Source organism: Cynocephalus volans, chromosome 13, assembly GCF_027409185.1.
Source record: "Cynocephalus volans isolate mCynVol1 chromosome 13, mCynVol1.pri, whole genome shotgun sequence".
In the NCBI taxonomy this organism is placed as follows: domain Eukaryota; kingdom Metazoa; phylum Chordata; class Mammalia; order Dermoptera; family Cynocephalidae; genus Cynocephalus; species Cynocephalus volans.
In genome coordinates this window covers 68429678-68482882 of record NC_084472.1, presented here as the reverse complement: position 1 = coordinate 68482882, position 53205 = coordinate 68429678, and the positions used below count along the sequence as shown (strand labels likewise).

The window sequence follows — 53205 nt, the reverse complement described above, 5'->3', positions numbered from 1 at the left end:
TGAGATCACCCTTGCCCATCATAATGCACATTCCTGTCATCTCTCTTCTGTGCTAGAGATCTGACCTCCTGTATCCCACATCTTCACTTTCTCGGTTTGACCCCTAGTTTTGGTGGGGCACATTTTCCAGTAGCTTTCTGAGAAAGGGAGCATGAAAGTTCATTTACTTTAGAACTTACATGTCTGAAATGCCTGTGATCTGCTCTGACAAATGGTTGATAGTTTGGCTGGACATAGACTACAAAGTTGGAAATGTATTTTTCTTTCAGAATAATGAAGAATTGGACTCCACTGCCTTTAGCTTCTGCTAAATAGCTTCTGCTATTGAGTTATGAAGCTATTATGATTCTTGCTTATTTCTGTTTTTCCTTATCTCTCTCTCTTCTTTCCCCTATTTTCCTTTTTGCTCTATTTTCTAGAGATTTCCTCACCTTTGACTTCTAATTCTTCTATTGAGTTTGAGAATGGCTATTAGAAAAAAAAATAATAATAACAAGTATCAGGGAGTATGTAGAGAAAAGAGATCTCTTCTACACTGTTGGTGGGAATGTAAATTAGTACAGCCATTGTGAAAAACAGTATGGAGTTCCTAAAAAATTTAAAAATAAAATTACCTTACAATCCAGCAATCCCTCTTCTGGGTATATATACAAAAGAAATGAAATCAGAACATCAAAGAGATATCAGCATCCCTTGTTTACTGCAGCACTATTCACAATAGCCAAGACATGGAAACAATCTGTCTATTTTGCATTGAATTGTCTCCCCCCAAAGTTTAATGTGTTGGAGACTTGGTCCCCACTGTGACAGTGTTAAGGGGGTGGGAAATCCTAGTGTGGTAGTTGGAAGGTGGGGCTTTGGAGGTGATTGGATTGTGATGAGTGCACCCTTGTGGGGGGATTGATCCATTCTTGAATAATGGGAGGGGTTCTGGTGGCTTTAAAAAGAGAGTGAATGAAGAGGTTAGTCTCTGCTCTGCCATTCTGCCATGTGAGACAACTGCGTCACTGTCACCACAAAGGCTCTCACCAGATGTGTTCCCTGGGCTTTATAGACTGCCCAGCCTCCAAAACTGTAAAGTAATAAATTTTGTTTTCTTACAAATTACCCAGTTTCAGCTATTTTGTTAGAAGCAACAGAAACGGACAAATACAGTGTCCATCAGCAGGTGCACAGATTAAGAAAATGTACATACACACAGTAGAAAACTATTCAGCCATAAAATGAAGGAAATCCTGCCATTTGTGATAATATGGGTGAAACTGGAGGACTTTACACTAAGTGAAATAAACCAGGCTCAGAAATAAATAGACTGCATGGTCTCGCTTGTATGTGGAATCTAGAAAAGTTGAACTCATAGAAGTTGAGAGTAGAATGATGGTTGCTAGTGCTGGGGCTGGAGGAGATGGGGAGATGTTGGTCCAAGGGCACAGACTTTTCATTATAAGATGCTCAGCTTGGGTGGTGATGGGTGTGTTAACTGATCTGATTGTGGTGATCATTACACCGAGTATACGTACATCAAATCATCACATCATACACCTCGAATATATTCTATCTTTATTTGTCAATTAAATATTTTAAAATTTTATAAAACCACATTCTACTTGACTAAATCAGTTGCTTTATAAGTACTTTATCAGCATCGATTTGCAGTCTATTTAAAACCATAAGTGGTCCTCACAAATTAATAGTATTTGCAAATCTTGAAGGATTTCCATTTGGGAAAACTAAACAATAAACTTGCATTTCTGTGTAATTAAAAATAATAAAAGTCTTTAAATTTGATGTATTAATTTAGCTGTCCCTTCCCCCAGTTGATCTGAATTGATGAACTTTGGCTATGTTATAGGATTAAATACATGAGGGCTTTTATTTTATTTACTATCATTTGAAATGTCTTTTTACTCTTTAGTAAACTTCCTAAGTGCTTGTTATCATGATTTTAAGCAGCGTGAAACCCACATTTTCTTCTTCTGCTGCATCAAATTTTTCACAGAAATTATTAACCAAGCTATACAGAGTAAGGTATTCATCACAGCATTATATAAAATGGAAAATATTGTAAGGAACGTAAATGTGCCATGTTAGGGAAACATGAGTTCATTATGGGACATGCCCACAAGGAAATCTGAGAAATAGATTCAGTCATTAAAAGGATAATTATGTAGATTATATGGGTAACATGGGAAGATGATCATGGTATATAGTTAAGTTGGGAAAAAATCAAATTGTGAGATTACCAGAACACAGTGTTAACTATTTCCTTCTGCACAAAAAAAAGTAAAAGAGAAGCCACATGAACCATAAGAGTTGTGCCATGATGGTGGTATTATGAATAGTTTTTTCCCGTTTATTTTCCAAACTTATTGTAATATGTTATGTGGCTTATATAGTCTTTCACCCCAAACACATATTCATTCAACCAATATTTATAGAAACTGTGTTAGATGCTTAACCTGTTCTAATGGAGGCACTTTCCCCCACATTAATTCTTTGGTGGTTTTATTTAGCAATTCAGAATACTCCAACCCCAAATGCTAAGCCTTCCACTCTATGTAATTTTTATACCTAATTAAAATATTTGGGACATGCAGTAACTGAGAGGATCATGGACTACGTCCGTCCTCTAGGGGACTATCCTCCAGCACAGATAAGCAGGTCCCTTAGAAGCTGAGTTTTTGCCACGGCTCTCTGCCCTTCAGCTGCATTGTCCAAAGTCCCCAGAACAACATCTCATTTTATGCAGCGGTGCTCCTCCTTGGACCTGGCCCAGAAACACTCTCCCCTGCAGCCTGTGGCTCTGTTGTCTCTGACTTTCTAACAGGCCGTGCTGGATTCATTCTGTCTTCCTGCAGTCTAGGAAAACATTTGAAAAGCAAAGATTAATTACCAGGGTTGGAGGATCAGAGGAGGAAGATGAAAAACAAGGGGTAAGAATTTGTTGGTGGGTGTCAGATAGTACATGGAGGCAGGGGGAATTGAGCCAATATTTCCTAAAGAGAGAGAACCTATTTTACTATGGAGGCAGACTCTGATCCAATTAGATCTGGAGAAATTATGGAGATTGTAGGTCTGTCATTTCCTCCCCAGGTTCAGACTCTGTCACAGTGAAGTGGAGGAACAGAATAGTGTCATCTGATTGTTGGCCTGCAGAGCTCCTGGGGCCTGGTGACCAGGAGGAGAAGGCAAACTTCATGTGCACGTGCATTACGTTAACTGGTGCCTCTCCTTAGAGAGCCCAGCGGTGTTGCTTTGTGTTTCTGGTAGAGAAATGGTCTGTGTTCCCCAAACGTTACGCAAAGAGCTTCAGTGCCAACCTTGGCTTCCTGAGACTGGAAGTCAGATTCAGTTATTATATTCTGCTGGGGATTCCCAAACTAAATTTGGCAAAGAAAGAGTACACATGCTGGATTTAGGAACTGCTGTTGTAGGACACACTGTGCTTGGGTGACCATCATCCAGGCTGCTCCCATCAGTCAGCAGCAATGCGAAGGCATTCCCGGGGTGTCTGCTGGTGGGTGGCCGCACAGGTTGGGATTCATGCACCATATCAAGGTGATTCCCTGCCCTGTCTGCCTTCGAGGAGTCTGCCACCTGAGACATAGTGATGCAGTGTAGGTGCACCTTGCAACAGACATGTCTCTGAGAAGCTACTTGTCAGTCCAATCCCTTCCCTAAACACTGTGGGCTTGTCCAGTTTCTAAATCTGCTATTGCATCTGCCTTTCCAGGTATCTAAACCTGACCTGCTCTCCAAGGCACAATGGCTACCCCACCCATCCTATGGCACTTTCCTGGCAGTCTCAGGCAGAGCTTCCCCTCAGCTCTGGAATGGTCCCAGCAACCTGAGGACTAATGAAACATCATAGTTCTCTGAGCCAGGAATTTTAAAGCCTTCTATAATCTCTTGCATCTAGTTGATTAACATTTTACTGGCCGTGTGTACACCTACATATTTATAACATTTATAATCCCGATTAATAAGATACAATTATAGGACTCACAATATAGAGAAGGAAAGGCAGGAAGCGATGACTTTTAGCTTACCCTGTCACACCTCGTGCATTCTGCCCGGTCCACAGATGCTTTGCACATTTGTTCACTCTACAAACAAGCATCGCGCTGGCTGCAAGCTGACCACAAGAGGAGAGTATCTGCTTGACTCAGGCAGAGATCCTAGGTTGCTTTGGGCCGGGTGCATGAACACAAATAATACATGACCTATACAAAACGATTCATTTTAGGATTTCAGAGGTTCTTTTAATACTTCCTTGAGTGTGGAGTGGGGGTGTGATGTGGCAAAAGCAATGAAAATAAGACCAGGATCAGTCCTCAAAGAGCTGACAGCCGTGAGGGAGACGGGAAGCGAGCAAATGCGAGGCCGGCGTGGGGAGCTCCGCGAGAGAGAGGGGCACACGGAAGGGGAGAGGTCACGGTGGTGCCCAGTGTCTGGCCGAGGGCAAAGCCTCAAAGAGGCACAGGGTGGAAAGGCAGAACAAACGGGGTGAAGCAACCCGGGAAGCTGGGGAGAGCAAAGCTTGCAGGTTAAGTCAAACATTTGAATTATCCTCTGAAAGTTTCAGAGGAGTCATCATGGTTATAAATCTGGGAGATGAAAATATTAAACCTTAGACCGCTCAGGCTGCAGCGTGAGAAGGGATCAGGTTTGGGGTCTGGACTAGAGATGTGTAAGCTCGTTTGGAGGTTATTGCAGCAATTCAGGTGGAATAAGGGTAAGAGTCAGAACTCAGGCATTTTTTGTTGAATTTTGGTGTGACTGGGCACCGGTGTAGAGATGACCCACTCGAGCCAGGTCATACAGAGAGGTTTGCGCTGGAAGTACAGACTCAGGAGTCTTCCACGTGTAAGTGGTGATCTGAGCCGCAGTGTGAATGAGGTCCCTGCGGAACGCAGGAGTGAGGACAGGATGCTGAAACATCAAGGCCTGGGAGAGGAACAGAAATATGTGGAAGAGCAGCCAGAGGTGGGAGAAAGCCAGGACAGACGGTGTCTGTGAAGTCCAGAGGGACACAGCTCTGGACGAGAGGCAGGGACAACCGTGTGGATGCCATGGGCAGGGCAGTCTGGTGTGATGTGGGCTGGAAAGTGGGCTTAGGATCTGGCTGTGGTGGCCTTGGTTAGGGGCATTTTCAGTGGAGAGGTTGGGGAAGGGACTCGGAGTGCAGAGGATCAGAGGGAAAGTGTGCTGAGAGAATGAGAGGGGGCAGGGTTCCTTTGTGAGTCCATCTTAATTCCGAAAAGGACAGGAATGCCAGGGAGTGTACCTTACCTTATTTTCTGTAAGCACTCAGGTGAAATCAGGTCGTCACCCCAAGTGTGCCTTCTCCATTCACGTCTACAGTACGGATTTGCGGGTCTGCACCTTGGCCATCCACTGGAATCACTTGGGGAGTTTTGAAGGCCACACTACAGACAGGCCCACTCCAGAGGTCTGGTGTAATTGGCGTGGGTGTGGCCAGGGCATGGGAATGTTAAAGCCCCCAACCAACGGGGCTCTAATATGCAGTCAGGTGGGTAGAAATCATCTACTTACAAGTTGCTGTGAGGTTTAATTGTTAATAAGCGTGTCGGTGCTTTGTCTACTGTTAAATGCCACACAGCGTAAAGGGCTACATTAGATACAGTATTTGGTGGTGATGACAATGATCCTTTGTCAAAGTCAGAGAATTCCTATTGGGTTGACAATAGGTGGACAGGTAGTCTCTTTTCCCCTGTGTCCTCCCTGACCCCTTATCAGAGGATAAGCCAGGAGGGGAGCAGTCAGAGAGAAGAACCTGCCCCCCACTTTGCCACCCCCCCCCAACACACACAACTTGCAAACCCCTTAGGGCCGCAATTCTAGGGCTGGGAACCAAATGTGAGATTTATGTCTTAAAATGAATATGACTGAGTCTTAAAGAACCCAGAAGAAACTTTCTAAAAACTTAAAGTGACTTAGAAGTTATGAAATTGGTCTTAGATGTAAATAAGGAAGCCTGCTAACCAGGGAGAAGTTTGACAGAGCACAGTTGGTAGCGTTTTGAGGTTAAAAAAGAACACAACCCCGCCCCCCCCCCCGCACAGTATTTATGTATAAAGCAACAAGCTGAATCTACGACCTGCCCTGGTTTCAGAAGTGAAAGGATAAGCTAGTATTTCTGATCATACCTGCTTCTAACCCACCACACCTGCTGATGGCGATGTTCATCCACTTGCAAGCTGCCCTCCCCCAAACCAGTGGGACCCTGACCCCCAGTCATGAGGAGCTTGAACCTCCTTACAGCCAAGTTACTTTGAATCTGTCAGAGGCAACTCTGTGATCTGTTTTATTTTTCATGTGTCGATGTGCTCCATGGTCAAACAATAATCATTAGACCAGTGGGAATGCAGATGTGCTATGACTGGGGTTCGGTTTTTTGAATTATTTGTACCCAATGTCTTAACAAACACCAACAGTGCCACTGAAGAGTTGATTCTATGGTTGAAAACTTGAAGAAGATGATCACACTAGCAGAATGTACTACTGGTACTAGGTCACAACCTGAAGCTGTCCCCCTACTGGCTGTGGCTTCCAGCAACTGGTCTGTTTCCAGATACAGGCGGAAAATCTTTTCGTCTTGTGGCATTGGCAGCTCACTCAAATGACAGGTTTATTTATACTCAAGTTTATGGAGGTCCTTTATTTAAGGCCCTGGATTACATTTCAGGTTCGTTCTTACCTGAAGTTTATGATTTCACAGTGAACTGGGTCACAGAAAATGTAAGTCGTAACTCTGTAGCTCCTGGGAGGGGTGATCAGAAGATACACATCACTGTTTCTCCAGCTCAGGGTCTGTCAACCTCAGCACATTAACATTTGGATGGATAACTCTTTGCTGTAGGGGCTGAGACAACAGAATCAATGGCTTGCCTTGTTGGGTCCTAATCTACTGTATTAGTCCATTTCTGTTGCTTATAACAAAATTACCTGGAACTGAGTGATTTACAAGAATATGAAATTTATTGCTTACACTTTCGGAGGCTGGGAAGTCCATATTCCAGGGAACACATCTGGTGAGGGTCTTGGTGGTGGCAACAGTGACTCAGAGGTCACAGATGGCAGAAAATGGTGGAGGAGAGAGAAAAACTCTTCATGTGTTTCCCTTTTAAAGCCCTCAGAACCACTCCCCTGACCACCATTATTAATCCATTCATTACAGCATGGTCCTTCAATCTAATCACCTCTTCAAGGCCCCAACTTTCAATTACCATAATAGGATTTCCCATCCTCAACAGTTACAGTGGGGATTAAGCCTCAGTGAGGTTGGGGGAGCATCCAATCTGCAGTATCTACTATCCAGTAATTTCCATCATTGCTTTCTTAACAACATATTCTCTTCTTGATTTCCTACATGCAGACATCTCAGAAGAAACTGTCCAGTCCTACATCATCTTACCTTGCACAGATGGAATTGTCCTACCATTTGTCCGCCTGGAGAAGAGATCAACCATTTGTTGACCTGGACTGCTCAACAGCGAGCCAGTGGAAACTTTTAAGGTACAACGGCTGACTGAAATTAAGCTCTCTGAACTATGGGCATGGAGACAGAGATATTTATAAACAATCTTGTTTTAGGAAACTTGGGTAAAAGTCCTGTCTGATTTTGGCTGGGATCATGGCAGCTGGTAACTGCCGGGTGATTGCACATGAGCTGGGCCAATAGTCTGAGGAAAATGACAGATATTCTTTTGGAGAGAAGCTGTTGTTACCCTGGCTTGGCAGCCTTGTGGGATTTGGAGGTTTCCAATATTTGTTAGAGAGACTACAGAAGTGCATGACATCTTCTCTTGTTAGGCTGTGGTTAAGTCAGACTTGTGGAATTCAAAACTGGAGCCTGATGGAGAAATGGAGTAACATGTGAGGGTGACTGCTGGAACAGACTTTCTCAAGATGTCAACAGAGGCATATATGTGATCTTCTCAGATGTGGGACAGACGTGGCTAAAAGTTCCCAGTTAAGGAGTGTGGGCAGAGATCACAGTTTTAAGTACCCAAAGAAGAAATAACTTTCAAAAAGGAATACAAAGTGCCCTCAAACTGTTTTATGTTAAAATTTTTGTGGGCTACCGCATGACGACTTAACCCATTTTGTACCCCTTTCTTTATCCCACTTCCTCTTTCAAAGTACAAAATTCTGAATGACCAAAAAAAAAAAAAAATTCTTGTTTTCTTCCCTTTCAATACTACCGATTCCCTAAAATTGGAGATTTTAAGGACTTATATAGGAATTTAAACTACCAACTCCAGAATCTCTTCACTGTATTTTTTAATCAACTGCTGCTTTGATTGTTACTTTACAAGGTAGGGACCTGTACCTCATTTCATGAGGATACCCATAAATCTGATTAAACAGTATTCCAACTCTGCTGCAGCAAGTGAAAAGACCACAGTGTCTCAAAACTTACTAGAATTCCAGTGTTGTAAGAACTAAGTTGAACAACCACTTTCCTGAGACTATTATAGTTAGAAAAAGGGCAGAAGGCAGAGGGGTGAGGGGCTGGCACTAGATATCAATATGCACCTACAGGGATTCAGAGTTATTTTTATGCTCTAACTACTTAAAGAAAACAAAGCACACATTTTCCAAGTCATGTTCCCAGCCCAATACATGGTTCTCTTCCTCATTGAACATCGTAATAAAACACAATGACCCTGGTGAGACCAGATCCCAAGATTTTGTATGTGTATATAATCTCCTTAATGAAGAGAGAGTAGAAATAAGTTGTAATTCTAAAGTTTCTGAAATTTCCTGCCTCTTAAGGGAGAAGAGCTTGAATTTGTCTGTGTCCAACTTTCTTTTCTCTGGGAAATCACCCCAATGGGGAGACCCTCTTCTGGGAAGGAGATATCATGGGGCTCCAGCTCCAAAGAGCTAAACTCCTTTGTACAATAATGTAAAGATTGTAATTATTATGGTCAGAGTTGCATTTCTGCAGATTGTGATTCTCTAGAGTAATTTTTAAGAGTAATTTTCTTTCCTAAATATGAATTGAGACTAAAATGTGCCAACATTTTATTGCTTATTTTAATGGAGTTGGTGTATAGCTCCTCACAGGCAGTAACAAGAAAAGACCCCCAGCCTGCAGGAAACCCATGCGGGCCTGGCCTTGCCTTCACTTCTGTGCGTTGGAAGAGAGACCATTGAAAAAGAAAAAGAGAAAGAAAGAAGGAAGAGAAAGGTAAGGTAAGGTCAGGAAAAAAAATAAAAAGAAAGGGGGTAAGGAGTCACTGAGCTTGGGGCAGTGCAGCTTGCACTAGATTACAGATGTTTCCTCTATTGTGTTATTTAAAAAGGAGTAATCGAAACTTTGGGAACTGTATGGCTGCTGGACCATGCACTCTAATATTCTGAGGGATCATAGCACAGGAATAACTCAGTTCATTTCCATGAATTAACTGCTGAATTAACTTCCATGAATTTCCAATTTGCTCTCAAAATGAGTGGATATAGCACTGCTGATTGCCCTGGGAAGAGTCACAGCCCACATCAACTGTCTCCCACCGAGAGAGCAGCAGAATGGAATGAGGAGATTGGAGTGGAAGAGTGTGAGGGGATTGTTCTGTAAACTCAACCACTTACTCACTTTTTTACTTTAATGACTTGCAAGGAACTTAGATCCAACATATAAAAAAGTAAACATATCATGTTTTTTCATGCTCCCTAACACCATTTCTCCCCTTGAGTTTGCCATCTCCATGAAGGGCACCACCGTGCACCTGCTTGCCCATGCTGGAAGCTTCAAGGTAACCCATGACTCCTTGTTTCCCCCATAGTCCCTAGATCCCATTAATCAGGATACACATATTTCTGGCCATGAGGGAGTAAGACAGCCTGCAATTTCTTTCCTGCTGTAAGCAACTGTAAGACAGGTTAAAACAAAGAAAACAACTATATGGATATAAGGTAAAACAAGAGTGTGATTCCTGAGAAAAGGGAGACAACAAGGTCAAGGTGAGCCCTACCATCACCTGGCCTTTCTGCCTGGAGGTAAGTCCCAGGCTGCAGGGTAGGGAGAGGGAACTCAGACAAGGTCAGGCAACTTCACAGAGTTGAGGAGACAGAGATCAGAGATTGGGGAGGTCAAGTGGCTAAAATCTGTGAGTAGAGTACTCAAGAGAAGGGAGCTACACTGATAAGGCCCTCCAGAAATCTGCACAGGATTATACTGAATCTTTTCTAAACACAAATCTGAGCAAATATAAATTGGAAATTCACAAGACCAGACAAGAAAAACTTCTGATAAAAGAATAAGTATAGGGAGCTCTAAGATGAACAGTTTTCCCACCCTCAACAGTTACAGTGGGGATTAAGTTTTGGGGAGACATTCAAGCCGAGGCACTCTGTCCTTGCCCCCCCAAACTCTTGTCCTTCACACATACAAATACATTCCTTTCATCCCCCAAATCTTAACTTGTTTCACCTCAAAAGTCCAAAGTCTCAAAGTCCCATCTATGAAATCAAACAAGTTATCTACTTCCAAGATACAATGGTGGGACAAACATAGGGTACATATTCCCATTCAAAAAGGGAGAAATAGTCCAAAAGAAGGGTGTAACAGGTCCCATACAAGTCCAAAACCCAGCAGGGCAGGCATTAAATTTTACAGCTGGTAAATCATGTACCTTGAGTCCATGTTAGATGTCCTCTGCATGCTGGTGTGGCGGTTGGGTCTCCAAGTCCTTGTGCAGCTCTGCTTCTATGGCTTTCCTGGTCTCAGGCAATGCTTTAGATCTCACAGGCTGGCACTGCATGCTGTTAGCTCCACAATTCTGGGGTCTCCATGGTGGTCCCACTCTCACAGCTCCACTAGGCTTGGTGTTGATGGGGTTTCTCTGTTCCAACTCTGACCCCATACTTCTGCTTGGCATTGCTGTAGCTGAGCCTCTATGTGGTGATTCTGCCCCTGTGACAGATCTCTTCCTGGGTGCCCAGGTTTTCCATACATCCTTTGAGATCAGGGTGGAGGCTCCCAAGCCTCCACAGCTCCGGCATTCTGCGAGCCTGTAGAACTAACACCATGTGGGCAAAGCCAAGGCTTCAGGCTTGTATTTTCCAAAGTTGCAAGTCCAGCCACACTTCAGGCCAATTTAGCAATGGCTGGAGCAGCTGAAACAGCTGGAGTGCTGGTGTGGGAAACAACATCCCAAGGTGACCCTGGGCAGCAAACCACAATGGATGGTGCCTTGGGCCTGTTCCCCCGAGACCGAGACCGTTCTCCCTCCCTAGCCCTCTGGGTCTGTAATGGAAGACTCAGCCTCCAAGATCTCTGAAATGCCTTCAGGGCCTTTTTCTCATTGTCTTGGCTATTAGCCCTTGGCTGGCTCATAGCCATGCTAATGTCTTTAGCAACCAATCCCTCTACTGCACCACTAGATTTTTCTCCTGCTCTATGCTTCTCTACTACATGGCCAGGCTGAAAATTTTCCAAGTCTCATGTTCTGCTTCCCTTTTAATTATATATTCTGGCTTTATCTCATGCCTTTTCTGCCATAACTCAGCATAGGATGTTGCAGGTAGCCATGCAGCTTCCTTAATTCTTTGCTGCTTAGAAATTTCTTCCACCAAGTACTCTGGTTCACAACTGTTAAGTTCCAAGTTCCACAGAGTCCTAGGACACGGACACAATGCAGTTCCTTGCCAGTTCATAGCAAGGGTGACTTTTGCCCCAGTTTCCAATAAGTCTCTTCTCATTTACATCTGAGACTTTCTTAGAATGGTCTTTACCGTTCATATTTCCATAAGTATTCTGGTCACCACTATTTAACCAGTCTCTAAAACATTCCAAAATTTCCCTGGTTTTCTTGCCTTCGATACTTTCACCAGCATCTAGGCTTTTTCTAGGCTGTTCTTCCAAATTCCTCCAGCCTCTCCTCAACTCCCAGTTTCAAAGAAGCTTCCACATTTTCAAGCATTTGTTATAAGCAACACCCATTTCTCTGTTACCAATTTTCTGTATTAGGCCATTTCTGTTGCTTGTAATAAAATACCTGGAACTATGTGATTTATAAAGAAAATGAAACATTGCTTACAGCTTCTGAGGCTGGGAAGTCCAAATCCAGGAAACACATCTCATGAGGGATTAAATTTTGGGAGGACATTCAATCCAAGGCAATGACATTCAGATACATTGTATAGGGATATACACATAAGTGGTAAAAGTATAAAGAAAAGCAAGAGAATAATTAACAAAATATTCAAGAGAGTAGTTACTTCTTGAAGGGAATGAGATCAGAAAGAGGCTCTTAGGAAGCTTCTATAGTCCTGGTGTCTCAATCTGGATGGAGTATAAGGTCTTTGTTTCATTATTATTCACTATTATTCTTTAAATTGTACATATTTCTGTATAAACTCTTTTTAATCCATGATATTCTTCACAATAAAGTTGTGTTTTTTTAAAGAGCAAGATGGGACAATAAAGAAACATAATTATTTTTTTCTCATAATTATTGTATGAGTGTGAACTGCATATAATCCTTGTATTTCAGTTCCCTCACTGTCAAGAGAAGGAACTGGACTCCTGTTGAGGAAGGTTTCTTTCTTATGCAGTAAATAGCAGTCAAATTGAAGGAACCTTGAGAAGACATCTGGTATATCTCCATTTTTTCCAGCAGAACTTCAAGTTAATTAAAACCAGTCCAGGCAAAATTGAACCAATTCGATATGAAAACCCCACCCCTTTCTTTCCCCAGGAAGAAATGACACAGCCTTGTTATATAATCGACTGTAAATGTCTGAAAATTCTTTTTTCATCTTACACAGATTCTCCATGCTTTGGGGCCTCTTTTCAAACAATGTGACAATACATTCAAGGTTGGCAAAGTTTGGGGGTGCTGTCTGGATGGAGCTGCCTGTCAGAAATGTCATGGCTCCCAACATAAGATGGACCTCTCTATCCTTTCCTAGACACGACAGGGCAGAGAGGCTATAGGTAGTGTGTGTGTGCACGTGTGTGTGTGCACGTGTGTGGAGTGGTGAGCAGCAAGGGATGCTGGTTAATGTTCTCCTTGGCCAAATAAAATCTTTGTCAGGTTGATAGCACAAATGCAATCAATATTCAGTGATCTCTGAAAGTAGAACCCGCCTACTGTGAGTTAATGTTCCTGTATATCGGAAAACCTCAAAACCATATGTTTCAATATAAATATTTTCTAATGTAGAACAAGCATTCTGTTTCTCATAGTCCCCAGAATTGAACCACACTTGAAATCAGGTTAACTAAATTTAATCATTGTGTGACCTGATTGGGTATATGCAACCTGGGGTATTGAATATCCTACTTTATGTTGTTTTTATTCTTAATTTCACCTAGTTATTTCCTTAGGGACCACAGAGCAATAGTAGGCAGCAAAATAATGAAGTGTGGTAAATCTGGTTAAACAGAAATATGATTAAAAATACTTTCTTTTGTTTCATCTCAGCAGCCCCATATATAATGTGGCCTACTTTGGTTTACAAAGTACTAAAACCAGTTCATAGGAGGAAAAAGGAAGGCTGAATTTATTGCTCTGGGAAACACAGGGCTTGCTCAATTTAATAATACGTGAAAGTTCTTTGTTTTATAGATATGCCATAAAAATGTAGGTCATTTCAGTAACCATCAACTGCCATTTACACTGGGTGGCATCACGAATTTGCTGAATGTCCTGGGGATCTTCTGAGATGGTAGATCACATGGGCCGCATATGCACACCACCTGCATAGCCTGGGGACACTAAGGGCTGGCCGGGAAAGGTGGTACCACCAGATAGACTTGGGAATCCTTGATCATGGTCTTGAGGGGTCAGGCTTTTCCGCTGATCACTGAGAGAGACTTACACTTGTCTCTCAGAAAGTTCTCAGTGCTGTGAACTGGGAAGATTTCTGGGCAATGGCCCAGACCAATTAAGAGGGAAACCATTCTCAAGGGAAACAGAGAAGGGGGTAGAACTCCCCTCCCCACAGCCGGTTTCTCAGGGACTTTTTCAAATATGTGAGCTCTGGCCAGCCTGTGGCTCACTCGGTAGAGTGCGGTGCTGATAACACCAAGGCCACGGGTTCGGATCCCATATAGGGATGGCCGGTTTGCTCACTGGCTGAGCGTGGTGCTGACAACACCAAGCCAAGGGTTGAGATCCCCTTACCGGTCATCTTTAAAAAAAAAAAAAACAAATACGTGAGCTCTGTGCACAGCCCCCAAACCCTCATTGAGCACTGAGGGAAATGAGAAGTGTTCCTAAAGGGCGTGAGTTCACATGGGGAGTGTGAAGGACAGGAAGACTGAGGACTCATTTGAAGATGGGTTCATGAAGGAGGTGTATGTATACAGAGACTACTGATACCCATGAAAATGACCACGTAAACATGTCTTCTCTCTCCTGCAAAGCACACGTTCTCAAACACTCGTTGAAAACAGTGACACGCTGGGTCTTAGCAGAGCGAATGCTGCACTGTGTCAAAAGACCCAGGTCTGTTCTGTGTGTCCTGCCCACTGGCTGGCCTGGGCAGGTCGTTTTGTCTCTCCCAGCCTCTGTCCTCCGAGGCCACACGGCCCCTACCCTAACAGGGCGGCCTGGAGACCAGCAGGGTTGAGAGAGAAGTGAGAGGGCGATTACAAAGTGCAAAAGTCCTGTGAGAGGACAAGCACAGGGTGTTAGGCCTGGGCACTCAGCTGACTAGGGGTGGGCAGGCTTCCTCAAGGGACCTGCTTCCATCAGAGACCCTGGCAGAGCTACTAGGGCCAGAGGGCTTGGTGCTGCACCGTGTGTCCCCGTCTTGAGGCAGCAGGTCAGTGCTTCCCACAGCACCGTGGACTCAGTGAAAACACAGACTTCCTCACACCCTCTGGGGATGCAACTTGGGGAACCAGGCTGCAGGGCTTTGTTCTCCTCTCACACAGAGGGAAACTCAGAGTGAGCCCAGCCTCATTTTCCTGGACTAATCTGCAAAGATATTTTGTCATGTTTTCCATACTAATGTTCTCAGGTGCTTACCTACTAATTTGGCTTGAAAGCCCTACTTCTTGACCTCCTTGCTACACTGCACCCCTGCATTAGTTACTGCTGGGTAATAAATTAACCCAGAGGCTTAAAACAATCACGAATATTTATCTCTCGCAGTGGCTGTGGGTCAGGAGCTCAGGAGAGGCTTGGCTTTGGGAAGAGATATCACAGGCCATCTCTCTGGGAGACACCTTGGGAGCTTGCAGTGATGCCCCTAAGATACTGGGTGGATTCTATTCCCAACTATTCTCCCATTCCCATCTGCAATACTGACTGTAACTGTGAATTCTGTCCCCGCATCCATTCTCAAACAATTGAGCTTTTTGGTAATTATCTCCTCCTTCTCTGGGTCACTTTTTGGGGGGTGGGGACATGTCCCTCCTCCCCCTTTAAAGTTTATAAGATATGGTAGGTCCTGGCTATTTCTTAAAAGCCCTTCCTACTACACAGTATAATCACTCACATTTGCTTTTTAAGTTGATAAAGGAATAGTTTTCTGATGTGCTCTTGTTGTTTATCATTTATCTTGAAGGAGATACGTAAGATAAGAAAATAGTGCCTTAGATCCATGCTGGTCACAGGGCACTCCGTCACGGAACTGGCTCAGCCCCTTCTTCTCTCAGGCCTGTCTCTCGGCATCCTCGCTATGCAGAGAAGTGTTGATTTAAAATAAACCAGAAAAAGTATAAACTATTGCTTTTTTCAGAACTCACATGAGTTGATTTTTAAAAAGTGAGGCCCAGAAAGTAAAAGTCATTCAGCTGTAGACCCAGGTGTACGGCCCAATTCACTTTCTTCTCACTGATCGGTTCTGCTTACAACTTCTCAAATGGCCTTTTGTGATTACACTCTAATTTTATGCTTTAGCAGGTCATATGTAGGTTTTACAATCTAGTTCTAGTAAGCTGTGGTTGTACTGGTTGGCAACCACATTTTTTGAGAATGCTATTTATTTCTAGAACTTTTCAATTCACCCATAAGTTAAAAAATTGCAATACTATCTCAAGAAACATTTCATAGTCTTATCAGTTATACACAGTGATTTCCTTCTTCTAAAGGAGAAGTTCCTTCTTATTAATAGATACGTTTTTCTGCATAGGTAATGTATATAAAAGTCAAACTGTTTCTTGTTCCATTTTCTATACTCCCCAAAAAGGAAATATATCTCATTTAAATAGTGCTAGATCTCTCCCCACCAAAGCAGCTGTCCAAAAGACTTACAGAACTTACCAGTAAAAGAGAATCCCTCCACTCGAGGGAGAGACCTGAGCTCACTGAACAGTGGTGGCCCCTGCTCCTCAGCTGCAGTCAGGAAGCCCCACACCTGCCAGGTTTCCCTTTATTTCTCAGTGGAAACTGGCTGAAAACCAAAGAGATTTTTTTTTTTTTTTTTTTTTTTTTTTGTCCCTGTAACTAAAAAGCTCCTTCAGGTACTGTTTCACTGAGACTCAAAGTCACTGGGACCAGTGATCATCTTTTTTTGTGTTGACACCAGCCTCAGGCTGCCAAGACAGCAGCCTACAGGAAAAGTGCTGCCTGTTTGCTAACAAAGGTCTCCTTTCTTCTCCTTGGCTCTGGAATGAGTGACATCCCCATCCCTAAGCCTACTCTATAAATGTAACATAGTTCTCCATTTACTTCATCTTCTTTAATGCCATTCAGTAAAGTTTAGTTTTCTCCTCAAAGTTTTTAAAATTTCTGATATTGTTTTATTTTTTCTGATATTATTTTAAACTTAATTCTTGGATCACCTTGGTGATATGAATTTAGGCTGAAATTCACTGGAGGGCCCTTCTTAGGGATGTTTTTCCCCTACTGTACTCAGCACCAAGGCAGTATACCCGCAGGGTCCGCTATGGGTGGAGGGAAGGAGCTAATTACCTACGGCTTACCTTCACCCTGAGGTTGTAGCCCTTCAGGGTCCCAGCAAAATGTGTGTGGACAACTCCAGCTAGGCTCCCACCTTTGGCAGGCCCTGGACTTCTTTATGTCTGTTCCCCTCTCTCCTTGATGGCATCAAAACCACAGCTCAGTTTCAAGTCTGGGTTATCAAATCTCTTAAGAGAAAAAGTGATTTTGAATTTTCTGCTTACTTTCCAGTTTCTCATTTTCTCTTAGGTGTTAGACTGGTCATTCCTCATTTCATTTTGGTTCTTTGATGTTTCTGTGAATTTTAACAAATCGATCCAGCATTATTAGTTGTTTTCTGTGAGAGGAAATAATAATCTAGCCTGCCATTAGCTCCAGCAGGGAACTAGCTTTCAAATTCTGATTCAGACCAACACCAAGAGTTTATTAAGTTTGGAACTGAAGAGGAAAAGAAGGTAGTGGGGCTGCCTTTGCTTAACAAAAGTCCTGCGTTATTTCAATACGGCAATATTGGTAAGGAGCAGACCTAGGAATGGCTTTGAAAAGGAAAATTTACATAAAATTCTTATTCTCAGAAATAAAACTTTGTAATGGTTTAAACAGGTTGTAAAATTCCATCATATTATTCATTTTAGCTAAAATGATTATACTGACATGTGTTTCCTCTAAGTGCAGTCCCAGTATTTTAAGGCAGCTTACCTCAGGTACTTCAGAGATTTAAAGACATTTATTTCAAAATTAGCCTAGTGGTAAGATAAGTAGATATATAACAAACCACAGAATCAATTATGTTTGGCCAGTTCTTTCCTTGAGTATGACTGCAGATTTGTACTTTTATATGGGAATACAGGCTGCAACTTATTTCTAGTTGCATTCTTATGGATGCTGTGGAAAGAAGCTAGTGGAACAAAATAAAAAACATTATGTACACACTATACACAGGCAGACCTCGCTTTGTGCACTTTGCTTCACTGCACTTTGCAGGTATCTCATTTTTTATAAATTGAAGGTCTGTGGTAACCCTGAATCAAGCAAGTCTATCAACACCCTTTTTCCAACATTTTTGGCAATAAAGTATTTCTTAATTAAGGTATATACATTATCATTTTTAGACCTAATGCTATTGCACACTTAATAGCCTACAGTGTACTGTAAACATAACTTTTATATGCACTGGGAAACCAAAAGATTCACAGGACTCACCTTATGATGATATTCCCTTCATTGCAGTGGTCTGGAACTGAACCTGCAATATCTCTGAGGTATGCCTGTATATAATTTCTTTGACTTCTTAATATAAATAAAACATTCCTTGGATATTTGTAAATTCAGGAACTTCATAATATAATGAATATATAATAGTAGCCAGGATGATTTTTGTGGAATACGATAAAATATTAATGCATTTTATTTCTTGTGGAAACTAGGGAAAAATTCACTGGCAGATAACAAGAGTAGAAAAGACACATGTAATCTTTTTAAAAAAATATTTTTAAAAAATCAGTTCAGGAAACAAGCTGGTAAATTTAAATGATTGACTATGAGTTTTTTCTGTTAATATTCGGTGGTAGCAGGTTTTAAAAATGTACAAAATCATAGAGAAAAAGCTTAAAACTGAAAACTTCTATCCATTTGATATACTGTCACCGGGTACCTTATTTCCTGTTTATGTTGAAGTGTTTAACCTTCTGTTTCATGTCAGAAGTATTCTTTTGATTTGTCCTTCAAACCACAGTCTGTCCATGCTACCTTCACAGCCTGACTTCCCACCGAGGACTCTCACATGCGCGTCCTCCACACCTGGCCACCCGTGTCTTCCTGACATGGTTTGAACCGTAGCAGCCATTAGGAACCTCTCAGACACAAAGTCCCTTTGTCTGTTCTCAGGCTTTCTCCTGGAGTTTTACTGTACTTGACATTAGTAGCTTCCTTAAATTCCCTTCTCCTCAGCTTCTGAGACCCTGTGACCTCTGCTTTCTGACCTTTTTCTGGCTGCTCTTCTCAGTCCTTCCTCTTTCCCCATCCTTAAATGTCACCATTGCATGCTCACATGGTCATTTGTGTTCCTCTCTTCACTCCCTACCCTCTCACACACACCTTCAACTATGTGGGTGACGCCCCAACTCCATCACTTCCTGAGATTCAATCTAGTTACCTATTGGCTGTCTTCACCCGGATCTTCTGCTAATGCTACCCACCCAGGTATGACTCATGAACCAGCTACCTGTTACATTTCATCCTACCACTCCCCTATTTTCTGTCTTTTTAAAAAGGCAACTCTGAGGCCGGCCCGTGGCTCACTCGGTAGAGTGCGGTGCTGATAACACCAAGGCTACAGGTTCGGATCCTATATAGGGATGGCCGGTTTGCTCACTGGCTGAGTGTGGTGCTGACAACACCAAGCCAAGGGTTGAGATCCCCTTACCGGTCATCTTTCAAAAATAAATAAATAAATAAATAAAAATAAAAAGGCAACTCTGTCCTTGCAGTGGCACAAGCTGGAGAACTCGGCTTCATCTCTGACCCCACCTCTCCATCGGCACCCTGTACTGCTAGTTTCCTGGAGCTGTCATTTCTAGTCTGACAGTATGGTCTGGTTTTCCTGCATCTGCCCCCTGGATTAGGTTTCTGAAAGTCTCCAGATGACTTCACCACCCTGGCCCAGGACAACCTTCCAGCCTCATCTGTAGTCATTCTGGTACCCACATGAGGCATGTGCTAACCACACCAGAATTGGTCTCTGCCCTGTACATCTTCATGTCTTTGCTATTTTATTTCTTCTCTTTGGAATGTCCTTCTTGCCATTCTGTGCTCTAAGTGTGTTGATCTTCAGGGGACTTGGGTTCTCTTCAATGCTAGTCAGTAAAGGAGACTGAGAAGATGCATCCAGAGGTAAGATTATAGAGGCCATGGGAGAATAGCATTTCAAGAAGGGGATAGTAAAAGGACAATATTGTCTAGGAGAAAATGAAAATAAGGATTTAGAAAAGTCCACTGATAACTCTTTCTGAAAGAGCTATCTATACTCATGACTTCCAATTCCTCCCCATCCTTTCTCTCTCAAATCCACTCCAGTACACTTTCACCTCCAGCACTCCACAGAAATTGCACATCAGCCTCACAATGGCCTCTGCGTTCTGAATGAAACCTGATGGTCAATTTCCTCTTATTCTTCCTGCTGTGGAGTCTTTCTCTTACCCCAAAACCTGCTCCTTTTCATTTCAGTTGATAACTCCATCCTTCCACGTGATCAATCTGAAAACCTTGGAGTCATCCTAGACACCTTTCTTTCAAATCCCTAAGCAGTGGTCTCCGCCCTCAGAATATATCCAGAATTGCCATTTCTTATCCCCTCCACTGCTACCACAGACATGCCAGCCATCATTTCCATCTTTTGCGTGGATTCCCAACAGGTTTTCCTGTTTCTTCTCTCACACTCCTCCAACCCCAGTCTATTCATAACACAGCAGCCAAAGGCTCCTATTGAAACCCACATCAGATCATGCCCTTCCTTTGGTCTCAACCTCATTTTAGCTAATGTAAAATAAATGCCTTTACCATGGCCTACAAGGCCCAATACGATCAGCTCTTGTTCCTCCTCTCTTCTCTCTGGCTCAGCTTACTCTAGCCGCTAGGCTCTCTGAAGTTTCTTGAACATGTAGGCTATTCCTTATGCCTGGAAAGCTCATCCTTCAGATATCCATGTGGCCAACTCCCTCACCTCATTAAAGTCTCTGCTCAAGGAAGCCTACCCCAACCATCTCCCTTACCTTGCTCTTTTTCCATTGTACCTGCAACTTTCTAAGACATGATATAATTTACTTATTTGTTATGTTTATTGTCTGTCTCTCTCCCTGCTAAATTGTAAGTTTCGTGGTTCATGGATATATCTCAAGTATCTAAAATAGTGCTTGGCACATAGCAAATGCTAAATATATGAGAATAAAAGTTCTATGAAGTGCTGAGGACCCAAGCTAGTTTACATGGGTCCAGCAGCAAATGCATGTGAAGAAATGGAACCACAGAGTGAAAGAAATTTATAATTTATCGAAGTCTTTCCATTCCTTTATACAGTTACTCTGACATATGAAAAATACATCTATTTAAAATACCTTTATTATTTTTTATTTAAAATAAGACACTATGTAGGATATAAAAACAAGAACATTTTAAGCTTCAATACATATGAACCATGACAAGCTTAAATATTTATAAATACTGCCCATTTTTAAGTATCAATAAATAATATATTAGCATTTCAGCAAACACCAGATCATATGCAATTTGAAAAAAAGGGAGCAAAAACTGGTTAGTAAACTTGTTAATCAAATAAAAACTAATACATTGACAACCTCATATTTTTTAGCTTTTTGCTACAGTAAACAACAAATATAGATTAAAAATACATAATATAATAATTATTATATAATAAAAATATGAATAAATAAAATCAAATACAAACATAGTAAGCAATGAATACTGTGACACTTAATATGTGAGTAGTACATGAGAAGTATTTTTGTATTCCTATAAATATAATTCTTGACATTAATTTTGGTATATTGCCATAGGTTTTTTAATGCAATGCCTGATTTCTTAAGCTTCTGGATACAGAAGTTTAAGAAAGCTTCATGTTCTGGCAAACATAAAATCATTTATTTATGGTTTTAAAATTGTAATGGTTCTAAAACTAACATACAATTGAAATGTGAAGAATGAGTTTTGGGGGGAGTGGTCCACACTACATATAAATCACCAAAAACTTAAAGAAGTAAAATTTTTCCCTAATTAGATTTAGAGTTATGTTGGCTTTCAAAAATTATGATCTTTAAAATGAACCAAAATCTTCATTGATTTCTCTCGTGAATATAAGCACAGAAATCTGATCTAGAACCTCTTCTTTGAACATGAAATATTAAATCAATAATCAATCTGTTATCTACCTATCCACATTAAATCATACATCTATAATATATATATAAATATATATAATTTTAAACTTTCATTAGGATAAATATTGTAAGATAAGAAAAACCTATTTTACACACAAAAAATAGACTGACATTAATATAGCAAGTATTTCCATGCAGGTTAACATTTATCTAAATTAAATATTATACTATAAATTCTATATTTTAGACACTAATGGAGTGGAGGAGGGGCTACCAAGATTTTTTTATATAAAGATCTGTTAGACACTATACACTAATTCAGCAATGGACTTAACTTTTTAACTATTTTGCTTGGTCTAATAATAAAGTAAGTCTTCATTACATAAGGCATAATGCCTGGACAGTAGCAGACAGGCAGCCTGGAAACAGAGGAAGCAGTGGGGGAGGCTACTTTTAAGAATGATTACATGCTGTGGATGACTGATCTGACCAAATATGCATATTTATTAACATTACTTTCGTAAACAAATATTTTCACCACAGCCTCACAAACAAAATTACATACCACTCTTTACTGCAGTCCATTATAATTATCTGTAATACCAGCTTTAGAATGAGAAGGGCACATCCATAATGGGCTTTAAACCAAATGTATGTCCCTATGAAAATGGTAGAATAATTGGGAAATAGATATAATTCTGGAAAACAGAAATGCTAACAGTAAAGGTATACAGAAAATTAACTAACTAGACACAATTTTCATGATCAAGAGCTACACAATTTCAGGATCAACAGCTATGCTTTGAAATAGAGTTTGTGTTTATTTTTGCTTTTAATTGCAATGCTATAGTAAAGTGGTAGAGACACATTTCACAAATCAAAGTTCAACTTATACTTGGTTCTCTACTTTTTAAAAATTTAATAAAGGATTATCTCACTGAATATTCAATGAAGATTTTAGGTTTCTTTTAAATATACTACAACAATTATATATTATAAATTAAATGTCTAAAATGTTTGAAAGCCAAAATAATACTTGCTAGGAGAGAAACTCTATTTCTCTTTCTCTTTTTTTCACGTTAGATAATTTATTTGTAATATGGATCAGAAGGTCATTCTGGACATTTGCTTTAGTACATATATATTCCTAAGCTGTACCAGGAACCCAGAATGGATTTTCTAGAGACTAGACTATCAGCCCTCAGGGCTTGGGCCATGGATGCCTTGTTCATTTCAGTAGTGGATACAGCGCTTAACCCACTGCTTGGGACATGGCAGATTCTAATGAGTCCTGTTGGACACAGAAATATCCACTCCAATAAAGACTCTTGTTCTGCTCTGAAATAGGTTTTATGTTTATTCAGTGATTCCTATTAGTTCATAAAAACAAAAGTGAAATTTAGTGAGCCAACAGAGATATGGTAGACCCTCCCAAAATGTAGTATATATACACATTTTTTTCTTTAAAAATATACTATACCTTATGTTACAGATATATGCTGAAGTGTTTAAGGGTAAAATTATATGATCTCTTGAATCTGCTTAATGAACAGATGAAACAAAGTGGCAAAATATTAAAAGGTGGATCTGGATGATAGGCATCCAGAGGTTCTTCATACTATTTTCTGTACTTGTGTGATTTGAAAATTTTGGTAATAAAAAATAATAAATTCAAATAAATTTCAATAATAAAAATAGTAAGGGCAAGATAAAAATATTTTCACCTATCCAAACTACCATATAATTGGATTTTTTGCAAAGATCAGTACAAGACTATTACGTGACATTATTATAATAATGAAAAGTTGGGAACAACTTAAGTGTCAATCAACTGAGGACAAAATGCATTAAACCCACACACAACAAAATGCTATGCAAACATTAAAAAGAAAATTGTCTAGTGAAAAAGGAGGTTCCACAGCAGCACGTAGAGCCTGATTCCATGCTCACAGGAGTGAATGTGAGAGACATCTGGAAGACTGTTCCTCCAATGTTCAGGGTGGTCATCTCTGCAGAGAGGAATTGTAGGTATTTTTTCACTTTTTTTCTTAAAATTGCTCTGTATTGCTAAAACTTTTTACAGAAATATGTATTAATTTTATATTTCAGGAGAAATATTTTCTATAATGATACCTATTATTTTCCTCACTATGTAATTTTTTCTATCTGATGAAATGATTTTTTTTATTTTAAAAATTGTGTCAGATCTTAAGGAATTCACAGTGGGAAAGTGCTATACTTCTAAGACAATATGTAATCTGAAACAGATTTCATTATTTCTAAAAATTCAAATAATCTTTAAGGCAAATACATTTTTTCCTCAACCACCTACTGACTGCATTAAAATGTAAGATGTCAGAAACTACATAAAACACAACATTATAACATATATAGGAATTGACTTAAATACCTTTTGGTTAGTTCAAATCAGGCTGATAATTCAACTAGTTAAAGAAATAACATTTGGAAGAGAAAAGAAGAAAATGTTTTCTAGTTGGTTCTTAAATTTGAATTGAAAGTATTCCAATCATTCTATGCAAAAAAGTTTTCATGGATATTTTAGTAATATGTTTGTTCTTAGAATAGAACAGATGGCAGAATGGAATAAAATGTAATTTCCAGATGCATGGTTTTGTAAATTTAGTGCCATGGACTCAGCATTACCAACTAAACCTCAATTTAGCCAGCAATGCAGCTATTTTTGAGTCAATTTTAACCTAATGATTAGACTTTAAAACATCACTTAAGGTTTGTTATCTTGGATAAGAGTCCCCAAAAGTAGTTATTCTAGTAGCTGTCAGAATCTTACATCATTAGGCAGTCTGCTGCTGCTGTGCCCCCTTCCTAGTCTGCAAAGATCCCTAGAGCAGAGTGGGAGGGAGTATGCAGTGGGACCTCTGTCTGCCCCATCCCTCTTAGGGGCTTTACTACTCAACACAGTTGCTGTATGCAGTCCTTATTCAAGGGCTTTTATGTTCCCACCAGTTCCTAGTTCCTTGCTGATTTTAAGGTTTCAGGGGACTTAAAAGTAGCTCCTTTTTACCAGGAGGTTGGGGATCCCTAAGCTTGGGAATCCTAATTCAGATCATGTAAAGAAAAACAAATCAAAATCTATCACCTCACTTACCTGGTGGACATTTTCTTCTTTTATGTCCATGTTCTAAGCTTTAGGAATAATGAGAGATTTCTTAAGTTTTGATTTATCCAAATCATGTATCTGTATCAGATTGAAGAACAGAATGTTGTTACATTAATTGTGTATACTTATAGTTGTGCTAGGGTATTCTGTTTCTTAACTACTGTCTTTCTAGATGATCTTGCTCACATCATTTAGATCCTTAGTTACCTGTTTTAAAGGTCTAGCATATGATGAATATCCCCAGATTTTTTTTTTTTTTTTTTACCTGGTCCTTAGATGAACTGGATTGTCCATAACGGGCAGTATTGAAATGACGCTTCTTTGAAGTTCTCGAAGACTGTGGACATAGTTTTCCTTTAGACCTGTGGGCTGTTCTGTTTACTATCAACCTGTGGTCATTTACATCAACTTTAGTTTGATCTGCTGGTCGTTGCTGCAGTAGTTGGGGTTCTTCCGTTTCTGTATCTGATTCAAAAATGTGTGGTCGTCTTTTCAGTTTTAATGACTCGTGGCCTTTCCCTAAAACTTGTTTTATACATTTGCTTGTCAAATTTTCTTTTCCATTCCCTGGGAAGTCGGCAGCACTTTTTATCACACCTAAATTGTTATTAGACATCTGAACTAATGCACTATTAGACAGTTGTTTGCTTTCATTTAAACTCACAGTTGAAGACAGATACTTTGTCATATTTTCATAGAACTCAGTATTTTTTTCTTGTAGAGGTCTGGAACTCTTCTGATTTAAATTTCTAGCATGCATCTGAATGTTACTATCAGATCTTTTTTTAATGGCTGGATCTACATTAAGTTTGTCATCCCGGATCATACTAGTTTTAAGTGAAAACGATTTAGATTCTGTAACAACATGCTGTTTTCCTTTCAGGTTGCCAAGTGCTGAGATATTTTTGTTCGTCTGTAACAATCTATTTTTGAAAATTGGTATGAATTTAGGGGTGATGTTACTCTGAGAGCTAAGATTTGTGTGTTGAACTTGAGTATTTCCTTTGTTGGGTTTTAATACTTCCAAATGTACCTGTGGTACCTTATTAGACAGGGATTTCTTTATACTCTGGACAGACTCTGGCTGGTGATACAGAGCTGAGAAAACTACTGACTTTGGCTGGCTGGCCGAAAGCTCCACCTTGTGGCCTCCTGCTACTAAACATGGTAGAAGACTTTCAGCCAAGGCAGGTTTTGTGGAAGTGGCTTGAGTCAAAGAAGCTCTGAACATTTTTTTAGTGGTCAAATTGGGTGGCTTGATTTTGTTTTCCTGAAAAGATAAAGATTAGGAAAATTAAAAATGTAATAATATCCTTAATGAAAAAATAAAAAATATCATCAAAATAAGAATATAAGGTAACACTATGACATATAGAATAGGTAAAGGAAAACAAAATATAAATGAGCCTTCTGGTGGAAATGTGTACATTTCTTATGGTTTGTATCCTTCTTTTGGTACCATCCTTTCAAGATAATACTTTAAGATGAATATATATTCCAAATTCTATATAAATCAACCATAAAGACTATACACACAGCTACCCATTGTCTTCCAAAGGTGCTCATGCTGCTCTATGACTTATTTACTCTTATGTCCTTCACAGTTACTCAGAAATACTTGTTCAAAGAAATTTAATTAATGGTGGAATCTATGTGCGCCCTTCAAGAATAAGTAGGATTTTGACTACAGGGCAGGGGCTGTTTGTGTCTTCATCATTTTTGGTTTTTTGTTGCCCACCACAGTGCTTGGTTCCTGGGGGCAACTCAGCAAATTTCTGTCACATGAACTTGTTAGATAAATCAAAGAGAGCCAAGTGGTTATTTTCTTTAATTGTGGATATGTATCATAAAATTCACCATTTTAACCATTTTTGTTTTGTTTTGTTTTGTTTGGCAGCTGGCTGGTACATCAGAACCATTTTAACCATTTTTAAGTGAACAATTCAGTAGCTTTCAGTTCATTCACCACTGTACTTGTGCTATGTAACCTCACTACTATCTACTTCCAAAATTTTTTCTTCATTCTAAACAGAAACTATATTCCATAAACAGGAATTCCCTATTTTCCCTTCCTCCCAGTCCCTGGTAACCTCTATTCTACTTTCTACCTCTATGAATTTGCCCATTCTAGGTAACTTATATAAGTGGAATCATACAATAGTTGTCCTATTTCACTTAGTATAATATTTTCAAGGTTCATCAATGTTGTAGCATCTACCAGAATTTCATTCCTTTGTACACCTGAATATTCCACTGTGTTTATATACCAAGGTCATATCCTGAGGTACTGGGGGTTAGTACATCAACATATGAATTTGGGGTGATACAATTCAACCCTTATGTCTCTGGACATATACCTCTGGAGAGAGTGAGGAGGGGATACAGATGTTTTTCTGAAGACCATCTGTACGAGAGAGCTAGGGTAAAGCTAAAAAGTGTCTGATAAAATCTTATACACCATCTTTGTCAAATACCATATGAACAGAGACTACCACCATCAGACCAATCCAAGTCAAGAAGGGAAGGCCCCTCTCCTCCCATCTCCCAGCTGGGATTGTTTAATGGATATAGAAGACTGGTATTTAATTTCCATTCCACCCTCCTCCTAGTGTTCCTTCCAGCACTAGAGCCTGGAAATCTAAAATTGACATTTTCTCCTCTGCAGCTACAGTTCGGATGTAATTTAGAAACTGCCAGTCAGATGCACTCATACAATATCTGGAAGGCGAAGTAAAGTAAAGTCACACTTCTGCTGTTTTTGTTGAAAAGCTTACTACTTATGAATGCCTTTGACTTTCAATTGCAGAGTTGGCAGAAGCTCAAGCAGAGCTCAGGGCATCTATTCTCCTGCTGCACACCATGTCAGGCAAACATACCAATGCACTTCACCACACACCAGTGTCCTCACCCTACATAAATTCTCCCTATGCATAGATGCTATATAGAGAAAAGGATTCTCAAACTTCTTAACTTTTGAAATTCTACCTCAAAGAGATGTTTTGTCAGAGGTAACTGAGTCACCCTGAAGTATCCAGACTGAATTTTTTCCACTTGATGAAAAAAGAGTTTGAGAACTAAGTTGAACTCATTCATAGAAACACAAAAAACACCCAATTTTTGGCCCCTTGGTTCTATAAACTGAGGTTACCTTTAAACAACATACCTACTACTTAAGATACCAGAATAAAAACTCATGGGGATTTTCATGTAAGAATAAATAACTTTTCTAGAATATGTGTCTTGTGTCTGAAATATGCTTACATTCATACCCTGTGTCGTCTTCGCCTCTCTCAGAAATATACATCTGGTGAAAATAATTTTCAGGAGCTTGTTTTGCCTCTTAGTCCATCAATATATTATTTACTCACTCTTTCAATTTTTAAAATACAATAAATAGCCCAAAGGTTTTACCCTAGAGGTTTATATTGAATCTAGAGATTTATATTGAAAATTTATAAAAAGACTACAAATAAGGCCTATGTAAACAGCAGATGAGATCATAAATAATTCACAGAACTTAAATGGTCAACAAACCTAAGCTTTGTGAAATCATAAGCCAATAAAAAACCCCATATGCTTTACTATATCATTATCATTATTCTTCAAGGTATCATTGGCAAAGGTAACTTGGTTGACTTTTAATTTCTAGAATTTATACAATTTATGTAACTTTATACATTAACATACAATTACAGAAGAAAACCAAAAGCTTTAACCTATACTTAGTTATGAATGAATATCTCATAGAGGACTAGTATTAAGGTGATAAGAAACTAAAACTTGAGGAATGATAAAAATGATTGAATGTGTTTCATCTATTAAAATCTGGTTCTGTGCACTGCACGACCTCAATGTGTTTCTTGCCTAAAGCTGAACCAGAATTCAGTTAAGCTTAAATCTAATCACGGGTTTATAGGAAATATGGGGTTTAGAACAACATGTTAACTTTAAATGACATGCGGGCTGGCCCGTGGCTCACTCGGGAGAGTGTGGTGCTGAGAACACCAAGGCCCCGGGTTTGGATCCCATATACGGATGGCCGGTTCGCTCACTGGCTGAGCGTGGTGCTCACAACACCAAGTCAAGGGTTAAGATCCCCTTACCGGTCATCTTTAAAAAAAAACAAAAAAAAACCAAAAAAAAACTTTAAATGACATGACACAAAGAAGCAACCAGTAAAATCCAGAATATGGTATATTCTCCAGGGCAAATGATCTAGTTTTTCTAACAAATAACTGGCAAAAATAAAAGGGGAGAAGTTTTGAAATATTATAGAATAAAGAGATTTAAGTAACAAATAAAATTTATTTAACAAATAAAATTATGTGGACATTGTTTGGATTCTGATTTAAACAAAATCCCTTAAAATGAATCTTTGACATAAACGGGGAATTGCAGTGTGAACTTGTATTTGATGATATTAAGGAACTCTTGTTAATTCTGTTAGGTGTAATAATGACATGAGGATCGTGTAAAAATATTATTTTAAAAGCTCTTATGAGATAGAAATGTGTACTGCAATCTTTACATGTGAAATAATATCTGGGATTTATTTTAAAATACTCCAGTTTACCCTCACCCAAAAATATGTCAAGGAGGAACGAGATGATGGGCAAATGAGAGGTCATTATACTAACTTCTATTATGAATCTTTGAAAATTTCCATAAGTTAAAAAAAACCAACTATTATGAATCTTTGAAAATTTCCATAAGTTAAAAAAAAACAAGACAGTTTGGCTAAGCACTCTGGATAATTTAGTTTTTCTAAAGTCAGTTGAGTTTTAGCAAGTAATGTGATCAATTTATTTTTCATTTTTAAACTTTTGCTTTTTAACATTACTTGAATCTCAGAGCTAACGTGTATGTGGCCTAGCAATAACAACTAATGTCTACTGAGAAGTCAATAAGTACAAGAAACTATTCTAAGTATTATCTCATTTAATGCCAACAGCTCCTAAGAAGTAAGTACTGCAAAGGACATGACCCCCTTCAAGGAAGGACTTGCCACCCCCGCTGCCAGGAGCAAGATCAGCAGATACACCTTCAGGGACTGCCTCAATTACAGAGACACCACCCAAGGATATGCTTGTTTCAGGATGGCCCAAATAAAATGACAGGCAGGAAGGCTTATAAAGGCCTGGCTATTGTGGCCACTGGAGAACAACTCTGATGGGCCATTTTAGGCTCTGAGCTTCTCAGAAGGTTGGCCAAGGCTGTCTGGTGCCGGCTTTGCTTTTTGCCTTCTTGCTTTACCCACACTTGCTTCCTTCCTGCCTTACACAGGTACTGCTTCCAAGAGCAATCCCTCACAAACATCACGTGCACTAGTCCACCTCAGAGTTGGCTCCTAGAGAACCCAATCTATGACAAGTGCCATCATCACCACCACTACGTCTCACCATATTTTACAACTGAGGAAATGAGGCACAGGGAGATCAAATAACTCAACCCCAAATTATACAAGCAGTAAGGGTTTCAAATATAGGAAGCCTATGTCTAGAGCCTGAGCTTTACAAATCTAAACTTTTTCCAATTATGGGACTAAGAATCTGACTACCTGGGTTTCAATTCTAATTCTGCAATGAATTTAACTGTTTGGCTTTGGTTAAATTACTTGTATGTTCTCATTTTCAATTTCCTCTTCTGCAAAATTGAGAAAACAATTCTTTATCCCAAAGGTCAATTTTGATGATTAAATGAGGTAATACACATAAAATCAGCTGGTATACAGAAGGCACTCAATAGAATTAACTAGGATAAATTCTCATTGTCAGGGTTCCAATTGTCAGGAGCAATATAAAAACCAGAATTTCTAATTGTTATTTTACATTTCTGAAGGAAATTTTCACAAATATCTTGTCCTGATTCACTATTTCTAAAACAGACATGGTCTGGAAATATTAAATATTCAATACATACATTCAATAAAAAATGCATGATATAAAGATCTATCTTTCTCCAAATTCCTCAGATTCAGACTTAGCCATCAACTAAACTTTAAATAATATTATGTCTGGACAAAGTTTTAAGACTGACTGCCATAGGGATGTCAATTGGTATTTGTCCACCCACAGTCCCTTTAAGGAAACGGCCTTGCCTATAGCCTCAAATGTCTGGACTTCCATGTTTTTGTACCATCTTTCTCCAACTACTCGTAGGAGGGATTGGCCTCTGACTAGGAAGATAATTCTAAACTCTAAATTTACATGTATCTAATATAGTGGTCTAGAATACATAAGACAAAAGCTGAAAGTAGGAAAAGTAGATAAATCCACAATCATAGTGGGATATCAAAACATACCTCACAACAACTGATAGGTCATAATGCATTTTAACTAGAAACACATAAGAAAAAGGTAACTAGAAAATTCCCATATTTTAGGAAATTAAGAAATACACTTTTAAGTAACTCATGATCAAAAGAAAAATTATAGTGAAAATTGGAAAAAATTTTGAAATGACAGACATAAAAATTTTTAAAAGATACTACTCATAATAATATCAAAAAAATCAAATAGCTAGGAATAAATTTAATAAAAGTACACAAGACCCCCTATACATAAAAGTATAAACTATTATTGAGAGAAATTAAAGAAGATATATTTAATGTGGTGAGAAATATACATTATCGATGGACTATAAGACTCAAAAAAATTCTAATCAAAATCTCAACAGGCTGTGTATATGTATGTGTGTGTATGTGTAACTTGACAAGTTGAAAACAAATGTGTATGGAAATGCATGGATCAAGAATAGCTACAATGCTTTACCAGATATCAAAAATCTTATAAAATTTAATATTATTACAACACTATTTATAATAAACATGAAATTTAAGATTAATTAAGATAATTCTAAAAGTGTGGTATTGGTGCAAGAATAAACAAATAGAGAAAGAGATCAGAGAGTCCAGAAACAAAACCACACACATAAAGACATCTGATTTATGACAAAGGTAGAACTACTGCAAAAATTGTGTAGAGAATAGCATGTTCAATAACTATTGCTTGAACAAACAGATATCCATATTATGAAAGAAATTTGTTTCTCCACATCACACCATATTACAAAAATAAATTCTAATTGGATTGTAGACCTAAATGTAAATGGAAAACAATAAACCTCTTATTAGATGATACTGTAGGAGAATATCTTCATGACTTTGGGGAACAAAAATAATTTTTAAACAGGACACAAAAAGTACCAACCATAAAGAAAAAGACTGATAAGTTTGACTATAAATTAAGACACCATTAAGAGTGAGAAAGTATGTCATAGAATGGAAGAAGATAATTGTGCATAACTGATAAAGAACTCATACATGATAGATGTTACGAATACCTATATATCAATTAAAATAAAAAACATAACAGTAGAAAAATAAGAGAGAGGCACTTCAAAAAGGATATCTAAATGGCCAATATATATATGTAAAGGTGTTCCACTTCATTAATAGTCAGGAAATGCAAATGAAAGACACTCAATAATAAATACGCCCACCAGAATGGCTGAAATTAAAAACCAACAATACCACATGTGGACAAGGATGTGGAGCAACATAAATTCTCCTGCACTGCTTTGGGGGAAGGGAAAGCAGAAACTGGTACAACCATTTTGGAAATAGTTTGGCAAAGCTACAAAAGTTGTAGATATACGAGGGTATTTCAAAAAGTTCATAGAAAAATAGAATTAAAAGATAAAACAAATCTTTTCATGAACTTTTTGAAGTACACTTATACACAGCAATTCCACTCCTAGAGGATTCCTGTACATGTGCACCAGGAGACACACACAAGAATGTTCATTGCAGCATCAGTAGTAACAGCCCCCAAACAGAAACAACCCAAATATCCATCCGTAATATCCTGGATAAAATATAGCATATAATAAAATACTACACAGAAGTAAAAACGAACTGACTACATGCAACAATGTGGATGAATGTCATAAAAGTGATGCTGAACCTAAAAAGTCAGACACAAAGGAAAACAGTCTAAGACTTCTTTTACACAAAGTTCAAAAGCAGGCAAAACTGAAAGATGGTGTTTAAGGATACATACTTAGTTGATAAAGCAAAGAAAGCAAGGAAGAATTCCCATACAAGTTGAGATAGGGGTTACCTTTCGGGAGGAGGGAGTTATGACTAGGAAGGTGCAAGCAGGAGGGTCCTAAAGGGCTGGCCATGTTCTATTTTTTACCTGGGTGATGGTTACATGGGTGTTTGATAAACATTCATCAAGCTGTACACATATGTACTTTTTTTTATTTTTATTTTTTGGCAGCTGGCTGGTATGAGGGTCTGAACCTCTGACCTTGGTGTTATAAGGCTGTGCTCTAAACAACGGAGCTGACTGGCCAGCCTGTATGTACTTTTCTACATGTATGCTATATGTCACCATAATAAGGGATTTTTTATTTTTATTTTTATTTATTTATTTATTTATTTTTATTTATTTATTTTTTTTAAGATGACCGGTAAGGGGATCTTAACCCTTGACTTGGTGTTGTGAGCACCACGCTCAGCCAGTGCGTGAACCGGCCATCCGTATATGGGATCCGAACCCGGGGCCTTGGTGTTATCAGCACCGCACTCTCCCGAGTGAGCCACGGGCCGGCCCAATAAGGGATTTTTTAAATGCAGAAGACAAACCCAGCAGGAAACATCTCTCCTTCCCCCAAAGTTTCTAGCGTCAGTAAAAATCAAAATTCTGAATCTGATTTCAAGTTTGTTCTGATTTCAAGTTTCAGAGTTTGTTCTGACAAACTCTGGGGTGAAGGTAAATCCCCAAATGGCCATTTCTTCCTTAACGTGCCTAGTTAAGGAAGACAGCCAGTTACACTAATTTCTTTAATGAGGTCAGACAGGAGCCAGACGCTAGCCCACTGCCTTCCTCATGCTGCAGGAGTCGCACTTTAAGCTCTGATCGGTTCCTCAGAAACCCCCACCTGATGTGGTGAGGGGCAGGCACCTCACCTTCCACTTAATTGAACTTGTACTGATAGTACAGTCTCTCCAAATGAACACTCTTCACAAAATTCTCTCTCTTTAATCTCTAATAATCCACTTCATTTATATCCTTGATGTGGGTGAAACATTTCATTAAACAATTACTGCTAAATACAATAATAACAAATGACAGTGACAAATGGTTAAGTACAATAATAATAACAAATAGTATTAGAAAAATACTGAATAGAATTACTGCACAATGGCAATGGGTTGGGTATTCACCACAGAAGGCAAGAGACTCAAGTAAGACAGGTGGATGGTAAGTCTTAGAGAACTAGACAAGACGAGAAATCCCTTACCTGTATATGAGGTTTAGTTAGTTCTTGTGTGTAGTAGCATGGTTTATTTGTCATCTTTATGGGAAATCCACAAATATGGGGCAGTTTAGATTTTAAATCTGAAAGAAAAGTTCTCAAGACACCTTCCAAATCTACCCTTGGAAAGAACTGTACTGGCTGACTTCTGATGCAACTGAGAGGGTATCTGAACGATGTTAAAGAACAATGTCAAATTTTTTGTACATAAAAGATAAAAATTTATATTGAATTTTAAAAAGTATTAAAATAGCAAAATTAAAAAGGCACACATAATTAAATACTATTTTTATATTGCTAATTTGATACTATTTGAAGCTGAAAAGCATGCTTTCTCACAGGATCTTCATTCCTCCTATTTTAACATTCACAAGCAACACAATTCATTATATCCTTATTATATGGCTTTTTAAGTGAACTGGCAAACTGAGATACTCAAAAAATAATTTATAAGGAAGATACTGTGACTCTTACAGATAATAAAAATAAATGTTATAGTAAACAAAGAACAGGCTGCATTACCAGAAACAGTAAAAAACTTGATACAGAGAAACAACACATATACTTGTAGATTAAGTTCAAGCTCCAAAAGCAGTTCCTTGAGAAAAGCAGTTGCTTTTTCTGATGAAAAATATTCTGAAGACTTGGAATAATATCTTGGCTTCTAATGAAAGGCAATAACTAATATATGTCAACCTCAGTTTTACTATTAAGATTTGGGTTAGGAAATACAGAATTCAGAAAGAACACTATGGCTCCTCCTCCTCCCATTTTTAAAGTCCAGCAGGTCAGAATACAAAAACTAAGAGACAGGAATGGTGAAGTCAGTACTAATTAAGATTTAAGTTTCACCTGAACACTTGTGCACTTTTCGTGTGTAGATTTTTAAAAATATCATTAAGAAAGATATTTTCTTAAATCAGTGTGGTTCATTAAGGGCAAGTCAAATCCTCTAAGCTTTGCCTGTAAAGTTAGATAATCTTCCAAAAAGAAAAATCTTTGTTAAACAACCTATTCCTTGAATTCAAGTCTGTCAATAATATACAAAATGCCACTGGAGGGAGCTCTTGACTAAGGAGAATCATATGATTGTGTTCTTAACTTTCTACGAAACATATAAACATTTTTTCTGTCTATTCTAAATTTTATTCTCTAAATTGCTGAAATAGTGTCTGAAGAGAAAAAATCATCCTTAAGCTCATCCTAAAATGAAAACACAGGGAAATTCTAAGCAAAACAAAAAACACTCATGCAGATAAGAAGTAGAAGGAACAGTAGTTTCATTCAGACACAGAGAAGGTTGACAATGATGACGACATGGGTGTGGGAGCAAGACTCCATCATGAGGTGGGCACAGGGCATCTGCTACAAGTAGTGCATAAAGGATACGAGAAGGTCCTTTCTCTGATCATTTTGAAGGAGATGCTGCAGTATATTTCAACATTTCCACAATCTGGAAGTTTACAGCCATACTGAAAATTAAGCACAAAATTTAAAATTCTGGAGAAAGCCAAACTTAGGTTAAATTACAAAAAAATAAAATCAGATAACTTCTAACGTAAAATATCTTTCTAGTCCTTACCAGGTCATTCCAGTACGTCTGAAAATCTTCATATGTGTGATAAGGACAGTCAGGGGGGGTGGTATGAAGAATACTTATTATTTGTCCCATTTTCATACTATGAAAAATGAGTTGTAAGATATTATGAGCCAATGTTTAAATATAGTTTGATAAGTTAATTTTGTGATTTAGAAGGTGTTCAAAAAGATTCAGCAGCTATCTCACTACTCATTTATAAGTAACAAGCTAATCACTTGCTCCTAGTTTCAAACATACATTGTGTTAAATCTTTTTGTTTTGTTTTGTTTTAACAAATAAAAATTGTATGTACTTACTGTCATGACATGATGTTTTGAAACATGTATACATCATGGAATGGCTAAATCAAGCTAATTAACATTACCTCACATACTTATTTTTTTGTGGTGAGAACACTTAAAATCTTTCTTAGTGATTTTCAAGAATACAATGTATTGTTATGAACTGTAGTCACCATGTTGTACAAGAGATCTCTTGAACTTATTCTTCCTATTGAACTGAAATTTTATATCCTTTGACCAACATCTCCCCAATCTGCCCCCACCTCGCTGGTAACCACCACTCTACTCCCTGCTTCTGTTTGACTTTTTTTTAGATTCCACATATAAGTGAGATCATGAAGTATTTTCATCATTAGTATCTGGCTTACTTCACTTAACATAATGGCCTCCAGGTTCATCCATGTTGTTGAAAACGGTAGGATTTCCTTATTTTTAAAGGTTGAATACTATTCTATTACATATATGTACTGCTTTTTCTTTACCTATTCATGCAATGATGGACACTTAGGCTGATTCCATATCTTGGCTATTGTGAATAATGCTGCAATCAACATGGGAGTGCAGATAACTTGTTGATATACTGATTTCATTTCCTTTGTACATATACACAGTAGTGGTAGTTCTATTTTTAATTTTTGGAGGAACCTCCATACTATTTTCCATAATGGCTGGACTAATTTATATTCCCACCAACAGTGCAAGAGTTCCCTTTTCTTCATATCCTCTCCAATACTTATCTTTTGCATTTTTGATAATAGACATTCTAATAGGTGTAAAGTGATATCTCACTGTGATTTTAATTTTCATTTCCCTGATTTTTAGTTATGTTGAGCATTTTTAGTATAGTTTGAAATCAGGGAGTGTATTGCCTCCAGCTTTGTTCTTTTTGACTGATTACTTTGGCTATTGGTGGTCTTTTGTGATTTCATACAAACTTTAGAATTGTTTTATTCTATTTCTGTGAAAAAATGTCTTTGGAATTTTGATAGGGATTGTATTGAATCTGCAGATCACTTTGGGTAGTATGGACAGTTTAACAATATTAATTCTTCCAGTCCATAAATATGAATATCTTTCCACTTATTTGTGTTTTCTTCAAATTCTTTCATGAATGCTTTATAGTTTTCATAAGTCTTTCTCTTCCTTGGTTAAATTTATTCCTAAGTATTTTATTTTTTTGTAGGTATTATGAATGAAATCGTTTTCTTGATTTCTTTTTCAGGTAGTTCACTGTTAGTGTATAGAAATGCTACCGATTTCTGTATGTTGATATTGTATCCTACAACTTTACTGAATTCATTTGTCAGTTCTAACAAGTTTTGGTAGAGTCTTTAGGGTTTTTTGTATGTAAGATCATGTCATCTGCAAACACACACGATTTAACTTGTTCCTTTCCAATCTCGATGCCATTTATTTCTTTCTTTTGCCTAATTGCTCTGGTTAGAACTAGTACTATGTTGAACAGAAGAGGTGAGAATGGGCATACTTATCTTGTTCCTCGTCTTATGGGGGTAGCTTTCAACTTTTCACCATTGAGTATGATGTTAGCTGTGGGCTTATCACATATGGCCTTTAACTGTATTAAATCTTAAAAACTGGAATTGTTATGAAAAACTAAATTGAATTGGTGCAAACAATGGGCCAATTATAAACAAAATAATGACTAATAAATTTTTGCCACACGATGGTATGACTCATAATTGTTAGACTTTAGGGAAAAGTCTGTTAAGAGTCGAATAAATCAGAGTCAAATCTATGTTCTCTATCTACTGCTTCCCTTCTCCAATGACTAAATTATCATGTGTATGCTACTAGTTAAAGTTCTTTTTCCTAAGCAAGTTAAAATTTCATCCCAATGGTCTTGCTTATATTAGTAACAAATCATTTTTTCCTGACGATAGTACAAACTTAAAACTCAGCTCATATCAAATTATAATGAATCATTAATTATTATGTATGTTTATAAAGTTTTGTTGACACTATTATGGTAGTAGTCATTTCATAATGGGAAATCTAGAACTTTTACTGTTTTAAAAAATTATATCTAATAAAAATGTATATGTATAATAAAATTATTTTAATAATTTGATAAAGGAATTTTATGGCTTCTGTAAGTATGACAATATTGTTTTAATACCTTTTTAGTTATAATTCAATTTTTTAAATTCACCAAAATGGTTTATACTTTTGCACATACAATGTTAAAGAAGAAAAATAAGAGAAGATTACTATATTTTGAATCTACCCTAGATACTATAAATTGAAATCTCACCTTGGCAAAACGTAGCACCAGTTGCTTAAAATGGAATGTCTCTCAATGACAGCATTCTTGTTAGTATAAAAATCCTTTATAACACTCTGAGAAATATCGAACTCTTTTAGCTTTTAACAGAAATAAGATTTAAATGTGTAAGTCCTCAAATAATTTGACAAAGGAAAAGAAACATTAAAAAATACATTATCTGCTACACACACACACGGTTGGTTATATTTTTAAATAATTAAGTTACGTTGAATTATGCATAACCACTTTAAGTAACATAATCAATGTTTCAGCTTGTCCTGTTTTTCTTCTATAAAGTATATCAAGTATGTCATGCTTTCCCTCTTATCCTCCAAACCCAAACTTCTATTTTGTACTTATTGCAACTGGTTTTCAGTTTTTTTGATTATATTAATTTGCAGGAAGTTGAATCCCTTACTAAGGAAGGTATTTACATTTTATAAGAATAGCTTCTTAACTCAATTTTTTGACATTTTTTTTTTTAAATGAAGGATGAGTAAGGGAGTTATAGTTCTATCTGGTATTTTGGAGGGGAGCACAGAGCTCCATTGTCCTCTTATAGCCCCTTCCCACATCCTAGAATTCTTTCTTCCCTGTTTCTCAGGTTCCCTACCTACCGGGCATTTAAGCTTATAAGTAGCCAACAAGAGTTTGCCACCCACAATTCTCCTACCCTGGGAAGTCTCCCCGGGAGGCATTTTCTTACAGTTAGTCAAAGATATAGAGAAACCTCAAGGGAGGCAAAAAAATAAAGTATTAATGGGTAAAAAGACACTACATTAAGAATAAAGAGAATGGTTCACAATCCCTCACTCCCTTTTTAATCTATCATCACAGCATTGTTTAGGAAACAACATTCTAACCTCACTGTCTACTACTTTTCAAGGAACTCCAGCTAAACTGGGCAACTTTTTATTGCCTGGACAAGTCTTTAGCATTTTAATGATATACAGTACTTGCTTAAAGCATTGCCCCACTCTGGTTTATCCGACTCCTATCAATAAGAGCATTACAGGCCTGCATCTAGACCCACGTCCTCTATGTCTGGTGACTGATCCCTCTCCGAATTCCTACAGCATATGTTAAAACTGATGGAAATGGGGGAGCAGGGATAAGCAGAAAAACATTAACGTAGGAAGAGGAAGATAAGACGTGCTAGTTACATTGTAAGATAAGAGAGCCAAGGACACTCAGAAGGAATAAGGATACATAGTGCCCTGTGCACAAGAGATAAATCTTGCACTGTGATGTACTGTGCTTAAGAGATCTGTTGCCTAAGCTGTGTGATAAAAAGATGGTTAGGGCTGGCATGGCTATGAATGTCAGAAAAGACTGGGTACAGGTGAGTGAATAAACTGAGGGAAAACAGAACCTAAAATTGAGTTCAAAGGAGGTAAGTATCAGGTTCAAACGTTCACAGTTTATGCATTCCTATATACAACTACTTACATAGCTTTAGTTGATATCCTTCCAGGTACTTTCTACACTATTCAGAGGCTCAAGCCAACCACTGCAGGGATATCCATGGTACCAGCATTTATTGTCTATACTAGTCTTTCTCAACGCAGATTATTCTAGAGACTGGCAAACTACCCAACTGTTCACCATACACCCCAAGAGACTGCTAACCCCTCGTATTTATTTACTTAGCAAATATTTATAAAGTGTCCTCTTGTGACCATGCTGATAAATATTACTTTCTCCATATAATGCCAATGTAAAGACTTTGGACTTAATTTTATCTAGACAATTCTGAGGTACTAGAGATATTTAGTTTGGGGATCTTTGTTTTAGAAAGAGAACGCTGTTAACACTTCTGAGGAAGAATTAGAGAATAAACTAGAATGGGAAAGGCTAGAAACAAGGCCCATATGGAGAATAGTTTAACAATACAGGCAAAAGAAGGGAGTCTGAATTAGAACATTGGAAATGGAGATAGGAGTCTATTTCAGAGACCAAGGTAGGCTATTAGAGATGAATTGGATAGAGGCAGCGAGGAAGAGGAAAAGCAAGGATGCCTCTGAAGTCTTCACGTAGGTAACTTACTGGCTGTTGATGGCAATAACAAAAAGAATAAGCACAAAAGAACAGATTTGGGGTAGGGAAGAGTAACAAATAAATACGTTCAGTTTATGACATAATTGAGTCTGAATGCCATTAATACACTCATGTGAAAGCATCCAATAGAGGACAAAGTTGCAACCATACATGATTTAGGGAACTGATTTAATTTATCAAGTATGTATTGAGTGTATAATGCTGAACTGAAGAGAGGAATGTGTCTGCTCCAATTCTAGTGTTTCCTGCCATGTCAAGAATGCTCTACTAACACATATTTCTGGTGTTGCTCTGCCCATCATTAATTCTCCCTAGGGCAGCTGGGGTGACTTAGGTAGCTGGTTAAACTGGGGTGAATAACCAGGTATGCTTGGCTCAACTCTTCCTTCTTCCTCTTGGGAGCCAGCCTGCCAGCAAAGAGTGGTATTGTGCATTCTCTTTGTCCTGTTGGGAACAGCACCTGATCTCCCAAGGGAGGTCTGTGGTTTTCCACTACTTCCTATCACCTTTCATGGCAAAAATTAAAACCTAATAGCATGTTAATAATAATAAATATATTAAGTATATAGTAAATATAGTACACTATAGAAATCAAAATATGTGGTACCTCGGGTGGTGGCAGTCTGATTGTGCAAGCTTCTATACTTAGACAAACTTGAGTTTCTGTTACATTGATGTCTAATACTGAAAATAAAATATTTAACTGTGAACTAGCTATAATTATTGCTCCATCTTATCAAATTATTTCAGTAGTAAAAGAAAATACTTTACTTAATTTATTCAAGTCAAAAACAAAGTAAATAGATATTTTCCATACACAATAAAAATCAAATAGTCACCATATAATATTTGACAGTCTACAGGTGAAACACCTAAAGGAGGCAAAGGTATGATATAGCATGGATATGTGTGCTTGAAGAGTGGAGGTGTTGTAGGACAGTGTTATAAGAAAAATGAGACACTTCACAATCAAAAGGAAAAACCAAGAAATACCTCATACAAGTCTGACATCTATTATATGTAAAAATAAGGAGGCTGCCCTCTTCTAAAACCTGGAGAAGTACCACACTATGCTTCTGACTTGAGTAATGTTTTACTAACATCCTCAAATATACAGGCATACAGTCCAGATTGCCTAGAGCCCTGAAGTCTCTATCATGCTTTTTCATAAATAAAACTACTTCTGACAAGTCAGGATAGTGGTGACCTTGGGAAGGGGTAGCACCTGAAGAAAGCATGAGGGGGTTTCTGGGGTACTGATAATGTTTCTTGATCTGATGGATCAAAATACATGGATATTTTTAGTTTGTGAAAATTCAATGAACTATACACTTAGAATTTGTTAATTTTGCTGCAGTATATTACATTTTAATAAAAGTAAAAAAAAAAAAAAAGAAATCTAACACAGGAGTGAGGAATTTTGCTGTCCTGAGCTGATTATCATTAACATCTACAGCTGTAGTCTCATGATAGAGTTTGGGGATGAAACTAAATTTAGGTAATGAACCCATTCATCCAGACAGAGTGAGAGCCTAGTGATAGCCATTGCACAGTTTAAATACAAAACTACTGTAAATAGGAAAACTAGTTTAGGCTGGAAAGTCAATTGGATCCAGTAGTTGTGGATTACATGTCAGAATTTTAAGGCTATGCCCAAATGGGGGAAGCTCCCACAATTGATTAATGTTTACTGTAGGCTCTGGACTCCCACCTATCTGCTATCTCTGGACTGCCATTTAGGAATCTGTCTACCTCCAATACAACCATGCAAATAGATGAAAAAATTCAATTAGACCATATAGTAAACTCTACACTTCAGATCGTCTGTGTCTCTTTAGACAATTTTTTTTAAAGGAGAAAAAGAGTCATATTCTTCTCATAAGAAATAAGGCTTTGACCTACATCAGTACTGAAGAATTTTTGATGATATGGTTCTAGAAACTATACATTATAAATGCCTGCAGAATTAAACTCCTTCACAATCATAATTTTCTTTACATAGAGAAAATAAAAATATAGGTGTTTATTCCAATTAAGATAAGTGAATTTTTCTCATACAGGTAGAATATGTATTTTGAATCAGAAGTGATTTCTCAGGTGAAATTTTGATTACAATAATATCTGATTAAATTGATATAACCTAATCATCAGGATAACAATGCAATGATCTGTAACATAGTTTTCTTAAAACAACTGTTAATTATATCAATGTTTTATCTATTGACTTACACATTTTTACTTACCAACAGCATTTTGCTTTCCCATCTGAGAAAGAAAATCTCTTCCTTAAAAAATTCACAGGATATGCCATATTATTATAACTCATAAATAATCATGCTTGATAAATACAAAATTTATGTGAAATTATCAAAGCTAAAAAAATTTTCAAATGCAGTTGTTATACAAAGGAATATCTGATGACAGTTCAGAGAAAAATATAACAAATCAAAATATCTCTTCAATTAAAAGGACAGAAATACCCAATTATTCCCTCATATATTTATCTCCTGCTATAAAATACTTGGAAAACAGTCAGATCCTGACAAAAATTCAACATAACCTTTCAGTTCCAATAGCATTGACAATTTGTGTTCATTTTATCATAATGTTTCATAATTCATATTTATTCCTTTCTAAGTATCAAGTATAACATAATAAAAAAAATTTTTTTAAAGAAACATCAACAGGTCCCTGGATGTATCTCAAAGTAAGGAGATAACATTTATGTTGTTGTGGGCTTGCTTGAGAATGCTTAGTTGGGACCGTTTTAAGAACTAGTTTCTAAAAATAGTATATCTTGAAATTAAAAACACATGCATATAATAAAAGTAATCTCATTCAGAAAGCCCCAATAATTGAAAGAGATAAAGTTACCTTGTACCAAGAGATGGCCAGTTCTGTTCCAGGATGGAGCAAGTCTAGCCACGAATGAATATGAAAGGCAGTTTTCAAGAATTACAGGAATTACTCTTTGTGGAGCCTCCATCTAAAAATATGATAGGGCAAAATATGGGCAAATTTAGAGTAGTTGCTATGTCCCTGTAAACTCATAGGAAATGACTGCGTGTTTAGATCACCACCCAACAAACTGAGCTATTCTGGATAAAAATTATAGTCACTGCTACAGCTAATCCTATCCAGTTTTAAAATTAAATAAGTGTTAAAAGATATTCAGTTCAAACCTACTTCTATTGTCATACTATCATAGTCAAACTCTACCATCTTACCTTGACCCAATAAAGCTCAACCTTGAGAGCTCCTTTGCTAAGAACCTTCAACTTTACTCTGTATTCTGCTCCACACAAAGGAACTCAGACCGGAATGATCTTGTAATAGTTTTCATTATTGTTCACTCTAGTTCAGCATTGGAAAATGATTAAAAACATATGTGGGCACATATGCAATCAACAGAGTATCTCTATTTTTACAGAATTATTTTAAAAAATCAGGACTTTCACTTCTGACCAATAAGTAATAGGAACCAGATCTATCCTCCCACTTGAAATGTCTAAAATCTGGGCAAGTTATATAACACAATGGTTCACAAATATTGGATAGCAGACGACAAAGAAGAGTGATCCTCAAGAGATGGGAAACCAAAAAGAAAAGTCTTATGATTTCCCCAGCTTATTGATTAGAGTGTTTCCAGGTTGCAGTGCAGGGAGGGGAAACCCAGGAAGAGTTTGGTAGTCTCCCTGAATTGAGGACAGAGCTGAAAGTCCAGAGAGACCAGGGAAGCTAGATTTTTAGGGGTAAAGTACTAGAGAGGAAAGAGCTGCACAGAGATCAGACTCTGGATATCAGCAGAGACTCCCTCTAGAGTAACTATAGATTAGCACATGCATGTGAGGAAACTACCCAAGGTTGGGAAAGAAACAAGGCTGTTTGCTATGCAAACATCCTTGAAAACACAGTCCAGAAGAAAAGGTTGTGAGAAATTTTGCCTCTGTGAGAAAAACATGCAGAAAAGTGAAGGAGCCAAGGAGAACTGTCTCCCAATATTATGCACCCCTCATTTTTGCACGATTTTGGCTTCTGGCGAATGTTTCCAGGACACAACTGAATAACACGTTGCAGGTTATGGGATTAAATCTGTTCAATTTGTCTCACAGAGAATTTAATTAAGGCTACTACCAATAAGACTCCAAGCAGCAGGATGAGGTCAACCTGCAATGCTGACCTCAAACATGGCCCCAGGGGCCCAGACCCAAGCAGCTGAACAAATCCATAAACTACCAGGGTCGACGTTAGCTAGGTGACTTTCTCCTTGGCCTAGGGAATTAATCCAGATATAGCAGGATATATCAGCACAGATTCAGCCTTTGCATGCAAGGAGGAAGTCTGGGGCAATTCTATCAACCATAACCATCCTGGCTGGTGACTTGAATGTTCTGCAGGGCAAAGATGGTGTCATTTATCACTTCAGCTAAAGTAGGGAACAAATTCTGTACCAACTTCTCTATTTGGGTGACTCCCATTGTAGGAAAAACTGCTCACAAGGTGTGCAGTTACAAATCAGTTACCCCTCCAGAAAGCCCCCTCCAAATAACCAAGGGCAGTCTCATTTTGGAGAGATCTCTGCAATTGTCTGAGGGCTACTAATATAACTTCAAGAAGAAACAGACAAATCCACATTCACAGGTAGAGATGTGAATACCCCTCTCTCAATAATTGATACAAGTAAACAGAAAATAAATGAGAATATAGTAGACCTACTAACACTATCAACCAATGTGACCCTATTAACATCTACAGAATACTTGACACATTTATAGAATACACATTCTTTTCAAGTGGGCAAAGAACATTTGCTAAGACAGACTCTATTCTGGGCCACAAACAACTCCCAATAAATTTTAAAAGATTCAAGCTATGCACAACATGCTCTTTAGCAACAATTAAATTAAAAATCAATAGAAAAAAGATACTTGGAAAATCCTGAAGTATTTAGAAACAACATAACATACTTTGAAATAACCCACAGATCAAAGAAGAAATAAACAGGAATTATAAAGTATTTTTAACTGAAGAAAATCAAAACAAAACGTGCTTAGTAGGAAACATATAACACTAAATGTCTCTATATTAGAAAAGAAGAAAATTCTCAAATCCATGACTTTATCTTCCACCTTAAGAAACCAGAAAAAGAAGAGAAAACTAAACCCATAGTAAACAGAATAAAGGAAATAATAAAGAACAAAACAAAGGTCAATGAAATACAAAACAATAAAACAATAGAGAAAATTAATGAAACCAAAGTCCTGTTCTTTCAGAAGATCAGTAAGATTGCTAAACATCTAGCTAGACTGAGGGAGGGGGGAAAAACACATACATTATCAATAACAGGAATTAGAGAGGTGGCATCCCTACAGATTCTACAGAAAAGAGAAAAAAGGGAATATTATAAGCAACTTTATGCCAATGAATTTGACAACTTAGATGAAATAGTCACATTCCTTAAAATAGATAATTTGAATAGCTCAAAATAACTTGATAACTTGAATAGCTTAATATAGATAACTTGAATAACTATTAAAGAAATTAAAATTGTAGTTAAAAACTTTCCCACAAGCTAGGGTCTAGATAGTTTTACTGGTAAATTTTATGAACAAAATAACAAAAATTCTATACAAATTCTTGCAAAAACTTGAGAAGGAGGGGATTTTTTCCTATCAGAAGATTCCTGAAGGCAGGGACTTTATCTGGTTCACAGCTTTATCCCCAGAAACAAATAGAGTACTTAGCCCATTATAAGTGTTCAATAAATATCTGCTGACTATGATTATTAATATATGCTGACTATAATTATTATGTAGAAAGTATCCATATAAAGAAAACTTGAGCATATCCATGTAGGCTCAATCAGGGTAGGAAAGCAAGTGAAGCTGGAAGAAAGCTTATGAATTAAAAAAAAAACTCAGGATGTGGAAGTCCAGTGAAGAGAACAAAACAAGTTTACTTAGAAATAAGAAACAGGGATAAATGGAAAAAGCATAAGACTATAAATAGAAAGATTTTAAATATTTTGGAGATGTGACACCTTGCACCAATGAAGTCAAAGGTGTACATTAAAAGCCAACAGACATATGAAAAAATGCTCAACTTCACTCAGCATTCAGGAAATGCAAATCAATACTACACTGAGATACCATCTCACCCCAGTTAGGATGGCTAAAATCCAAAAGACTCTGAACGATAAATGCTGGTGAGGTTGCGGAGAAAAAGGAACTCTCATACATTGTTGGTGGGACTGCAGAATGGTGCAGCCTCTATGGAAAATGGTATGGAGGTTCCTCAAACAATTGCAGATAGATATACCATATGACCCAGCTATCCCACTGCTGGGAATATACCCAGAGGAATGGAAATCATCAAGTCGAAGGTATACCTGTTCCCCAAAGTTCATCGCAGCACTCTTTACAATAGCCAAGAGTTGGAACCAGCCCAAATGTCCATCATCGGATGAGTGGATACGGAAAATGTGGTATATCTACACAATGGAATACTACTCAGCTATAAAAACGAATGAAATACTGCCATTTGCAATAACATGGATGGACCTTGAGAGAATTATATTAAGCGAAACAAGTCAGGCACAGAAAAAGAAATATCACATGGTCTCACTTATTGGTGGGAGCTAAAAATAAATAAATAAATTCACACACACAGACACACACACAAAAAAAAACGGGGGGGGGGGAGAAGACATAACAGCTACAGTTCCTTGAAGTTGATACAACAAGCAAACAGAAAGGACACTGTTGGGTGGGAGGGAGGAGAGGGAGGAGGGAGGGAGGTTTCGGTAATGGGCCACAATAATCAACCACATTGTATATCGACAAACTAAAATTAAAAAAAAAAAAGATTGTGGAAAAATAGAAAAAATAAAATAATAAATAAATAAATAAATAATTAAAAAGACTGAAAGAAAACACAGCACAAAGTAAGCATTTTTATTAGTGTAAGCATTTTATTAGCATTTATAAGGACTGTGGATAATATTTTTCTTAATTTTTCACTTTTATAATTTTAAGGTACATATAAAATGATGCTTAGTATAAACATTCTTTTACTACATCAATACTGAAATGCTACCTATTCTTCAACACAGAAAATAACTGTTTTGATCTTTAGAATTCAATTTAGAAATCATATTTTATCTATTCTTTTTGTAAAATTTGTCATGGTTTTGTTCAAAAACAATACAATTTTGACCCACAGATTTTACAGCATTGTGGTTTTAAAATCAATAAGAAGATCAAATTCTCCAAGAACAGCCAGTAAGACAGCAAAGGGGTCTCCATTAAACCATGAGATACTTTCCACAGTAGAGAACAGAATTTTGTAGAAATTACTGAAAGAACTAGGTCATAGTTCTAGGCGAATGATATACTGTAAACTTGGTTCTCATAGCTCATAAATGGCCTTTTCAAGATAACCAGAATCCTTAGATGACCAAAGACTGGTCTCAGCAAAAATATTTAACCATAATTCTTCCTTATTGCTTCTAAACAATACTGTTTTCCCACAGATTGTGACTGATAGCTAAAACCAGCCTTCAGATCATTCAAAGATTTCTCAGGGAATTGCAAAGCACCATCAGGTATTATCAAAACTATCATTCTCCTAGAACCTAAAGGCAGCATCTCATCTTGGAGATGACCAGAAACCTCATTATTCCAAACCCCACTATGTCCAGAAACAGAGGCACGCAGTGATGGCTGGACAGGCTGCTAGAGTAACTAATGATACAGTGCCTCAGAGTTACATGAAGAGTCACAAAGAGAGCTCTAGCCAAGGCTCCATGACGATTTACTGAGATTCGGAGAGGCACTAAAGCCCATGTATTCATTTTTTTCATTGCTAACATCCAGAAGCTCATCACCATGTAGAGTACAATCTATAATGTTTTGTTCCTCCACATATTAGCTATATGATGTGAGCAATAATTTCACCCTCTTGGTTTCACTTTCTTCATCTGTAAAAATTTCACTTATTTGAAAATGTATATGACAAATGAGATTATGACACAGAAAATGCCTGCAATAAAGTATCCAACAAAAAATAAGCCTCTTCCCCTCTTTCAATACTAAATGTGCACAAAATAATTGTTTGGAAAAAATTGTTGGGTTCTTTCACAGTCATAGCAATAACTTATGAGAAAGATACTATGATTTTTATTCACTGATGAGAGAAGTTGAGCATACAATCAATATAAACAACATCTGGAATTATTATCCCTTTAAAAACTTACCTTAGCTCCAAATTTTTCAATATAGGTATTAAGTTTTCCAGCTTTATAAAATGCTATCTGTAACAAAAATCCACATTTATAAAAAAGACAACATAAATATGTAATTAAATAATTCAATACAGAAAGATTTTAAGCATTATCCAGCAGAAGGCATAGAATCAGGCCATCATTCTAGCAGCTCCTATGCCTTGGAGAAGAAGTGATGTTCATTTTCCCCCTGAACTAGAATCTGTGGGCACATTCTCAAAGTGAGGAAAGCTTTTCTGAGAGTGACATGACTATAGAAGTCACACAAAGGAAAAGGCCAGTGAATTTCATATAATAAATACTTAATACCTTTCTTAATATACAATAAATTCTTAAACACGAATAAGGAAAATGAACACAAATGGAAGATCAAGTTCAAAAGGCCTAAGTGCTCTACTTCACTAATGAAAGAAATACAAATTAAAGGAAGATAATATTTTTAACCCAGCAGATTAAAAAATACTTAAAGGCTTCTAATATCCAGCATTAATGGGGGTGTGGAAAAATAGGTTCTTTCATACACTATTTCTTAAAATGCAATCCAGACAAGCTTTTTGGAGAGAAATTTAGCAATGTTTAGATTATAGTTTAAAATGTGCAGTAATCCCACTTATAGAAATTTAACCCATAGAAAGTATAGGGCACATAAAAAATGATATAATTCTAATGATGCTTTCTGAAGCACTGATTGTAATAGCACAAAACTTGAAACTCAGATGCGCATTAGAAAGTAATAAACTACTATACACCCATACAATGAAATATTTCAGTCTTAAAAATGAGAAAAATATATGTACTGACATAGGAAGATTTCCAGGAAAATCTGTTAAAGAGAAAATAAAAGGAAAGTTCCAAAATAGTATGTATAAAAACCTCATTTTCTACTTTAATTATTTTTGTAATTTTTTTGCCTAATGTTATACCTTTATAAGAAAACAAAGCATATTTTAAAAAAATAGATGGCTACTTTCCTCTTCTTCCTATTCTTGCTAAGATTAGGATACTTGAATTTGCTAGAACTTTAAAACAATATCCCTGCTTGTTCCATAAAGATTTTCAGGTAGGAAAGGACACAAATAAGAGATATTAATCTACTTGCTCATCAACAGCTTGTCTTTCTTAAAAACTATATTAAGGATAAGAAGATAAAAGATGGACATGTAACATAAACCTAGAAGAAAAATAAAAGAACTGAAGGTTTTGGATGACTTACTAGCATTACTAATAAATGTTGATTTCACTGGATTCTGGGGAATTAAAATCTCAGAAAAACAGGATTTTCAGAAAGATTTTTGACAAAAATCTCAGGATAATATGATTTTAATAAAGATTTTTGACACTTCATTATAATTCTCAGTTATATACAGTATTGGGAAATATGTTTCCAGTTCTAATTTTAGTAAGTGTAAAAATGTTTTTTAATAAAATTTTCAAATTTAAAAAACATTGATCTAAGTTTGTTAAAAACGGTTGGAGATCTGTTGAAATGGGAAACTTCATTCTTTGTATTATGCGTAATTCTAAAGAATATAATATGATAAAAGGTATTAAGCCCATGTTATCTTAAAAAATACTAAGTTTTATTCATGAATAGTCTATTATTTTAGCACTTAAGACAGAGAAAACTAAATATTAAATGAGAACCAGGAAAATGGATTTTTAACATCCAGGCATATCAAAGTTAGTCTATTAATGGTTCGATCAAACTATGACACACTGTGACTCATCCTTATAAGCCATCCCCAGCTGCAGCTTTGATACCTAAATTTTTGTTTATAAGTATTGCTCCCAATAATCAGTAATATTTCATAAAATGTTAAAATACTAACCGCCATCACCACCCAAATTTGGTTTAATACTCCAGGCACAGGTGATGTAAGAATATCTTGATGCAAAAGTAGCAATTGCCTGTGGAGATGAAATGTATTAATTTCAAAGTAGACTTGCCCTCTGTCTGTGTTTTCACTTTATTGGAACATTTAAAATATTTGCTTAGTTAAAATTTTAATTTTCTTCTAGGCAAGGATTATAGACGTCTGTATCTCCCCACACACAAGCATGGAACCTTAGACATTGTAGGGACTCAGTCAACACTTGAATTAAGAGAATTATGAAGTTTTAGATACTGAAATTAATGAGAATTGTCCCTACATCTGAGTTTCCCAACCTCTTTCATCTGTCAACCTAAATTCCTCTTTTAAAACTCTATTTCTGTCCTAAATATATACTTAAGAAGTCTAAACAGTGAGGAATCCATCTCTTTTAACTTCTGTTTCCTCCATTTTTTTTTTTTTTAAGGTAGTGGGCAGGAGGCACTGGAGACAAGAGTCTAAAGATTTACCAATCAGCGAAATTATCAACTACTTGAAAATTAGAACTACGGACTAGATTCTTTTCCTTCAAAAAGGAAATTCTTCCCAAGACAGAAAGAAGTAGGTAGCGGTTTTACTTTAGTTTTCAACAGTCAAATGAAATTAAAACAAAATTCATGAAAATTCAAATTACCATCAATAATTTTGTTCAAAGTTCAGGGAAAAGGTAGGAAAAATACAAAAATAAATAGCTGGAAATTTGAAAATTTTCAACATTACTAATTATCAAAGAAACAAATTAAAATAACCACAGGTACATGTATGGGCTTATCTCAAAAAACAAGATGGGCCAACCTGTTTCTGGTGGCTTCACATTCGTTGGAACCCAGCTGTAGCAGGTACTTGCTTTTGCAAGGCCTGCCTTTGTGGGACAAAGCTAGGTTTCTGTTCAGTGTGCTAGGCTTTCACTTACTGGGAGAGTGAGTTAAGACAGCCTCATTCTGTGGGCATGGCCACTTTCAATTCAATGGCAAATAGCAGAAAACTCACTTAAAGGTTTTCTACCTATTTTAGTATTTCCTGAAGGGGCCACAGGAAAGTCTTCAATAGATATCGAACTACAACTTAGTGGGAAGGGTAAGAGCTCCCTAACGCTCTTGGGTGGGAAAATATGCAATAAGCCAAAGAAAAGTTTTATAAGTAAGAGGAAAATGGAGGATACCCCAAGAGTGTCTTCCTCCTTTCTTGCCCCAGCAATCTTACAGGTGTTTGTTTTCCAAGAAATTCAGTTAAAGATATAATCTTGTCATGTGTTCTATGAGAACTTCTTTGACTGCCTCAAACAATCTAAGGGATTAACACATAGTAGGTCCTCAGTAATCATAGAATTATACTTTAGGCTTCTACTAAACTGTTTTTCAAAGAATATCTTGGGTTAGATATCTTGAGACAATTCCTAGAGAAACACTCTTCAGTGTTTTACATTGAGTTGAAAATTTTAAAAACTATACTAATGTAAAATGTGTGTAGTATCTCTAAGTGCCCCATGACAACAAATACTCAGTAAATATTTATAAATTAGTATCTCTATGTTTTGGGGAGCCTGATTTTAATTCATGAATGTCTATAGAGAGTTTAAATTTAAGGAAAGCACATAAATGGTCACAAATAAAAAAAAACAAATATAAAAACTCAAGTATTTTAAGTCTCTCTTTAAATGTAATCCAATATACTTGGTCAAAATGAAACTGAATTCCTTTATTTTAAAATTCATAAAATTATACACACAGGTTAAGTGAACGAGTATTTTTCTTTAAAGGAAATCCATCTAAAGCAGCTCTAATAGGTCTTAAAAAGTTTGGGCCGGCCCCGTGGCGCACTCGGGAGAGTGCAGTGCTTGGGAGCACAGCAGCGCTCCCACCGCGGGTTCAGATCCTGCGCGGTGCAGGCAACACCAAGCCAAGGGTTGTGATCCCCTTACCGGTCACAAAAAGACAAAAAAAAAAAAAAAAAAAAAGTTTGAAAAGCCTCTGTTATAAGAGGTATTTTTTACCTGCATATCTTCATTTGTGTACTCCTAATCACAGTATCTGCCACACCATTATTCAATATTATCCTGATAGCACAGAGTTTGTGTAAATCTGGAAGTGTGATGAAGAACAGTGACTGCTGCCTAGAATCATTCATATTTTCCTGCTGACTGACTGTCTCAGCAATCAGGCCTTTAAAAACAAACAGCGATAAAAGGAAGTAAACCATCTTACCAATAGGATTTCAATACCAACTAAGAACATAATATTTGATACTACGTTAGTATAAGACAACAAAAACAAATTAGTTAGCACACTTTGGCAGTTATCACTGACATTTAACCTTTAAGGTTTCCTAATGATTTTCTAGGATTTTTTGGTACAAGTTTTATTAAGATATAGTTCACATAACACACAACTCACCCATTCAAAGTGTACAGTTCAATGTTTTTTTTATTACATTCAGTTACACAACCAACACTGCAGTATATTATAGAACATTTTCATCACTCCAAAGATAATCTAGAGTATTAAACCTGCAGTTCTATAGCACACACAGAATCATCCGAATACTAACACAAAACACCAGCTACTGTTTATTAAATGCTTACTCTGC

At 37.4% G+C, this 53205-nt stretch overlaps 1 protein-coding gene across 1 annotated transcript; it reads right to left on the bottom strand.

The window, feature by feature from the left end:
• Positions 1-24941: 24941 nt before the first annotated feature.
• Positions 24942-52746, bottom strand: C13H18orf63 (chromosome 13 C18orf63 homolog). Its single transcript, XM_063076497.1, has 12 exons — positions 52613-52746; positions 50578-50656; positions 48722-48778; positions 43342-43453; positions 42711-42752; positions 41075-41151; positions 38398-38507; positions 35827-35923; positions 35634-35716; positions 34230-34413; positions 25186-26190; positions 24942-24998 (listed from the first exon to the last, which is right to left on the bottom strand). The coding sequence occupies exons 1-12, from the start codon at positions 52744-52746 to the stop codon at positions 24942-24944; spliced, it is 2037 nt and encodes a 678-aa protein (XP_062932567.1).
• Between the last annotated feature and the right edge of the window lie 459 nt (positions 52747-53205).

Coding starts and splice junctions, on each gene's coding strand:
- C13H18orf63 (XM_063076497.1), bottom strand. CDS start 52,746: ATGAATGATTCTAGGCAGCAGTCACTGTTCTTCATCACACTTCCAGAT. Junction 43,454..48,721: donor TTGAAAAATTTGGAGCTAAG/GTAAGTTTTTAA, acceptor TCATATTTTTAG/ATGGAGGCTCCACAAAGAGT. Junction 41,152..42,710: donor GGGAAAGCAAAATGCTGTTG/GTAAGTAAAAAT, acceptor TTTTATTTTCAG/TATTAGACATCAATGTAACA.